Source organism: Hyperolius riggenbachi, chromosome 5, assembly GCF_040937935.1.
Source record: "Hyperolius riggenbachi isolate aHypRig1 chromosome 5, aHypRig1.pri, whole genome shotgun sequence".
NCBI classification, from domain to species: Eukaryota; Metazoa; Chordata; class Amphibia; order Anura; family Hyperoliidae; genus Hyperolius; species Hyperolius riggenbachi.
Genome location: NC_090650.1, coordinates 268,836,885 through 268,908,973, shown reverse-complemented (window position 1 = coordinate 268,908,973; position 72,089 = coordinate 268,836,885).

Sequence of the window (72,089 nt, the reverse complement as noted above, 5' to 3'; positions counted from 1 at the left end):
ATAGGTGCAGTGTGAGACCGCAGGAAGGCCAATGCTGCAAGTCAGTGTCAAACATGGCAAGTGCAAGAATCTCCCCTCAGCAACAACGCTCAAAGCAGAATTGTGTAAGACACAACCGTTCACAAAATACAGAGGACAGGCATGCATAATGAGAAAGGCGGGAGGAACAGCAGGTACAAAGAACTGCAGGAAATAAAGCCAAAACTTACAGCTGAAACTGCTGCCCTCTGGTCTATATCCGGAGCTGGGAGTCCCTGAACCTGTGTGGAGGCAAGGCTTAGCGGAGGGGCAGAGTTTTGTGGGTCCAGTAAAGGGCCGGAGCTTCGACTTAAGTGCTGTGAAAGTTGAAGGAGGGTGTTTTTATGTTGTTTGACCTTGGGTTCAATACATTTATATACTTATTTCTTATAACATTGGTAGTGTAGCCCATGTTTTCAGGATTTCTTTTTCTTCTAAATCACATTGTCATGGCTTGATCCTGAAGCTTGCACATCACATATACCGTAGAGGAGTGTAGATGTGTCTGTTGCACTGCAGTGAAAGTTAGCGGAGGAAGCACCTGGAAGAAACCTATTCCCTCCCAGCCAGCCAGCCCCACCAGCACATGTGAATTACAGGGAAGAAATGGAACAGTAGCGGCATCTCTGCATCTGAAGGGAGGAGGGGGTCATTCACGGAGGGGAGTCAACTTTCCCACATAAGGCGCCTGTAGGCACGCACCTACAGTGCCTTATGTTAAAACCAGCCTGATCTAGACTTGAGTTTGTGTGCAATACTTTCCTTAAACCTCACAAACAGAAGGAATCCCACTAAGGAAATCAAGGCAGAGACCAATCCTAAAGGATTTTATTCACACTGCTATTGTTTCCTGGCATTAAGTAGAAAATGCTTGGACACTTTAAACTTCATTGTTCCCAGGCTAGTTCACATTACAAGCCTATTAAAGGAGGCCACTAACGATTACATTTCTAGTGAAAAATCGTTTGAGCGATCAAATAATTCTGACGGGAAGTGAAATTGTTCACTACACCATCAACGAAACAATATTTGCTTCTTATCTATCACAACCAACAAGAAAATCCAAATTTTGGTTTGACGAAAATCCAATCGGAAAACTATGTTAACCACTTGAGGACCGTGGGCTTTACCCCCCTTAAGGACCAGGCACTTTTTTCCCATTCAGACCACTGCAGCTTTCACGGTTTATTGCTCGCTCATACAACCTACCACCTAAATGAATTTTGGCTCCTTTTCTTGTCACTAATAAAGCTTTCTTTTGGTGCTATTTGATTGCTGCTGCGATTTTTACTTTTTATTATATTCATCAAAAAAGACATGAATTTTGTCAAAAAAATGATTTTTTTAACTTTTTGTGCTGACATTTTTCAAATAAAGTAAAATTTCTGTGTACATGCAGCTCGAAAAATGTGGACAAACATGTTTTTGATAAAAAAAACCCCATTCAGCCTATATTTATTGGTTTGGGTAAAAGTTATAGTGTTTACAAACTATGGTGCAAAAAGTGAATTTTCCCATTTTCCAGCATCTCTGACTTTTCTGAGCACCTGACATGTTTCATGAGGGGCTAGAATTCCAGGATAGTATAAATACCCCCCAAATGACCCCATTTTGGAAAGAAGACATCCCAAAGTATTCACTGAGAGGCATAGTGAGTTCATAGAAGATATTATTTCTTGTCACAAGTAAGCGGAAAATGACACTTTGTGACAAAAAAAAAAAAGTTTCCATTTCTTCTAACTTGCGACAAAAAAAAATGAAATCTGCCACGGACTCACCATGCCCCTCTCTGAATACCTTGAATGGGGTCATTTGTGGGGTATGTTCACTGTCCTGACATTTTGGGGGGTGCTAAATTGTAAGCACCCCTGTAAAGCCTAAAGGTGCTCATTGGACTTTGGGCCCCTTAGCGCAGTTAGGCTGCAAAAAAGTGCCACACATGTGGTATTGCCGTACTCAGGAGAAGTAGTATAATGTGTTTTGGGGTGTATTTTTACACATACCCATGCTGGGTGGGAGAAATATCTCTGTAAATGACAATTGTTTGATTTTTTTTTATACACAATTGTCCATTTACAGAGATATTTCTCCCACTCAGCATGGGTATGTGTAAAAATACACCCCAAAACACATTATACTACTTCTCCTGAGTACGGCGATACCACATGTGTGGCACCTTTTTGCACCCTAACTGCGCTAAGGGGCCCAAAGTCCAATGAGTACCTTTAGGATTTCACAGGTCATTTTTGTTTCAAGACTACTCCTCACGGTTTAGGGCCCCTAAAATGCCAGGGCAGTATAGGAACCCCACTAATGACCCCATTTCAGAAAGAAGACACCCCAAGGTATTCCGTTAGGAGTATGGTGAGTTCATAGAAGATTTTATTTTTTTGTCACAAGTTAGCGGAAATTGATTTTAATTGGTTTTTTTTTCACAAAGTGTCATTTTCCGCTAACTTGTGACAAAAAATAAAATCTTCTATGAACTCACCATACTCCTAACGGAATACCTTTGGGTGTCTTCTTTCTAGAATGGGGTCATTTGTGGGGTTCCTATACTACCCTGGCATTTTAGGGTCCCTAAACCGTGAGGAGTAGTCTTGAAACCAAATGTCGCAAAATGACCTGTGAAATCCTAAAGGTACTCAATACTCATTGGACTTTGGCCCCCTTAGTGCACTTAGGGTGTAATAAAGTGCCACACATGTGGTACCGCCGTACTCAAGAGAAGTAATATAATGTGTTTTGGGGTGTATTTTTACACATACCCATGCTGGGTGGGAGAAATATCTCTGTAAATGACAATTGTTTGATTTTTTTTTTACACACAATTGTCCATTTACAGAGATATTTCTCCCACTCAGCATGGGTATGTGTAAAAATACACCCCAAAACACATTATACTACTTCTCCTGAGTACGGCGATACCACATGTGTGGCACTTTTTTGCACCCTAACTGCGCTAAGGGGCCCAAAGTCCAATGAGTACCTTTAGGATTTCACAGGTCATTTTTGTTTCAAGACTACTCCTCACGGTTTAGGGCCCCTAAAATGCCAGGGCAGTATAGGAACCCCACTAATGACCCCATTTCAGAAAGAAGACACCCCAAGGTATTCCGTTAGGAGTATGGTGAATTCATAGAAGATTTTATTTTTTTGTCACAAGTTAGCGGAAATTGATTTTAATTGTTTTTTTTTTCACAAAGTGTCATTTTCCGCTAACTTGTGACAAAAAATAAAATCTTCTATGAACTCACCATACTCCTAACAGAATACCTTTGGGTGTCTTCTTTCTAGAATGGGGTCATTTGTGGGGTTCCTATACTACCCTGGCATTTTAGGGTCCCTAAACCGTGAGGAGTAGTCTTGAAACCAAATGTCGCAAAATGACCTGTGAAATCCTAAAGGTACTCAATACTCATTGGACTTTGGCCCTCTTAGTGCACTTAGGGTGTAATAAAGTGCCACACATGTGGTACCGCCGTACTCAAGAGAAGTAATATAATGTGTTTTGGGGTGTATTTTTACACATACCCATGCTGGGTGGGAGAAATATCTCTGTAAATGACAATTGTTTGATTTTTTTTTACACACAAGTGTCCATTTACAGAGAGATTTCTCCCACTCAACATGGGTATGTGTAAAAATACACCCCAAAACACATTATACTACTTCTCCTGAGTACGGCGATACCACATGTGTGGCACTTTTTTGCACCCTAACTGCGCTGAGGGGCCCAAAGTCCAATGAGTACCTTTAGGATTTCACAGGTCATTTTTGTTTCAAGACTACTCCTCACGGTTTAGGGCCCCTAAAATGCCAGGGCAGTATAGGAACCCCACTAATGATCCCATTTTAGAAAGAAGACACCCCAAGGTATTCCATTAGGAGTATGGTGAGTTCATAGAAGTTTTTATTTTTTTGTCACAAGTTAGCGGAAATTGATTTTAATTGTTTTTTTTTCACAAAGTGTCATTTTCCGCTAACTTGTGACAAAAAATAAAATCTTCTATGAACTCATCATACTCCTAACGGAATACCTTTGGGTGTCTTCTTTCTAGAATGGGGACATTTGTGGGGTTCCTATACTGCCCTGGCATTTTAGGGGCCCTAAACTGTGAGGAGTAGTCTTGAAACCAAATGTCGCTAAATGACCTGTGAAATCCTAAAGGTACTCATTGGACTTTGGGCCCCTTAGCGTACTTAGGGTGTAAAAAAGTGCCACACATGTGGTACCGCCGAACTCAGGAGAAGTAGTATAATGTGTTTTGGGGTGTATTTTTGCACATACCCATGCTGGGTGGGAGAAATATCTCTGTAAATGACAATTATTTGATTTTTTTTACACACAATTGTCCATTTACAGAGAGATTTCTCCCACCCAGCATGGGTATGTGTAAAAATACACCCCAAAACACATTATACTACTTTTCCTGAGTACGGCGGTACCACATGTGTGACACTTTTTTGCAGCCTAGGTGCGCTAAGGGGTCCAACGTCCTATTCACAGGTCATTTTGAGGCATTTGTTTTCTAGACTACTCCTCACGGTTTAGGGCCCCTAAAATGCCAGGGCAGTATAGAAACCCCACAAGTGACCCCATTTTAGAAAGAAGACACCACAAAGTATTCCGTTAGGTGTATGGCGAGTTCATAGAAGATTTTATTTTTTGTCACAAGTTAGTGAAAAATGACACTTTGTGAAAAAAAACCAATAAAAATCAATTTCCGCTAACTTTTGACAAAAAATAAAATCTTCTATGCACTCGTCATACACCTAACAGAATACCTTGGGGTGTCTTTTTTCTAAAATGGGGTCACTTGTGGGGTTCCTATACCGCCCTGGCATTTTACGGGCCCAAAACCGTGAGTAGTCTGGAAACCAAATGTCTCAAAATGACTGTTCAGGGGTATAAGCATCTGCAAATTTTGATGACAGGTGGTCTATGAGGGGGCGAATTTTGTGGAACCGGTCATAAGCAGGGTGGCCTTTTAGATGACAGGTTGTATTGGGCCTGATCTGATGGATAGAAGTGGTAGGGGGGTGACAGGAGGTGATTGATGGGTGTCTCAGGGGGTGGTTAGAGGGGAAAATAGATGCAATCAATGCACTGGGGAGGTGATCGGAAGGGGGTCTGAGGGGGATCTGAGGGTTTGGCCGAGTGATCAGGAGCCCACACGGGGCAAATTAGGGCCTGATATGATGGGTAGGTGTGCTAGGGGGTGACAGGAGGTGATTGATGGGTGTCTCAAGGTGGGATTAGAGGGGGGAATAGATGCAAGCAATGAACTGGCGAGGTGATCAGGGCTGGGGTCTGAGGGCGTTCTGAGGATGTGGGCAGGTGATTGAGTGCCCTAGGGGCAGATAGGGGTCTAATCTGATAGGTAGCAGTGACAGGGGGTGATTGATGGGTAATTAGTGGGTGTTTAGGGTAGAGAACAGATGTAAACACTGAACTTGGGAGGTGATCTGACGTCGGATCTGCGAGCGATCTATTGGTGTGGGTGGGTGATCAGATTGCCCGCAAGGGGCAGGTTAGGGGCTGATTGATGGGTGGCAGTGACAGGGGGTGATTGATGGGTGGCAGTGACAGGGGGTGATTGATGGGTGATTGACAGGTGATTGACAGGTGATCAGTGGGTTATTACAGGGAAGAACAGATGTAAATATTGCACTGGCGAATTGATAAGGGGGGGGGGGGGGGTCTGAGGGCAATCTGAGCGTGTAGGCGGGTGATTGGGTGCCCGCAAGGGGCAGATTAGGGTCTGATCTGATGGGTAACAGTGACAGGTGGTGATAGGGGGTGATTGATGGGTGATTGATGGGTAATTAGTGGATGTTTAGGGTAGAGAACAGATGTAAACACTGCACTTGGGAGGTAATCTGACGTCGGATCTGCGGGCGATCTATTGGTGTGGGTGGGTGATCAGATTGCCCGCAAGGGGCAGGTTAGGGGCTGATTTATGGGTGGCAGTGACAGGGGGTGATTGATGGGTGGCAGTGACAGGGGGTGATTGATGGGTGATTGACAGGTGATTGACAGGTGATCAGGGGGATAGATGCATACAGTACACGGGGGGGGGGGGGTCTGGGGAGAATCTGAGGGGTGGGGGGTGATCAGGAGGGAGCAGGGGGCAGTTTAGGGCATAAAAAAATAGCGTTGACAGATAGTGACAGGGAGTGATTGATGGGTGATTAGGGGGGTGATTGGGTGCAAACAGGGGTCTGGGGGGTGGGCAGGGGGGGGTCTAAGGGGTGCTGTGGGCGATCAGGGGGCGGGGGGGGAATCAGTGTGCTTGGGTGCAGACTAGGGTGGCTGCAGCCTGCCCTGGTGGTCCCTCGGACACTGGGACCACCAGGGCAGGAGGCAGCCTGTATAATACACTTTGTATACATTACAAAGTGTATTATACACTTTGTATGCGGCGATCCGGGTGCTAGTAACCCGCCGGCGCTCCTGAACGGCCGGCGGGTTACAGTGCGAGGGGGGCGGAGCTAGGCGCCGGCGGCCGATCGTGTCACAAATGACGCGATCGCGCCGCCCATGCCCGTAAAAGGACCGCCGCCATTTGTCTATACGGCGGTCCTTGCGGGGTCCACTGCCCGACCACCAATTGTCTATACCGCGGTCGGGAAGTGGTTAATTATTGCTAGTAATCCATTGTGCCCATCAACTGAGATTATTTATAACCAATCCGATCACATCTGATCAGAATGATCGGATTGCTTGAATTATTTTTTGCTAGAAATTGGACCGTTAGTGGCCACCTTAAAGAGAACCCGAGGTGGGTTTGAAGAATATTATCTGCATACAGAGGCTGGATCTGCCTATACAGCCCAGCCTCTGTTGCTATCCCAAACCCCCCTAAGGTCCCCCTGCACTCTGCAATCCCTCATAAATCACAGCCACGTTGATGACAAACAGCTTGTCAGAGTTGGCTGTGTTTATCTCTATAGTGTCAGTCTGTTGCTCTCCCTGCCTCCTGCAGAACTCCAGTCCCCGCCTGCATCCCTTCCCTCCCTGCTGATTGGAGGGAAGGGACGGGGGCAGGGACCGGAGCTATGCAGGAGGCGGGGGAGCAGCTGAGACTGACACTACAGATGTAAACACAGCCTCACAGCATGGCTGTGATTTATGAGGGATTGCAGAGTGCAGGGGGACCTTAGTGGGGTTTGGGATAGCAACAGAGGCTGGGCTGTATAGGCAGATCCAGCCTCTGTATGCAGATAACATTCTTTAAACACACCTCGGGTTCTCTTTAATGCTGGTTGTCTTTTCTAAAAATCTTAAGGTGGCCACTAACGATCCAATCTTTTTCATCCAATCTTAACATTTCTATGTAATATAGGGAACTGCCTATTGTATCTAATCACTGTATTCCCTCAGTTTACTCTTCTACTGCATTGATTTGGCAAAATTGGATGAAAATGATTGAATCATTAGTGGCCACCCTTAAGGAAGTGAAATGGGGTTCACTACACCATCAACAAACCAATATTTGCTTTCTGTCTATCACAACCATTGTAACATTGTAATATATTGCTTGCTGGCCTTTCATCTAACCGACAAGCACCCCTCCAATCTGTACTGAACTGGGCTGCTCGTCTCATTCATCTCTCTTTTTTGTCTTCCTCTGTGGCTCCTCTCTGTCAAGCTCTTCATTGGCTACCAGTTAACAAGAGGATTTAGTTCAAACGCTTAACCCTAACCTACAAAGCTCTCCACAATCTCTTTCCCCTGTACATCTCCTCACTAGTTTCCAGATACCAACCCAACTGCAATTTCAGATCTGCACATGAGCTTCTTTTATCCTCCTCTAGAATTACCTCATCGCATTGACGTATACAAGACTTCTCACGTGCCTCACCTCTCCTCTGGAATGCCCTTCACCCGCCCACACCCACACCTGTCACCCTCCCACCTTTGAAATCTTTAAACATCCAACATCGGTTATGTGTCGATGCTCGCTGCCCCACTCTGTCTCTCCCCACTTCTCCCCGTCTCCACTGTGACTGTATTTAGAGGAGGACTATACGAAAATGGCCACTGATGTCCACAAATGCGGACATCGGCAACCATTTTCTTGTAGCCCTGATCTAACTACAGTCAGAGCGGAGGTGGGGAGAGAAGAATGACATCATCACTGTAATGAGTGGAGCCGATGAGTCAGCCGCCGCTGCCAGCATATGCCACTGAGGGCTCCTAACCTGACTACCGATACTTGAGATACCTATGTCTGGCTACCTATACGGGGTCCTCTGACCTACACCTGCCTTCTTATACTGGGAGCACTTATGCTTAGCTAACTATGCTGATGCACCTACATCTGACTTCCTATACTGGGGGCACCTATAGCTGGCTATCTACACTGAGGGCACCTACACCTGACTTCCTATACTGGTAGCACTTATGCTTGGCTAACTATGCTGATGTACCTACACCTGACTTCCTTCCTATACTAGGGGCACCTATGCTTGAGTAACTATGCTGATGCACCTACATCTGACTTCCTATACTGGGGTAGAGTTGGGCCGAACCTCCGATTTTAGGTTCGCGAACCGGGTTCGCGAACTTTCGCGGAAGGTTCGGTTCGCGTTAAAGTTCGCGAACCGCAATAGACTTCAATGGGGATGCGAACTTTGAAAAAAAAAAAAAATTATGCTGGCCACAAAAGTGATGGAAAAGATGTTTCAAGGGGTCTAACACCTGGAGGGGGGCATGGCGGAGTGGGATACACGCCAAAAGTCACCGGGAAAAATCTGGATTTGACGCAAAGCAGCGTTTTAAGGGCAGAAATCACATTGAATGCTAAATGACAGGCCTAAAGTGCTTTAAAACATCTTGCATGTGTATACATCAATCAGGGAGTGTAATTAAGGTACTGCTTCACACTGACACACCAAACTCCACTGAACAGAACAGGTATGCAGTGGCGGGTTCACTGAACAGAACAGGTATGCAGTGGCGGGTCCACTGAACAGGTATACAGTGGCGGGTCCACTGAACAGAACAGGTATGCAGTGGCGGGTTCACTAAACAGGTATACAGTGGCGGGTCCACTGAACAGAACAGGTATGCAGTGGTGGGTTCACAGAACAGGTATGCAGTGGCAGGATCAATGAACAGGTATGCAGTGGCAGGATCACTGAACAGGTATGCAGTGGCAGGATCAATGAACAGGTATGCAGTGGCAGGATCAATGAACAGGTATGCAGTGGCAGGATCAATGAACAGGTATGCAGTGGCAGGATCAATGAACAGGTATGCAGTGGCAGGATCAATGAACAGGTATGCAGTGGCAGGATTAATGAACAGGTATGCAGTGGCAGGATCACTGAACAGGTATGCAGTGGCAGGATCAATGAACAGGTATGCAGTGGCAGGATCAATGAACAGGTATGCAGTGGCAGGATCAATGAACAGGTATGCAGTGGCAGGATCAATGAACAGGTATGCAGCCAGGGACAAGCTAAGGCTAACTAATCTTTCCCTATGAGAGACTGCAGTAGCTCGCCCTACTCTAACTAATGCAGGCACACGAGTGGCCACGGCCGCCGCTGCCTGCCTATATAAGGGGGGGTGGGGCTCCAGGGGCTAGTGTAGCCTAATTGGCTACACTGGGCCTGCTGACTGTGATGTAGAGGGTCAAAGTTGACCCTCAGTGCATTATGGGGCGAACCGCAATGGGGCGAACTTTTCCGCAATAAAGTTCGCGTGCGGTACCCGCACGCGAACCACCTAGGTTCGCGCGAACCAGGTTCGCCGGCGAACCGTTCGGCCCAACTCTATACTGGGGTCACATATGCTTGGCTACCTATACTGAGGGCACTTACATCTGACTTCCTATACTGGGGGCACCTATGCCTGGCTACTTATACTGATGCACCTACACCTGACTTTCTATACTGGGGTACCTATGCTTGGCTACCTATACTGAGGGCACCTTCAGCTTAGTACCTATACTGGGGGCACCTATAGCTGGCTACCTACACTGAGGGCACCTACACCTGGCTACAGATACTAAGTCTGAGGGCGTTGATTTTTTTTTGGGAGGTGCACTACGGCTATAACGCCGCGCGCAGTGCAAATTGTCGGTGCTGTGCAGTCATTCCAAATTGGGGGGGTAACTGTCCCACTGATTTCATTAATATTTCTGAAATGTTCTAGCCTTCATTTGTAAGTGTACTCAGGATAATGCACTCTTTCATCCATTTTGTGGTTTTAATTAGTATTTTTATATTGTACATATGTGATGTGTCATGGAGATTTGCGCATTTGATGTGATGTGTTACAACTTCAAAAAGGTTGGGAGCCACTGCTTTTAGATTGTAAGCTCGAAAGGGCAGGTCTCTCACACCATTTTGTGTCTTGGATTTTGTTGTTCATTTCATAGCTTGAACTCTGTTATACATTTTATTCATCATGTTACATCTGTCATGGTAATCATCAGTATTTTGTACCAGTTTTTGTACCAATTTTTACATATTTGATGTATATCATTGTCTGTATCATTAAGTACCCTTTGTTTGTTTTCTTCTTTGTACAGCGCCAGAGAATATGTTGGCACTTTATAAATAAATAATAATAATAATAACCAACAAGAAAAAATCCAAATTTTGGTTCGACAAATATCCAATGGGACGACTGTTATTTATCATCATTCATAATCGATTGTGCCCATCAATGGAGATTATTTACAACCAATATCAGAATTTCTGATCGCTCAAACTATTTTTCGCTAGAAATATTACCGTTAGTGGCTACCTTTAATTACAGGTATGTTGGTGGTGCTGACGGCTGATTTGACTTCCATAGAAGTTAATGTTGGGAATAGTGAAACAACTAGGAAGCACCAGTCAAATCCTTTTAGCGTCAGTCAGTCAGTGCCTGCTATAAGTGCTGGTGAGAGTTTGATAGAGCCACCAGTCGGCATCTGTTAGAAGCATCAGTCAGCATCAAGCAGCTCTTGTAAAAATACCAGTCAACACTTGTTCTTTTGTGTGCAACATTAGTTTCAATGTGCCCTCTAGGACTACTGGTGAGACAGCCCTTCATCAAAAACTGCTGGAATGGGAAATTGGGGCCACCCGGGCCCAATGCTACTGCAGGGCCTGCTTCCTGTTAGTCACACCTCTAAAGTGATTAAAATGGAGATAAATGCCAAAAGTAGAAGACAAGTTTATGACAAGTCATCTCTCAGCCCTCTATTCTTCACCTTGGAGTTCTCCACTAATAGAGTGGGGAAAAATTAGTTCTCCACTTTTTCTGTTTCACCCTTTGGTAAATATGAAAAAATGGTGACAGTTTACTTATTTATCCATTCGTAGGTAGATAGGTTAAAAAAAGTTTACCTTCTTGCAGCAGCTTTTGAGCCACACAGTGAAATAAAAATTACAGCCATGTTTTTTCATAATGTTATGGGCAGTTAAAAAACTTCCCATGCATGTCTTCGAGCTGCCTATTTACAGTAAATGGGAGCCTGGAATTCTACTTTCAGTACTGTAAATTTGGTGCTTAAGCTAACAGTATAACGTTTACATGCATGCTGGCATTCAAGTTATTAGTGGCTTGACAACAAAAATCTTACTCTATTGCTTACTGTGCTTGGTAGATTTGTGTGTTCAGCCTTAATTTCATGCCTTCCGGCAAGCATTGTGCTTGTGACATCTTAGCATTACCAAGGAAGTAAAGTGGGAGCTTCCCTTGACATATGTAACATAGCATTCATCTAAGGACACGTACAACCCTTTGAAATATGTTTGGTGCAACAAACTGGTTTACAGCCAGTCAGCACTGCACGTTAATGTGAATAGGATGCTTTAGTTTAACCTTTGAAGTTACACTGAAGTGAAAATAAACTTATGGGATAATAAATTGTATGTGTAGTACGGATAATTAATAGAACATTACTAGCAAAGAAAAGAGTCTCATATTTTTATTTTCAGTTATATAGCTTTATTTATAACATTGCATCATTCTGTCATATTTTCAGTTTAGAACCACACTCTGTATTTTAAGCTCTAAAACAGAGCACAGTTATTGGCCCTTTGAACTTTCCTGCAGCATAACCTTATCTCAAGCTGTCTCTCACCAGTTATTGGCTGTTTAGAAAATAGGACTGAGTTCTACCAAATTGGTGGAATAGCTCAGAGAAGCTCTTTTGCACATATAACAACTCAAGTGTTTAAACTCTTCCTGTACTGGAAAACAACCTGAGACTTTTTCTTTGCTACTAATGCTATATTTGTTATCTGTACTACACATACAATTAATTATCTCATACGTTTATTTTCGCTTCAGATTTGCTTTAAGGATAATAAAACAGCCTCTGTGGTAATTTCATTTGCTGAATATAGCATTAATAGTATAAATAATGACACAATTAATGTCTGGATTAGTTTATATAAGTCTACTGCCACATTAATTTAGATGGAACCAGTTCATTGTAGATGTGTCTATTTTGTCGTTTCACAAACTGAAGGTTTCAATTAGACAAGTGCTGACAGCAATTCCTGCTGATTATTGACATAGGGATTAAGAATAAAATGACAAAAATAAACACAACAATCTAGAATTGAGTATATTCCATTATAACTAAATCAGTGAATCTGCCTTCACATTATTACATCCCAAATGACATGCTCATGCAAAGTACAAGCTACCAATATGCTTTTGTGATTCATACTGTTCTGTATTTTTTTTTCTAGGCAGCTGGCCTTAAATTCTCACATTTGCTTAAAGTTTTAGTGGGATTTCTTGTGATTTTGACGGTTACATATACAGTACCTGATCATATGATTGTCCAGTAGACAGGTTTGCTCTTTGTAAATGCATACATTGTAGTTAGTTCCATTTCCTATGTTTCTTAATTTTTGCTAATGAGTTCTTCAGGCAAATGTGGACCAGAAATCCCTAACACCCATCTCCTTCCCATGTCTGGTATCAATGTTTGTAATTCAGTGTTTGCTGGTCAAATGACTTCAGTATAAAATGATGACAACATGGGCATCTCAGACAATCACGTTACTCCATTACTTAAAAGGCGCACTTGCCCTAGCATTTTATGCATGCAAATGTCCGTGTGCACAATTCTGCATTGGCAATTTTTGTATATTTTTGCGTTACCTTTTCGTGTGAGTCTTTGTGATTTTTATGTATGTTTATAAGTGTGAATCCAGCCTAATAGAACTTTATTCTCCTATCCTGGGTAAAACATTATATATATATATATATATATATATATATGAGCTTAATTGGTAAAAAGAGAAAAAAAAATCATTTTGACTGTTTTCAGGTCAAATAATCAATCATTTGTTTTCAGTCAAAAATAAGATGTGAAAAAATCTATTATATCCGTGTACCCTTTACTAATAACAAAAGTGCTATGATTTCTACATTGGAGAGAGTGTAGGACCTATAAAAAGGCACTATCTATAGATCTGAATGGTAAGAATACATATTACGTTATTCAACTCATAAACCTATAATTGCAAAGAGATTTAAAATAAATGCAATTCATACCTTCCCATATTCGCTGAGATAAACTGCACGTTGATACCTCTCCAAGTCTGTGCTCCTGTCTTTAAAGACACCATTGCATTCACCTGAGGAAGCTGGAGAATCCTTCGAAACACATCATCTTTTATTGGTGTCCAATAAACATTTCTTAACCTCCATACCGAGGTAAGACTGATGTAATTTATTTATCCCATATATACAATATCCTGCAATCTCAGGGTGCCTCCTCCCACCATGTATAGATTATCTCCCCAACTAGGGGTACCCCCTGTAATAATTATCCAGCATTTTGGGGGGTATTTTGATTGGAATGTGACCCATTAAGACTGACAGAAAATTTTATATTTGGAGACAGAACTGGCAATGTATAGTAATTGTCTTCTGAAGCCAAAGCCAGAAATAAGTTAGTTGTTACATGAATGTCACAATTGGGTAAGTGGCCTTATCTAGAGACGCCACAGAATGTTTAAGTGGCAAATTACTGCAGTGCAAGCCATTCACCAATCACCTCCACAGCCTAGCACAAGACATCCGAACTCGGAAGGTGTAGGGTGTGCAAATTCGAGCTCAGAAGGTGTAGGGTGTGGCACAAAGAGGTGTGAGAGGAGCCTAAAAATGTAAGGGCAACAATGGATGTTAACTACTTAAGTACCAGCGGTCTCTGCCCCCTTAAGGACCAGAGACCGCTGGTACAATAATGGCGGAATCCCGACAAATCGCCGCACATAACCGCCGCAATCACCCTCATCGACACACGTCGGGAGCCGTCTAACATTCACTCTGCCGTCTCTATGACGTCAGAGTCATGTGAGCTTTCACTGGCTCCTGACCCTGTCTATCAATGTAAGCCAATGGAAGCTGCTTACATTGATAGACACGGCCAGGAGACAATGAAATCGGCTCCTGACCGGCTCACATGGCTCTGCCGTCATAGAGACAGGCAGAGCCAGTGAGCTGCGGCGAGAGATGTTGGGTTTGAGCGGCACGATCAGCGGGAGCGACAGAAATGGCAGATGTGCGCTGTGGGCAGTGATTGAAATCTACGCCCTGCCAGCCAGGAGCCCATCAAAACAGGTTGTAGATTTCAATCATTATGGTACTTAAGTAGTTAAGGAAACACAAGAAGAAAAGTAAAGGAGGACTTAATAAAGGAGCTAAGAGTGTCTAGAAAACACCACAAATGACCCCAGGACTGTGCTTCCCACAGTGCCTCTGATAATGCTCATAGGACTCAGTTGAGTGCCAGATGAGTTTTCCAGTCGATTCTGTCTGGCCAGCTCTGCACAACCTATTGCTTATATACATCCGCTAGCTGCTTCTTGTTTCTCACTTTGATTGAATTAATGGCATGGTTTTTAAGCCTGGTATTAACCCTCTTTCTACTTCCCATGTTCAGTGTGTGACCTTTGGTAACCTCTACAATGTAAACAGTACATATGCTAAATGGGGCGCCCTAGTGTATTCTGAGATGACACTGCTTTTTACCTGTCACTCTTCACTACATTGTATAGTAATAGGAAGCACTGTAACCTCAGTACTTCCTATAGATTTACAATGTAATGATGACTGACAAGAGGGTGGGAGATTTTACACAAAAATGTAAATTGATCAGAGGAGTTCACTATGCTTACATAGTTTTTAATAAAAAGACAAAAGAATCCTGCACTCTTTTTCATTTTAAATTTCTGTAAGAAGTTTAAAAATGTGCTCTATATATTCAAGTGAAAAATAAATACACCTTTTGTGAGAACCACCAGATACCAGGAAAGATGACATATATTAATAATACTTATTTAAAACACATGGCATTGGTAGAAAAATGCAATAGCATTGCTGGGGCCTGATACAAATACAGGAGATTAAAATAAATAAATAAATACAAAACTTGTTAAATGTGATCTTTTTTATCATGCTGTATCCCACAAACATTATTGTCTAATTCAGTTGTTAATGTAATACTTCAAATACTTGTGCTATTTAAAATTGTCTAACACATTAAAAACGAATGGACTAGAGCATTTCAAAGGTGTTTTTAAGCAAGGTGCTGTGTGATTTCTGTTGCTTTTGTGGAGGTGACATCAGAACTACATATCACTTATTGCTTCTGTTATTATTATTATTTTTTTTGTTTTTTTGTTTAAATAAATAAAATCACAATATCATATAGCTGACGGGCTATGGGCATATCACCTATTTGAAGATATACAGTATATTCTGGTGTATAAGACTACTTTTTAACCCTTGAAAATCATCTGAAAAGTCAGGGGTCGTCTTATACGCCGGGTGTCATTGATGCGGGGTGATACGCCCTATCCTGTTGCCGACAGGCGCACATGTGTGAGATCTGAGAGGCAGAGAAGGAGGTAAATAGGATACAAGGGTGGGCCAGAAGGGTGAAAGAGGCGTGTTTTAATGGGCACAGCACAATTTATTCTTCCATACCGCTCTGATAAACAGGTAGACAAGAAGAGCTGACCAATCCACTTAGGGAGAGGGAGAGTTGACCAATCCAACCAGTCAATCGCCTATATACTGTTATATACTGGATACCACATACAGTACAGCACCAGTATCTGTTCATACATAGCACCAGTATATGATGTTTTTTTTTTTATTTGGTGTGCGTTGGAAGAGGGGTAGTGTTATATGGCGAGTATATCCCAAACTCTATATTTTAACTGGGAAAGTTGGGGGGTCGTCTTATACGCCCAGTCGTCTTATACGCCGGAATATACGGTTAGTGTTATAATATAATGACTCCTATTTTAAGGACTAAATTGTATTTATTCCCTGCTTTGGGAACACAACCAATGAAAGCATATGAGAAGAGTCAATCGGTCTTGATTTTTGCGGTGCTTATGTTTACTTTTTTGTGTATATTTGACAATGTTGCTATGTAACTGACATTGTTTACACCAAGAAGCGTTTGCTGAAGTACATATAGGATCTGCTAAGGGATGCAAAGCAAGGCAGAAAACCAGAACAGACACACAGGCACAGCTTATCCTGTACATAAAGTCAGTTACATATCAGTATTATAAAATAGGCCTAAAATCATCAGCGCAAGCACTGTATATTTCTTTTTTTGATCGCCACACGTATATACAGTATACCTCTTGCATATTTGCAAATATTTTATATCTTTTCATCGGACAACACTGAAGATATGACACTTTGATACAATGTAAAGTAGTCAGTATTGTATAACAGTGTAAAATCAAAATAACTCAACACACAGCCATTATTCTCTAAACCGCTGGCAACAACAAAAAGTACACCCCTAAGTGAAGAATGCTAAAACTCTGCCCAATTAGACATTTTCCCTCCCTGGGTTCAAAGTGTCATATATAGTAAAATATTTATAAAAATGTGAGAGTTGTTGTACTCACTTTTGTGATATACTGTATGTATAAGTACACCAACATGTTAATGGTTCACAGTTGTACATATTTAGCTGTCTATACTTGGTTAACATAAGAATGAACAGCCAGAAGAGAACAGATGACAGGGTTTGTTCATCTAGATGTCCGTACAGACATTTTCCATTATCATTACATAAATGTCACATCTCTTTTCAGTTATTCGGTCATCTTCCTGTATGACCACATGGTAATTCTAGCTGCCAGATTGTTGACGTTGTCTCATCCCGTCAGTACAACAATACATTTCTATGAGGTTTTTTTTCATCAGTTTTAGAAAAGTAAATAGACCTTTCTACAGCTATCTAATCTGTAATTCCCACTTAGGTAATTTTCAAAATAATTTCTTTTTCCACTTAGTTTGAAGGTCAAAACTTTTGCCTGCCAGTGTATAATGTATTTTGAAAAAGACTATGAAGGGTACAGTTGATTTATTAGTAAATTTTCAGAGTCAATACAATGCTCAAATTAATTATACTATAGTGAAATGAACAAAGTTTTCATATTTTCAGAGCACTTAAGGAATATGTACAGTATCATAGATTTCACCCGACGAAGCTGACTGTGCCCTGCGAAATGCATCCTCAGTAAGGTTATTTCCCAAAATTCTGGGTTATCAATGAAAAGGTAAGCCAACCTTCTACACACTACATCTTAGGGCATCTCTCATGCCTAGATGTAATCTCCATTTTCCAAGACATTCGTCAGGGTTGGCTCACTGGTTTATGTTCCTTGAAATGGATTCATAAATTTGAAGAAATATTTGTTTAAAAAACTGAAAAGGCAACATGCACTATAAATTATTTTTTTCCTATGTTGCTGTCACTTACAGTACATAATAAAAATAACAAGCTTTGGACTATTCCATCTACTCATGTGAGATTTTTAGGAATTCTTTTGTGTGAAAACTTACTCCCTAGATGGTGTGTGTGTGGAGAGTTAAACTCTCAGGAGAGAGGAGGCAGGCTGAGTCAGGTGATCTGGGCTCACAGTAAAATGATTGGCTGTGTTAGTCAGTGTTTGCTTATTATAAAATCTTACCTCCCCGATTCATGTTTTAGTAGTGATGCTGGCATCTTTACTGCTGGCAACTGGGACGGTGAACTCTTTTTCTTCTCCATCTATGTAGTGATTGGCAACATTTAGTAACATTGGTTGATCTCCCAGAAGGCTACACGACGTGACATCAAAGCCCAGGGTAAGCATCACTGGGAGTGTTTCTGATTCTGAAACCAGGATAATTAATGTAAAAATAGGCATCTGAATTTTTTTGATGTAGTGCTATGAGTTTTTACGAGCCCTCTACGTTCCTTTGCTTATGCTATGACAATTGTTTGAAAACTTGTGATTATTTGATGTCTGCTAATATGATTCATAAAGGAATACATTTTCTGTGTCTTTGTAGACCTGCCACTAATTGCATGGCTGCTCTCAGTGTATGCTCAACAAATAAAGATTTGGCACCTCTATTCATCATATTTGTGTGTACGGAGGTAATTATATGATGCTTTCATTTTTTAATTCTTAAGAAAGCTACATAAAAGGAGACCCTCACTACAACAAGATGGAAAAAGCATCTATGGAGTTTTCATCTTTGCTGATGCGAACAAAATATACTCGTATTTTCTGCAGCTGTCAGATGATAAGGGCTGGCTTATGGCCTATGGCCCAGAAACATTACATTAGATTCTGGAACTATCAGAACACAGTGTCACAACTGACTGTGGGTAGAGACTGAGATAATAAAGATCTGCTAAACTGGCACTATGTAGGATTTACAATGTGAGAGATTTTTTTTCCTGTCAAGGAGTCAGCCCAAAGATTTACAGCTGATTAAGCTATAAAGCTCCAGCAGTCTTTCCAAAATAATTGTTTTGTTATTTGATGGCAATCTCAAGTGTTTTGCATTCTTCCCAAGTATGCATACCCATTATATCCTGTAATGTGATGGGATATAAACTTTGGTTACAGTACAGACTTGCAGCTAAGGTTTCCTTAAACTATAATTTGGGATAATTTCCTATGCCTTTTCCAAGTGTGTACAGTTGTCCCCTTACACCCTCAGACAACTTCTTAGCGATTGTAACGATTGGTGTAGCACACAGACGTCTGATTATTGGGTGATCTGCAGAATCACCAATAATACAGACTCTATACCTGATTATGTGGTGATCTGCAGTATCACCAATAATGCAAGTATAGAAGGCTGAGAAACAGAGGTTTAAAGTGTTTGGTGCAACAGTAGATTAAATGGATAGATCTCACCAGAGAAGCTGGTGAGTACTATCTGAAACAACAGTGCTAGACCTCACCAGGGGCGCTGGTGGGTACTAGCTGCAACACAGTAGTATAAATAATAGGTCTTACCAGAGGAGCTGGTAAAGTACTAACAGCAAGAGAGACAACAAAGTTTGGCTAAACCTTACCAGGGGAGCTGGTAAGGTACTATCAGCACAAGCGACTGAATAGTTTAACTAGACCTTACCAGAGGAGCTGGTAAGGTAATATCAGTCACAGGAGCTGTATAACTTAAACTAAACCTCACCAGAGGAGCTGGTGGGTATTTAGTCAAAAGAGCACCTCACCAGTGGCAAGGGCCCACTGGTGAGTAGAGAGGTCAGACAGGCAAGGTTTGGCAACTGAGAGGTGAATACAGTACAGAAATGTGAGGCAGAAGAATAGTGAGTTATCAGGCAGAGGTTCAGCAACTAAGGTCAGATAGGCAAAAGTACAGAATCGATAAGCAATAGCAAGGTCAGAGTATAGCCAGAATCATACACAGGTAATCAGTAATACAATATAACAATAGTCCTAGTCTTGTGTGAAATCCCTGGTTTCCTCCCAGATCAAAGCACACCGGATACTAGTCTAAGGTCTGAGCTCTAACACGAGTGTATTCGCAACAGCAGACAAGTTGCAAATGACCAGTGAAGGCTTAAGAAGCCGAGGAGAGCTCACAGCCGCGCCCCTTACCAATCAGCCAATCCGAGCGGCGTGAGTCACCTCTGACGTCAGCCGACCGGCAGGTCAGCTGAAGCGCCTTCTTCCAGCATAAAGGTCCTGTCTCCGCGCGCGTCCGCAAGATGCAGCGACCCTATGAGCACGAGACAGTACCGTTCCCGGCGTACTAGACACCGACGGAACGGATGAGGCCTGTGAACAGGGAACAAAGGCGGCTGCGGGTATACCCTGCGTGTCCGCATTCGCCATAGTTGCAGATGTTACAGCGATCATGCTGGAAAACCATGCCCAACAAATATTACTCTCTACTGCTACAGGTGCGTGTAGAGCACTCCCACTTGTCCTCCCTTCTCCCCTCTCCAAACAGTGTGTTTGATTAAGAAAAGGCTGTCCAAAATGATCATATATGATCCTGAACCTAGCTCTGTTTTTACTTATAGACTCAACCAGGACTTGAGGAGTTTTGGTTGGACATTTAAATAATCCCTAATGGTGTGTGGTGGGGCTGGCAGCAGTAAGTTAGTTGAGCAGTAGAGCATAAAGATGATGGATTACCTTTCAGAGCTAGCCCAGTGACTAACAGAGATTAGTGGGGGCACACTGTAACTAATAGCTTAGACTGTGATAGCACAGATTTTTGGTAGTGTGGGATGGAGAGTGAATCACATGGAGGCTGTCATGGACTCCTGGTGTGGCGCCTGAGATTACGTTGGGAGTGGCCCTCCACATGATCACCATCTGTTGCCCATTGGGAAAATATAATTGATTTGTTCCTCCCCACACTGTGAGCTTTTTTCCCTTGCATACCAGGCCTGCTGGCCACTATCTCCTGCACCTTGCCCAGCAGCCAATGACAGAAGCCACCTTTTTTCTTTCACCGACAGTGTGTAGCTGTTGTCTGGGTGCCTGCCCCCGCCTTATTCCTCCACATGCCTAGCAATGTTTTGTGCATATGGCTGGCCCCAAGCCCCACCTTGTCCTCTCATCAGTCTCCTCTGAATGATCTATAGCCCACATCCACCTAAGTGACACAGGGTCTGAAGCTGCCCTGGTTTTCTGCACACTCTTAGAATAATGTTGGATGCTAGGAAAGGCAAAACAATAATGTTTGGTGTGGAGGGAAAATAGTGCTCCTCTTTGACACAATTATTCTCTCATCGGTACTCTAGGAACAAGACTTAATCAAGTATTAAATAAAGTGAAAGTCAGTAACAGATCTGTAGCTAGGCACTAAAAAGGCCATGTGAGGAAGAGGAAAATTAACTCATGGCTCACTTGTTTGGAAGCATAATCTAGTAGCAGTAGTGCTCCACTATATGTAGGCTCAAAAATGCATTGAGCACAATAACCTCTAAGGGCTTGATTTACTAAGCGGTGCTAACCTACTTAGCACGTCTAAAGTCTTTAGGCGTGCTATCCAGGGTGTTAAGTAGGTTAGCACCGGTTTTCTCAATCAGATCGCGCGCTAAGTACCGCGCGCAAAGTTTTGCGCACGCAAAGTCCTATGCGCGCGCTAAGTCCCATAGGCTTCAGTGGGCACTTTGCGCGGAGCGCCCTGCACTCTGTGTAGTGCGCACGCAAAACTTTGCACGCGGTACTTTGCGCACGATCACTACTTCTCACATTTCAACTGAGTTTAGACGTGCTAAGGGCCAGTGCTAAGGTTAGCACCGTTTTGTAAATCGAGCCCTAAGTGTGGTGTATAGTACCAGTATAGTATGATGATGAAACTGTCCTGCCACTTTTTGAAGTCTTTTTATTTTTATAGCTTGAACAGCAATAAATAAATAAACATTCACCTTACTTATCGAAAAGTAAGTATTTATTCCTTCAATTGTTTCTATGCCATTTATTAAATACAGTGCATAACTGTGCAATGACAGCCCCAAAACAGGTTAAGACATTTAACCCTTTGCACACTCACATGCACAGGTTCATACAAATGCATTCACAGAAATTAGTCATCCAGGAACCACTGCTATCCCTACAGCTAAGCTAAAAGCCAAGGTCTTAGTTACAAAAGAATGCATTATCTTGTGTAATCACCTACACTATGCAGAAGTACCTAGGTATTCATAGGTGTCTTAACTCTGGCCCTGTAACATGCATAGTGCAGACATGCAAACATTCATTGCATCAAACCTCTCTAAAGATTAGGAGCACATAGTCTAAGATCCTCTCCTGGGACAGACTAAACTCACAAGGGAGCTAACAAAATATATCCATGTCCACCATGCACATGCCAGCATAAGATGTGTGCATACTGACAATGGTCACAGACGGGAAGGAGGGAGTGTGCTGGATTAAACCCTGGCTACAACCCTGGCCATGGTTCTAGCATGTGTATGAGCCTTAAGCCCCCTTCATATGACTAACAAAAAGAGGGACAGCGAGAGCTCAATATAGTGTAGTTTGCACTGGTAAATGAAGGTGTGTGGAAAGAGTATGTGCAGTATACTCACAAGTCAGGGTTACCGCATAGGCAAGCAAGTGTAAAGGCAGTGGAGAGATTAGGCCTGTCCCCACTCAGGATTAAGAAGTCTCTCTCTGTAGATCAAGGAAAAAAGGGGTAACACCCCTCCACCAAGGGTAGATATGTATGACGTATTATGGATACAGAGGCGCCAGAAAGATAAAAAGATCTAAAACGTTCAAAAATGAGGAGGTAGTGGTGGACTTACCTCCTCCAGGCAGACACAAGAAAATGCCGATCAATTTTCAGCAAAACAATTTATTTACATACTCCAATAAAATACAACGCGTTTTGTGGGAGTGACCCGCTTCCTCAGACAATAAGATGGAACATAAACAAAACAGATCTGGTACTATGCCAAGCGCCTCTGTGGAACACTCTGTGGTGCCACAGAGGTGCTTGGCATAGTACCAGACCTGTATTTTATTGGAGTATGTAAATAAATTGTTTTGCTGAAAACTGATCGGCATTTTCTTGTGTCTGCCCGGAGGAGGTAAGTCCACCACTACCTCCTTATTTTTAAACGTTTTAGACCGTTTTATCCGTCTGGCGCCTCTTTATCCATAATACATCTTATGACTGTATCGCGGAGGTTGCAGTGTTCGTCGCTCAACACTGTCCATTCAATTAAATGGACAGCACTTTTCAAGTGGCGGTAATGGCTGTTCCCATCTTTCATGTAAATGCTGCTCTTGATCCCTTCTTTCATCTTGTCTCGCCCTGAACGCTATATGTACATCACGATTGCAACAAGGGAGCTGTAGGCTCCCTTGCGGACAGCAATGGCTATGTTCTCTTGTGAAAAGCTCCAATAGTTTGGCCAGTCAGGGCTGGCCATGCGAGCAGGGGGTATGCAGGGGGCACGCACGGGGCCTTCCTGCACATGCGCAGAATAACCTTAACTGGCCAAACTGTGGGAGCTTTCTACGCGATAACAGAGCAATTGGGGAGGACAGTGAGGGAGTCCATGGTTCACATAGGGCTGGAGGAAACCCCAGGTAAGTATAAATCAGGAACAGTGTACCATCTGAAGTATCCTTCAAGACCCAGGCTCTCTGAAACAATGGACTTTAATGTAAATCTTATGTTGTAAAAGAAATAAAAAGCTGAGGTACTGGTTTCCACTGTTTCCTAGCACTCATTCACACTAAAAATAATACAAAGCTTTTCCAAAATGCTTCAAGGAAATAAACACTACCAGGTGACCACCAGTGGTAGCACAGGATATAAGCTCACTTCCGTTCCTTCATAAGGATGGAATCTGTTTTCCTGATTTTCGAGGAATATTTTATTTGTACATTTTTGCATCAGAGAATGCAAAAAAATGGAAGAAAAAAAATCGGGAAAAAACGGAAATCTGAAGAACAGAAATCAGAAAAATTGAAAATGTGATGTAACGCAATGCAATGTCTTGTGATGGGTGTAAAATTACTGTGCTGACTCTGCATTTTCTGATTGGTCCAATGCTTCCGAGTTCTGTGATTGGACTAAAATGACTGAGTTGCAGTAAATCGTATTTCTGTGGAACTGCGTCTTCTGATTCCGGATTTCCGTTTTCCGATTGGAAATGTAGACATTTAAATTCCGCGGAATCCGAATGACCATGCCTAATTCTTCATCATGTGCAAACTGAAGGAATGAAAGTCCAGATTTATATATCTGGTTATGTTGTTGACTAAACTCTTTTATTTTTCTTTTACAGTTTTTTTTGTGCGCTCATTTCCTCTTTACAGGTCTTGTGCCCCACAGCATGCTCGGCAATAACTATATTATGCAGTGCAGCATAGTACTGAGGGGGATCAAAATGTCAGACTTGTCTTGTTCCACATAGGCTGATGCCATGTCGAACTAGATCCAGCAATGGTGCCCACCTTGCAGCAAGCCTAAATGTGCTTACATAATATTTAATCTACAGTATATGGCTCTGCAGTTAAAAAAGGGGTGTTGTTGTTGGTGATCAAAGTGTTAGCTCTAAAGAGGCTGATTCTGCATTGGATTTTATTAATGCGATTATATTGTAATGGTACGGTCACATCTGCATATTAGCAGTGAGTCATGACGTGATGCATGCAGTTTTTTCGCTTGTCGGTATGTTATATAAATCAAGCAATAACAATTCCAATTGTATTCATGATAAGTTGGAGCTGTAATAGTGGATCATTCAGAAACAGCCTTATCAGTCCGCAGACAGCGCGTACACACGCACATACTGTCGGCTAAAGACCGCCCAGCGGGAGAGTCCGGCAGACCCGTCGTTGCATGTAGTAGTGCGTGTATACGCACGTTATAGTAACAGCAGCAATCAGCACTTTGTTGTGTAAACAAAAGCCTTCTTAATTTATTTAGGGAATGCTAAAGCCACAGAAAGGAAGCCACACTGCATTTCTAGCTAACCGTGTCACTTGACAAAGAGCTGATTAGCTTAAAACATGCTGTGGCTTCCTTTCTGTGGTTTTATTCCAAACTGAATGAATACAGAAGGCTTTAATGTACATGCAAAGCATTGATTTCTGCTGCTGTTATCTTTTCTCGTGTATGGAGGATGATAGATTCTACATTTCTAAAACTTTGCAATTTTTTTTTTATCATTGTTATTTATTTTTAATTTAATAATAAAATATATATATAAAAATGTTTATATGTTTGAGAAGACATTAATAATGCACTAGAAATTAAATATTTCAGTTTAGGAACTAAAAGGAAATAGCCAAGTTTTAGGTGCAGGACGCCTGACTGATCTTCCTGAGTTAATCTTGGGGCTAACTGTAGGGTTATACCGGTAGGTGTGGTCCATACGTATATACTTTTTATTTATTTAGTGGCATTATTGTTATTATTATTTTTATTTATATTGCACAGACATCTTCCGTAGTGCTGTACAATATACAGACAATAATGGGGAGAATAGATACATGAACAATTCAACACATTGTACAATCAGGACATCCAGCAACACAAGTAAAAATATATACAATCAATATGTAGTTCGTAGCACCACCAATACTGGTACATATTAATTTGATAGCATGCAACAGAAAACTCTAAAAGGTCCTACCCTTTATAAGCTTACAATCTAGAGGGTAGTGGGGTGCAGACAAGGAGGTTAGTGGAATGGAAGAGACAGTGAGCCTCCAATTCTATCTATTAGTGACGTAGGGATCATCACCATAGCAGCCATAGTGGCTGCTATGCGGACCAAACTCACAAGAGGCCTGCCGATGCTGCCTGTTTGTCATTTTGTTGTGTGTGTGCTGTATTCATGGGCCACAGGTCAGCCAGGATTGACACTACTCCCCCCCCCCCTTTCCCGGCACATTGCAAAGAGGCAGGTAGGTGAAATGGCACTATTTTTCCACATGCTGCCTCTCTGCACACTAATATGGCCCAACACTTCTATTTAGTTCTGATCAGGTCCTGAACAGAAAAGAGTAGAGCAGTGCTGGTGGTGGCTCTGTCCCTCTCGGAAATGTCTGTGGCTCCACCCCTCCTGCATGTGTCTCCTCCCCCTACCTGACACCTGTACTCATACTAGCTGGTCAGTCAGACACTGGAGGAAGGGGCCCACGCAGAGAGAGAGGAGGGGACTGTTGTGCCACCTGACCCAGTAAAGAAAAGTGTGTGTTTATAGTCTTTGTGGGGTGTCATTGTGCATGTATGGTATGTCTGACAGGCTTTGTGGGCTGTGAGTGTGTAACAGCAGGCATGAGTATGTGTGTATGTGGGTTTTGTGAGTGTGTATGAACATTGTACAGCGCAGGGCAGGATTTACCATAAGGCACTGTAGGCACGTGCCTACAGGCGCCTGATGATGGAAAGGCGGCTCACTCCCCACCCTGAACGCCTCCCTCCCTCCCTCCTTCCCAATGCAGCATCCCAAGCAGTGTGTAAAAAAGGGGTTACTAACCTGGCTCTCGGCATTCCACTGATGAGATCTCCCTTCAGTCTACCTACTTAATACTGAGGGTACCTCTAGCTACCTAATACTTGGGGGCAACTCTAGCTACTTAATATTGGAGGTACTTCTGGCTACCTGATACTAAGGGACACCTGTAGCTACCTATAACAGGCAAGGGAAGTAAGGGAGTAAGTAAGTGACAGCTGGGACAGCCAGCACACTTGCGGTGAAGTTTGGTGGAGTAGGTTTAGGGATGGCGGAGTCTAGGGCGCCAGAACATCTGTGCCTATAGGCTCCTGTGAGGTAAATTCGGGCCTGGTACAGTGTGTTTGTGTATGTGTGCAAATGTGTGGTGACCATGTATGTGTGTGTACATCATTGATAGGAATGGTCAGAAATGCCCATTTCCAATTCAATGGAAAATTCGATTTCCGCCAATGCCGATTACTGATGTCTTATTTCCGAGGAGTAGGGGTGTGTTTTGTCATTGGTTGCACTCTCTGACACTGTAGAGAATGCAGAGTTTTACCGCGGTAATCAGAATACCATGGAAACTCGTCCAATCACAAGACTTGGGAATACCTGAGTCACGTGATCTAAAATTACAACGGTAATCAGATTGTCGCAGAAAAATTCTGCATCCTCTGATTGGTCCAATGCTTTTGAGTTCTGTGATTGGGCTAAAATTATCGAGGGTATCTGGTTTCCATTTTCTGATCAGAAATGCAGATTTCTGATAAAAAATATGGACATTTCAATGCTCCGGGATCTGAATGAGTTTCCCAGATCACTGATGTGTGTCTAATATGCATGTTGGTGAACTTAACAATTTTTTTTTTCCACAGCGAGCCATGGAGATGCAGAGATGTAGCATCTCAGCTTCTCCATGTCGCTCCAGTCAGCATGTCTCTGATTCTGTGGCTCAGAAGCAGCCAAGGTGGAAATGCAGGGCTCGCTGAGATCGTCGCTGGAGAAGGAGAGGTGATTGACCGCTACTCTGCGGGGTTGGGGGTGGGGTGGACAGGGGGACATATACCGGTAGCTATCCTAAAACTTCTCAGGTGGAGGGAGCCACCAAACGGTCTGTACACTCACTAGATAGATGTTGGTACACAAAAAAAGAGCAACGTCACTGAAATAACATTACACCAGAAAAAGGAGCCATGACGCGTTATTTAAACAGTGTTGTTAATGTTTACACACACCGATATTCTAAACAATTATGTTTTGTCTGAAAACTGTGCGTAGACGCGGGAAGTACCATTTTGCTCTGGAACAATGTCATTTGTTCACACTGGCCGACTGCACAATATCTGCTCAATAGAATTGAGAGGTTATCCACCAGTTGGATTTAGCAGAATATCTGATATTGAATGATGTCATGGGAGGAGGGGAAGTTCCAGGATGTATAGGATCTGGAGAATAATGGAGAAATGTTTTTGAATTCAGCATTTATATAGTGCACTGCTGACATTTTCCACAGCGCTTTGCACAGCATATAGTCTTGTCATTAGCTGCCTCTCAGAGGGCTCACAATCTAGTTCTTACCACAGTCATATGTCCCCGTCATGGTCTGTCGCCAGTTTGGAGCAAGGCAATTTGTATGCTTTTGGAATGTGGGAGGAAATTGGATTGCCCAGTGAAAGCCTACTCAAACATGGGGATACATGGATATATAGTAAATATTTTTTTTGATTTAAAAAAATCCCCAAACATCTATGTAAGTACTAAGGGAAATAAATGACTCTACAGGCTCTTTCAGCAAGCAGTAAAGCTTTAAAGCCCCATCTACATGATTACATTTTTTGTGCGATTCAATCGGATCGAATTTGATTGATTGATAAAATCCGACATGTCTGATCGGGATTCGATTCAAATTGATAGTGTGGTCGAATGTCATTACAAAACAATGGCAAATCGATCACACTACCGATCAAATCGAATCCGTATCGGACATGTTGGATTTAAACGATCAATCAAATTCGATATGATCAAATCGCACAAAAAATTGTATCAGGTAGATGGGGCTTAAAGGGTGACCTGTCATCACTTTCCTGTGTATTTGAACTATGAAGTGACCAATCTGTTTATAACTTCTTACTGGTACTATACTTTACCACAGATCTGCATTAAATTTTGAATAAATTAGAATTAGACAGGCTAAACTCTCCACTTACATCCAGGGTGCATTTCTCTCTGTTTTCCTTTTGTCTTGTGCAAGAGTTCAGGTCCACTAGCTCTTTAATCTGAATTCCTAGACTAGTAAAAGAATATTACAGATTTTTGTATATACACACAAACTCGCACACACACACACACACACGCACGCACGCACGCACACACGCACACACGCACACACACACAGACACGCACGCACGCACGCACACACACACACACACTCTTCTGCTGTCATTGTGTCTAAAAATGCTTTACCTGTCATTATGGGAGCCAAAATCCCATTTATAAGTAAAGCACTCCTTAATATAATTCAGTTTAAGGATCTATTCATGTATGGATTAACATCACTGCAAAAACCTGGAGAAAACTGTGCATATTTAAATAACCTTTTTCTATTCTGCTGATAATCAGCATTGCAACTAAAGAAAACAGAACAAGGGTTTTCTTAAACTGACTTTGCACCCCTACTGGCATCATTACAAGTAAAAAAATGTTCTTTAGGTTTTTATAAGGATTATATTAGCTTTAGAATGCCTTACAGAAAAATATGCCTGGAATTAGATTTCTTTTGACCATGAAAACTAGTCTTAGTAACTGGCAGAGTTTGTGAATTCTTTGGGAAGGATAGCAACGCAACTGTTGGATGACTTCCCATATGGAGACCGAAAATTTGTTTTGGAAGAATAAACACACAGATTCCCCTAATGTTCAGGCAGCATATATACTTGTATATCCCACTGATACAAACTGATGAGTGATCCTGGTTCAGGTGGGGCTTACCCTCTTTGCCATATATTCTTCATTACATATCCCTTAAGGGTAATGCTATTAATGTTATTGCTTTCTCTGCTTGTAAGCTAATCAGTTCACACACAAGTAACCTCAAATCACCAATCTATCAATTTCTGGCTGTAGAAGAGCTTAATGTGAATTGAGGCAAACCTAAAACAAGGGTGAATCAGTCCAAAACATATCCACTGGAAGGTTTCCCAGATTTTGCAAATTGTTTTACTGATTGAAATGGGTGCAGTCACCATACAGCAACCTTTATAGTTATACATGTGCACCATGCTTCATTTCATCTTCTGTTCAACATGTGGTCAGGTGCATACTTTACTATGTGTGACTTAAAACAGTTATTTGCAACATATACACTTCCCATGTGTGGGCTAAGTAATTATAAAAGAACTTACTGCTAATACGCCTAGGCAGGTCTTTATTGCTATACACAAGGAGCCCAGCACTACACCTGAAAAACAGTGAGTATCTATACAGTCCACTTCAAGTTGGAGATGCCCCTTCTAATTATGTCCAATATTCAATACCAGAAGGTGGAGCTTCAAACAACTTTCATTAAATACAAAGTCAATAAAATCATACAAAAAGTCCAATGTAGTAAATCCGCATCTGCCAAGGAACCTCTTTGATTACAACTTGCTTTCTTCCCATCACCTTCACCAGCACCCAGGTGAACAGACACTCATCAAATATCAAGACCTCCAATTAGGTCTATCTGCGCACTGGGACACTTCGGGCCGTCCCCCGCACCGAACTGATGTTAGCCGCCCCTGGGTACCAGATATTCCTTGTCCTTGCAGTATGGTTTCCAACTTCCCATAAGATTTACCTCAAAACAAACACTTCACATAGCATAAAACCAGTGACATTTATTATAAAAAGCATAAAATTACACTCACGAATTCCTTTCTTTATCATCATCACAGAGTAATTTAGATACGGGCTCTCCCCCATTTTGTCGGGCCCCGGCTGGCACCTGTAGTTCCTCTACTGCGATTGGAATGGCGTGCACCTCCACTTCCCAAAGTTCTGGACGCCGCTTGGGTAATCCACATGTATAGCTCTGTTGTATCCGTGTCTAGCCCCGCCTTACATGTTTCATCATGTTTGACTCATCAGAAGCTGGGGGACACGAATTTGTGCAGAGCTATATGCGTTCCAAGAGTCCCCTCCCTCTGCCCGTCCCCTCCTCATGCTGACATTCAGTGACGTAAATTACTGGCAATCTGAACTCCACTTGCCAGCACTTCCCATGACGTACGTGCGCACGTACGTACTTTTTATATTATTTTATTGACTTTGTATTTAATGAAGGTCTTTATTGCTGCTCTGTGTAAAGAGAATTTGCCTAATTTCCCATTCCAAATACAAGTGGCCACAAGCAGAGTAAGTGCTGCTACATGTCTTTAACACTAATAGCTGAGGCATAAAGGAGATGAACATTTTTATGGTGAAATGGGTAAGGGTAATTCCTGATAAAAAGGATTAGTTTAGGTTAGTTATGAGGGTAGAGTAAAGTGTGAAGTAAAGTGTATAAAGTGTGAAGTTAGTCTGAAGCCAGGGATACTGTGAGAGATTTGAATTTCTGATGTCACATAGATTGGATTTTTGTGTGTGTTGGAGTCTATAGCATGACCATCTTTGCTTCCTTTCTGAGTTATTTGAAAAGCTTCCAAACATGCAGTTGTCATCAAAATTGCTTTAAACTTTGTTGTTTTTCTGTAAACTGAAGATAAAATTTTAGCAGGTAAACATTTTTTTTTATTTAACTATTTTTTGAATTGTGGCAGATTGTCAGCTCTTAGTTCACGAGTACTTCCATGCTTCAATATACAAAAAGGCTTTTTTAAGTTAATTGGTGAAACATAAAAAAAATAATAATCTGATGGTACATTTGGAAAACATGGGCATTCTTCCTTAATGGATTTTATCCCCTCTGTTCCTATGAAAACTGTTATTTTCCAGGTAATTTGGAACCCAATAGTGTGTAGACCGGTCGTTTGAGCCATAACAGCCCACAGGGTACACAACATTAACAGGCAGAAATCCAATTTAAGGCCCCCTTTGATAAAGGGATATTCTAGATTCCACCAAAAGTCACATGAAGTCATGGCTTATTAGATTTCTAGTCATTTATAAATAATAATAATTCCTTTTTTGTATAACGCTTTTCTCCTGTCAGACTCAAAGTGCTTATGAGGGGCAGCCACTAGAGCGCACTCGGTAGGCAGTAGCAGTGTTAGGGAGTCTCACCCAAAGAACTCCTTACTGAATAGGTGCTGACTTACTGAACAGGCAGAGCCGAGATTTGAACCCAGGTCTCCTGTGTTAGAGGCAGAGCCCTTAACCATTACACTTTCCAGCCATAGGAATTAGGTGCACTGAAAGATCTGAAAACCCATCTATGTAAACATGGATGGCTCTAGACTTTTTGCTGCCTAAGGCAAACTTGTGAGGATGCATCCTGCCCCCCCCCCTTCTCATTTGTAGTGATTGCACAGCACCTGAAAAATTTTACCCACGGTATAGGTAGGTAGGTAGCCATTTATAGGTGCCCTCAGGATAGACGCCCCCGTGTAGGTAGCGACTCGAGTATAGTTGCCCCCAGTATAGGTAGCATAGTTACCCCAGTATAGGTTGCTAGCATAGTTGCCCACAGTATAGGTAGTATAGTTGCCCAAGTATAGGTACCTAGTATAGTTGCCCCAGTATAGATAGCAGAATTGCCCCAATATAGATAGTATAATTGCCACAGTATAGGTAGGTAGTATAGTTGCCCCAGTAGAGTTAGCTAGTATAGTTGCACCACTATAGGTACAGTAGCTAGTATAGTTGCCCCAGTATAGATAGTATAGTTTCCCCCAGAATAGATAGTATAGTTGCCCCCTAGTATAGCTAGTATAGTTGCCCCCAGTGCCTGCTCCCCCCGTGGCCACCACTTGTGTTACCGTCTGAGCTGGGGGCCACTTCCTCTACTATAGTCCCCGCTGCCCCCTCTCCTTCATGCATGCTCTGTCATTGCAGTGCGTCCTGCTGCTGCTGTGAAGAGGCAGGAAGCAGGACAGCGGTTCCCCTGGTAACGGCGATATACATCCCCACTACAGGAAGCCACTGTGCTGCTTCCTGCCGTGCGCGAGCATGTGAATAGTGCTCTACTCACGAGCACGTGCATAGTGCACGTTCACTGGCAAATGTGTATTGCCATTCCTACTCATAGAGTATAAAATATATACAAGTCCGCTAAATTGCTGAAGTGGAGGAACTGTGAGGTATAGCGAAAAGTATGTTGGTTTTACAGTTGTTTGCTTATCTTTTTGGCTGCTAAGTAAACTTATTCATAAAGAAGCATAAGAGTACAAAACACTTTCCCTGTTGCTTCAGGGACATGGTGTACTTTCTGAAGATTAGATTGTATTTTTTTCCTTCTTAGGAAGCCCAGATAGGTTTGTTTTTCCAGCATTAGAACATTGCTGAGTAATTGTATATCTATCTAATTAATTTGAGTTATAAACGAGTGCGCTTCGTTGTTATGAGGTTTTTTTCCCTAGCAAAACACAAATAAACACAGTCCCATTTTGCCCATAGATATGTATTCCATTCCAAAAATGTTGCTAAATCATAAGTACACTGATGCTTCATCGGCCCCACCTGATCTTAGGAATTTAGAGAGGAGTAAACACACCTTTTCTAAAAATCGTGGGTCATTATAGGACTCAGAATACTGGCTCTTGTAATGACATTTACTGTAGCTGGCATGTTTCCGACCATTCCCATTACAGAGAGGATTAGAGCATGGTAAGCAAGGGAGTGTGTCTTAAAGGACTTGTAAGACGTGCATATTTTATCCATAATGGCTTTTTTTCTGTCTGCAGACACAATAGGTGCGTTACTAAGGAGTCACACAAAACATTGCTCCATTGCCTTTGGTAATTTGCCTGAAAAGCATGAATAATATTTGTTAATACTGGAAACATATGGCAAAGTGGACAGAGAGAACTGGGTCATATTTGGTGTTAGGCTGTGGTAAGATATGGGGTTTAGGTTACTTTTGTTTTTTTATTTATCTTTTCTTTTTCCTAGAAGCAAAGTACTACATCATTCTCAGTTTAGCACATTCAAATGCAGGGGCGTTGTTAGTATCCTAAAAGATCCGGGGAACTTCTGAGGACTCCAGCTGGAAAATAGGTGTGGTCATGGGTGGAGCCAAATTTACATGAACTTAACAGCACTAAATGTAGGATGAAACCCCCTATTCATTAATAATAAAAAAAACAGCATATCACATAAATACGGTAGTGCCACTTAAACATAACAAAGTAGAGTTACTGGGCTTCTGTGCTGGCTGCTCTGGCTTTCTGCTGGGTGGGCTGGACTGCCGCTAGGTTATCTGGCAGAACAACTACAGCTCCCTGCATGCCCTCATAAAGGCATCACAACACCCAGCATGGCATCACAGTACCCACTATGCCTATATGGAGGCTCCAAAGCACCCAGCATGGCACCACAACAACCTGTATGCCCACACAGCACCCATAATACCCCCTGATTGATGCACCACAGTTCCCAGCATGCCCACCATTGAGGCACCACAGCTGACTCTTCCTGGGGGACATCTGGGGCACCTCAGAATCATCAGGGGCACATGCCACTGATCTTTGGGGCTAACAACGCCCCTGTTCAAATATACTCAGTAGAATGTTGAGAAGAGCTCTGAGGAAGTACCAGTTTCATCGTAACCTGCATGAGATTGTACGTTTATTGGTGGATGAGCTGCTACAGGTTATTGCTTAACACTGCCTCTCTCCCATAAGCTTGCTCTGGTAACGTTTTTTTTTCTCTTAATCTTGCTCTACATTGGTAATTTAAATTAAGGACTCTAATCAATAAAGAAATGTACTTGCATTACAGATTTAGCTTCTGTTCCAAAATACAAGTGTTTCAATGCTACTGTTTACTCCTGTATGACTGATGTTTGGTGATTATGATCAGGGCCAGATTATCCACCAGGCACCAGAAGCAGTAGCTTGGGGCCCCATTCGGAGTCTGAGGGGCCACATCAGCACTGCAGAACCAGCCTTTGGCCCGGGAACAAGAGGGGGCACAGCGCCGGGAGGGGGAGCAGTGTCGGGCACAGACCAACGGGAGGGGGCAGCCTCACCGCCACTTACCTGGGGTCCCCCGTCCGCGCCCCCACTCCAGAACTTAGCGGGGCAGCAGCGCGTAGGGAGCGACTTACCACTTCCTGGTTCCAGACGCCGGGGCTCTGCGTGCTGCTGGTCTGGTCTTCTCCGTTGTCCAATGTCACTCTCACTGTACTTCCTGATTAGCGGAAGTACAGTGAGAGCAGTATTGGACAACGGAGAAGACCAGACCAGCAACACGCAGAGCTCCGGCGCCTGGAACCAGGAAGAGAAGAGTTAAGTTTTTCCCTGCTAGCTGCCACTGTACTAAATTCTGGAGGGGCGAGTGCAGAAGGAGAACACCAGGTGAGAGGGGGAGGCTGCCCCCGCCCCACTGCTGCTCTGTGCCCACTGCTCCACCTTCCAGGTTACCTATACTGGGGACACCTATAGACCTGGCTACCTATACTGGGGACACCTATAGACCTGGCTTCCTATACTAGGGACACCTATAGACCTGGCTACCTATACTGGGAGCTGTAATGATCCGCTCAGCTGGATGCACTGGCAGACAGCTGTTTGACCGTTCCTCTAGTCTGTGGGCTGCAGGTCTCTGGAAGAGAGACCTGTCTTTCCATTACAAGTTTCTGGTCTGTTCTGCTACTGAGGAATTTGCATACACTCGTTATGCACATCTCCTACCTGCCTCCTTTGAAGACTGGCAGTATAAAGAGCTATGTTTCCTAGAGTCCTTTGCTGGTCATAAGAGTTAGTTCCTGTGTAACACTCGCCTGGAGTGTCAGCCTTGCTCTTTGTTTGAAGATTAGCCTAGAGTAATTCCTGGAACTGCACTAGGCAGTTTCCCTAGTGCAGTTAGGATTGCATATCTGTTTTGTTTGTCTGTTGCGATTGTCCTGTCCCAGCGGTGGTCGACAGGAAGTTGTTCTGATCTGTTGTCCTTGGAGTATAGCTGGAGCAGCGGTTGCTACCAGCTATCTCATCTGTTCTGTCTTGCCAGGATCGCACTCGCCTTGCGCTAGTGCTGTGGATCTGTCTGATCTCCATCTCTCTTGCTGTACTTGGATCGCACTAGCCTCTTGCGCTAGTGCTGTGGATCCTCCTGCTCTGCCTTCCTGGATCGCACTAGCCTCTTGCGCTAGTGCTGTGGATCCTATCTCTCGCTTATTCCTGTTTTCGGGTATCTGTCTTGTCTGCTACGAACGCTTGCTGGAGGCTCGGTGAGGTAACCGTTAAGCAAGCGCTCGCGTCCTCTGTTTCATGTTTGTCTGTCGGTGGTTAGTTAGGCGTGCTTGTCTCTGTTGTGCTTAACACGCGGAGACCGCGCATAAACGCGTGCACTGTTGCGAATGAGTGCGGTGTTCGCGTTTAGCTAGCGTTTGTTATTTTCCTTATCTCCTTTTTGTATGATTTGCTGTGCCTTTGCTACTCTCGTGCTCTGCCTTGCTGTACCTTGTGTCACCTCTGGCAATCGCCTCTCTCGCAATTGCGTTCCTACTTCATATCTGCTGTTGGCGACTAGTTTGGTGCACACACATACAATCAGTCCCTGTGCTCATTCTCTTCCGCAATCGCTTCTCTTGCGATTGCATTCTCACTTGGTTTCTTCTGTTGTGTGTCCACCGTCGCAGGTTGGCGGCTAGATTGGTGGACATACATACATTCCTCATCTGTGCTTATTCGGTCTTGTGTCGCTGTTAGCAATCGCCATCTCTGGCGATTGCCTTCTCACTTTGTCTTCATGGTTGTGTGTTCATCGTCGCAGGGTGGCGACTAGTTTGGTGGACACACATACCCTCTGTCGCTTTGATCTCTCTCTTTCAGGGCTATCTTGCCCTGCGTTTCTTCCCTTAGTGCAATTCCTGTCTGGCGTGTGTGGCAGGGCAGAGGAGCTGTTCCTCTGCACTCCACAGCTCCATCTGTCGACAGGAATTTCCCTCTACAGGTGCATTGCACCTTTTGCTGGGTTCCCGCAAATTACACGCTTGTGGAGGATTTCCGCAGTATCAGCACACGTCTTGTGCGCTGATCACGGAAAGAATTCCACAATCGTTACAGTATGACCAGCCCAACCGAAATTCCCAGTGTAGAGGGAATTTCCGATTTTGTATTTGGTCAAATATGGGTCCTGTATCTTTAAGAGGTTTAAGATACTGGACTCTGAAACCAGAGATGAGTTTATATCAGAATGTTCCAGATTCTTGGCAAATCCTGAATTTCAGGCCACCAATATTTCCACTTGGAGTGGTCAGATTGCTTACAATCTTTTCCAAGGGGATCTGTTTGGGTGGGCTGATGAGTGTGCCAGACACGTAAATCTGAGCCATAACCCTCGCAGATTTCTGAGTCATGTATTTTCTCGTAAGCTTAGAATTCCCCTGCCTGGTCATTTCTATGAGTTTTTTCCTGCAGAGCATGATGCTGATCAGATTAGGTTATGCAACATTTCAGTGTCATTACCATATGTTAATGAGTTGGTGCTTGCAGGCCAATCTGATGATTTGGCTTGTCAGCCAAAAGATTCATTGCCCATAGCAACCACAAATAAAGAGGTTATTTCTGTCAAGTCTGAAATGTGCAAAACCATTCAGTATGATATTGATGTTTACAATGATGTTTCTCAGTCTCCGGGTTTTTTGCCCCAATCCAAAGCTTATGTGGATCCTATTATAGGTAGGATCGCACACTATATTAAAGCAGTTAAAAAAATCTGTTCTTGTTCCTGAACTCCACCCATATGGAGATTATCTGGATATTGGCTTGTTTGAACCTCCATTTGCCTCATGGGACATTGGGGCCTTGATGGAGGAATTTGATTTTGATTGGAAAGCCTTTTGCGATTTTTACATCACAAAAAGCGAAGATGTCTTGAATGATTGTCTCGATTCTATGTACCTTTTGATTGATTCCGATGAATGTGACGAGGGTGATGTGGATCTGATGATTTATGTATGGCAGACGATTTTGGATGAGTTGCACACACACCAATCAATTGATTCCAATAAAGAGACATCGTTGTCGGATGATTGTTCCTGCCTTTCTGGGGTAAAGCATGTGAGTCGTGACATTGTGGATCTGAAATGAGTGGGTGTGCCACTGTGGTTGATTCCTGTGCGAATCCTGGAGGATTCTCTCCTGACTGCGTGCAGTTTGAATCTGTGCGATCTGATGCCTGTTTCTCTGATGTTCCTGCAGATTGTGATCAGCATGAATGTGCCAGTTTTCTCAAGGATGTGTGGGACCCCTTGTCATTTAGAGACAGATCTTTAAGATCTTCCATCTGTGATCCTGCTATGGGGAAAATTCCTAAATTATGCAGCATCAAAAGTAAAATTAATATGTCTAATAAAAATTTTCCTGATGTTGTCGCTATTTCTACTGCAAATGCGTCTTTGTCTCACCCTGTTCACACCTGTAAGAGCCCGTTGCCTGGTGACAGTTGCTCCAGTGTTTCTGTCCTGAACGCCTTACAGTCTGCCCCACAGATCGCGGAGGTTTGCGCTATGGAAGCGTCAGTTTTACAACCTAAAGCGATTTTTGATTCACAAGTTTTGCGTTCTGACTCCTCGGATTTGACATGGTTAGCTGAATCTAAGAGTGAGACAGCGCTTCGGTTTTGCAAATCTGATGCTGAAGCCTCTTTGCTTTGCCCAGAGAAGCTTTCTCTGAATCTGCCCTGTACCATGAATGAAAACATGATCTCCACTCGCACTGACATTTGTGAGTCCCTTTCTTGTTCTGAGAAAAATGCTGATTCTGCACCCTGTACTCTGGATGAGTTAATATGGCCTTGTTTAGAGTCTTCTGCAGTGTCCCTAGAGGCTCGTCTAGGTATTGCTACTATACTCACCTGTTTTTCTGCAGTTTTGGAGTTGCAAGCTAGTTTGACTGCTACGCAGAATTCTGGGTGCAGCGAGGTTAAAGTTAGGGCGTCAGTGTGTGTTCCAGTAAATATTCCTGTACGTTCCGCTCATGATGATGAAATTCAGTCTCAGTTTATGGTGGAACCTTCCCTGGGACATCTGCCCTGTCCACAAAATAAAGTTCCAGTTTTGCCCTGTAACATGGATAGTTCAGAATCCTTCTTAGAAAACTTGAAAAATGATGTTCCGGAGGTCTTGCCTGATGTCCTGGAGACCTCCGAGTTCCTCCCAAAGGGTGCAGAATTTGTAGGAGATGTCTCTTGCCCCCCAAGTCCTTCTGAGGTGTTGTCCACTTCAGTAGGCATTGCTGTTGTGCTGACTACCTTTGCAGCTCTGGTGGAGCTTTACTCATATGTAGTCAATGATGATATTACAGTCACAGAAAATTCTGAATTTATGTCCGAGTCTTCTTTTGAAAGACCAGTACCTGTGACCTCCACTCATGATGATTTTCTGCCCGGTACTGGTTTTGGTCTTGTCGTGTCGGACTCTGAGGTTGGCAGTTCCCCGACATGTTCTGAGGTTTCTCCTGTGCTGGTGTACCCCAATGTGCTCTGTGACCCAGCAAGCCCAAGTGTGCCTCGGTTACCAGCATGCTCAGATGCTTCCTCGGTGGAGACATGCTCTGATATGGCCTGCCTGCTTGCATGCCCAGAAGTGGTCCCTGAAAGTCTTGATCTTGATGGGTGTCCTCGTAATTCTGAATCCAGAATAGTCACTGGTTCCATAGGAGGGCTTGATAGTTCTCCATGTGAGCCTGGTGATTGTTCTGCCCTCTTGGGATCTCTGTGGAGCTTCAAAAGGTTCTGGGAGATTCCGGGAGAAATTTTGCTTGGTACCCTGGATAAGATCAACAGTGGCTTGTTGTGTTGTAAGGGACACTTCAAACAGGTATTGTGGCAGGTTTGGTATTTTCGGACGCTCCCTGGAAGGTGGTGGGTATTGTCTGGAGGGTGTCGATGGCTTCTTCTCTGGCGTTCACAGTCCTGATGGGTGTTATACTGAGACTGGTAGTACTGATGGACATGTTTCGGTGGCGTTTGCTTCCGATGAGGTCGGTTTCGGCTGGACTGACTCTGGAATGTCGGGCTCTCCTGACCTTCATGAGTCTTCAGTTAGAGTCTTTTGCAAATATCAGGTTAGAGGCTCGTCTGGAATCCGACCCTAGAGGGGGGGGGGGTACTGTAATGATCCGCTCAGCTGGATGCACTGGCAGACAGCTGTTTGACCATTCCTCTAGTCTGTGGGCTGCAGGTCTCTGGAAGAGAGACCTGTCTTTCCATTACAAGTTTCTGGTCAGTTCTGCTGCTGAGGAATTTGCATACACTCGTTATGCACATCTCCTACCTGCCTCCTTTGAAGACTGGCAGTATAAAGAGCTATGTTTCCCAGAGTCCTTTGCTGGTCATAAGAGTTAGTTCCTGTGTAACACTCGCCTGGAGTGTCAGCCTTGCTCTTTGTTTGAAGATTAGCCTAGAGTAATTCCTGGAACTGCACTAGGCAGTTTCCCTAGTGCAGTTAGGATTGCATATCTGTTTTGTTTGTCTGTTGCGATTGTCCTGTCCTAGCGGTGGTCGACAGGAAGTTGTTCTGATCTGTTGTCCTTGGAGTATAGCTGGAGGCTCGGTGAGGTAACCGTTAAGCAAGCGCTCGCGTCCTCTGTTTCATGTTTGTCTGTCGGTGGTTAGTTAGGCGCGCTTGTCTCTGTTGTGCTTAACACGCGGAGACCGCCCATAAACGCGTGCACTGTTGCGAATGAGTGCGGTGTTCGCGTTTAGCTAGCGTTTGTTATTTTCCTTATCTCCTTATTGTATGATTTGCTGTGCCTTTGCTACTCTCGTGCTCTGCCTTGCTGTAGCCTTGTGTCACCTCTGGCAATCGCCTCTCTCGCAATTGCGTTCCTACTTCATATCTGCTGTTGTGTATGCACCGTCGCGGGTTGGCGACTAGTTTGGTGCACACACATACAATCTGTCCCTGTGCTCATTCTCTTCCGCAATCGCTTCTCTTGCGATTGCGTTCTCACTTGGTTTCTTCTGTTGTGTGTCCACCGTCGCAGGTTGGCGGCTAGATTGGTGGACATACATACATTCCTCATCTGTGCCTATTCGGTCTTGTGTCGCTGTTAGCAATCGCCATCTCTGGCGATTGCCTTCTCACTTTGTCTTCATGGTTGTGTGTTCATCGTCGCAGGGTGGTGACTAGTTTGGTGGACACACATACCCTCTGTCGCTTTGATCTCTCTCTTTCAGGGCTATCTTGCCCTGCGTTTCTTCCCTTAGTGAAATTCCTGTCTGGCGTGTGTGGCAGGGCAGAGGAGCTGTTCCTCTGCACTCCACAGCTCCATCTGTCGACAGGAATTTCCATCTACAGGTGCATTGCACCTTTTGCTGGGTTCCCGCAACTGACACGCTTGTGGAGGATTTCCGCAGTATCAGCGCACGTCTTGTGCGCTGATCACGGAGAGAATTCCACAATCGTTACAGGAGCACCTATAGACCTGGCTACCTATATTGGGGACTCCTATAGACCTGCCTACCTATACTGGGGGTACCTATAGCTGACTACCTATACTGGGAGCACCCATAGCTTGCTACCTATACTTTGGCACTTATACTTTTTGCTATACTGGGGGCATCTATAGGTGGCTACCTATACGGGGGGAACCTATAGCTGGCTACCTATACTGGGGGTAATTATAGCTTGTTACCTATTCTGGGGGCACCTATAGCTGGCTACCTATACTGGGGCACCTTTAGCTAGCTACCTATACTGGGAGATACTATACTTGGCTATGAGGATGATATCAGTACTTGGAAAAATGACAGATGATAATACTAGTAGTAAGTTATTGTACTGCCTCCTCATTTTAAACTTTTGTTAGAGTTTGATTATGTAATCTTAGTGAGCAAGATAAGGCTGTGCCAAGTGTTTTTTTTTTTTGGGGGGGGTGCTTAATTTTTTACGCTGCTATCGAGATCAGGTTTATACTTGTCTTGCCCTTAGGTCAAGTATATTGGGTCTTCCCTTCCATGTGCAGCTGAGCTCCTCCCATTCCCACTCTTCTTTGTGTAACATCCCTGTACTCCCTCCCCTTTCTTTTATGAACAGCTCCCTTTAGCTTCCCCTTTTCATGTGGTGCTCCCCATTCGCAGCCTTCATTCTCATATGTAGCAACCCCTATTTCATGTCCAGGTGCCCCCTCGGTCTGCAGCCACCCAGGGCCCAATTGTCATTACTGATTTGTGCGATCAGCATAGAGTTCCACTTTAAAGAGAATCTGTATTGTTAAAATCGCACAAAAGTAAACATACCAGTGCGTTAGGGGACATCTCCTATTACCCTCTGTCACAATTTCGCCGCTCCCCGCCGCATTAAAAGTTGTCAAAAACAGTTTAAAAAAGTTTGTTTAGAAACAAACAAAATGGCTACCAAAACAGGAAGTAAGTTGATGTACAGTATGTCCACACATAGAAAATACATCCATACACAAGCAGGCTGTATACAACCTTCCTTTTGAATCTCAAGAGATCATTTGTGTGTTTACCTTCTGTCCCCCTGCAGCTCTCATCCACTGAATACTAGTGACAGGCTGATTGTTTCTTCCTGCAGACAGCTCTGCCCTATCTGTAATTCCTCAGCATGTGTCAGCCAGCTCCTTTCACAGCCTAACAGAGGAGAATTTTTATCTAGCTGTCTTCTCTCACTGATAAGAGAGCAGAGACGCTGCTGGCGTATGTAAATAACACACACACTGGAGTGTGCATAGAGGGGCCTGGAGAGGGGTGTGCATAACAGATCAGCACGGAAGAGTTGGCAGCCTTCCAGACACAGGGCGACAAGTCCGACAGGTGAAAGATACATTGATTTATTACAGAGACGGTGATAGTAGAAAGAGCTGCAGTAAGCCAGAGCACATTAGAATTGGTTTAGGAACTTGTAGGATGGTAGAAAAAAGGATGACATTTTTGTAACAGAGTCTCTTTAAAGTGGAACTAAACTCAGAGTTTTCCCTTTGCTCTAAAAGATTAGCCACAGCATTACCTTTATGGACAAAAACATTTCTGAGTGTGAGGTGGGAATACATGTCAGGAAGGGGGTAACATTAGGTGGGGGATTAGGGTAAGGCATTGTGAAGTGGGTAAGGTTTTGGTAACAAGATTCAGGTTCCTCATGGTTAGAGCTAGACAAAGGATAAGTGAAAGTTGCCAAATCACAGATGACCTGCAAACCTAATGTATTGGCTTAACCAGTGTCAAAATAAACAAGTACAGGATTTATGCATACCACTTCATATGATAGTGAGTTTTACCATTTTTTACATCAGTTGTGTCTTTTAATTAATGAGGAAATGTTTTTATTTTACATTGAAGGCCCTGAAAACTGTGACTACTCTACTATCAGAACTGGTGTTATAAGACTAAGTAGATATGTTAGAAGAGGAGGTGACCAAGCTGGATGACAAGAGGGTCTCGGGGGTGGAGTAAAGGTTCTGGTGGGGATGGTATACGGAGATTAATGAACAAATGTATTGAGGGGACAGCTTTGTAATATATTTCTGCTTGGAGTTTGAACTGGATCTTTTGGGTGATTGGCATGTAAAATAAGTTGTCAAGTAAATATGTAAGTAAGACCTAGCTAGAAATTCATATCTGCTCCAGTGAGGCTTATCTAAAGTATACAGCTTCTTAAAGAGGAACTTCAGCCTAAACAAACATACTGTCATTAAGTTACATTAGTTATGTTAATTAAAATAGATAGGTAATATAATCTCTTATCCATTCTGTTTTAAAAGTACAGGCAAATGTTTGATTTAATGAGGGCAGCCATCTTTTTGGTTGAAAGGAGGTGACAGGGAGCATGAGACACAGTTCCAACTATTCTGTGTGCTGATCACGCCTCCCAGTTGCTAGGCAACGTGAATAACAACATAGGAAATCCCATCAGGGAAAAAAAGCCTGGGCAGTTTTCTTTGATGGGTGGAGCTTAGCTAAAAATGCAGCTAAAAATAATGCTTTGGTAAGAAAAACAAAGTTCTGATGCTGTGAAACTGTTAAAGAAACACAAAGCCTTTTCAGTTCTGCTGAGTAGATTTTTAGTCCGGAGGTTCACTTTACCCTTTAATGGTTCTTCATTCACCAAAAAATATTTGTGTCCCCCATTCCTATGTTATTAAAAGGAGCTTTTAGATTCCACAAGCCCCCCCCCCCCACACACACACACACACACCTTCACCTCCTCTTGGGCACTGTATGAGGGGAATGTGGATATGTCCGATCATTCTAAGGCATCCTTTGATGTCATGCATGTCATGTCTCCCATAGCAGTGGTGGGCTCCTCTTTCCTGGCCAATACCGGCATGCATGGGGATAAAGGGTTAGGGGGGTTGCTTTTTTCCTTATTTTAGCATACAAAATAATAATTGTTAAATCTTGAAAACATGCAAGGTAAAATGTTTATAAAAACATGCATGAATGTTTTAATATGCTACAGCAGCATTGCAAGCTAAAAACTGGCTAGTAATACAGATACCACTGGGAGCATAATCCTGGCTGAGACTGAAACAGAGTTTTCAATCTACAACCATTTTTGTTTAATAAATACACAATCATTTTCAGTGTTGCTTGCAAATTTTTGCCAAAGTAATTTTTGCACGGAAAATGCTACTTTTGACTTCGAGACAATTTTCGGCGTTTTTTGTAAAATGTGAAGATTCGATATTTTAGGCAAATATGATATTTTTCCCGCAAAAACATTTACTTAGTAAACCGCAAAGAACAGTATTTTTAACACCAAAAATAACAATACGTATTTACGATGGCATTTTCACTCAATAATCGAATTTAAGGTACCCCTGACTGGGTTTCCCCCCCCCATACATTTAATATTGTTTAATTACTGGTGCTGCAACCTGCACACAGCACCATCCTCCCCAGGGGTCTAGTACTGGAAAAAGAAGTGAGTGGACTCACCCTAAAAACCTCTGCGCCATGCGCGCCAAAAACATGGGCAGGGTTAGGCATAGCGTGGGCGTGGTCATGGGTGGGGCCAAATATACATGGCCTTAGCAGTGGTATAAAAGGTCTGCCAGGGGAAGTTTGAGCTCTGTCGTAGTGTATCCCCAAAAAGTAGATGTAATCTGACCGCATTTCACCAAAAATACACATAATCTGGCAGAGGTTCCTCCAAAATACAGATAATATGGCAGTGGTTCCGCCAAAATAGACAATCTGGCAGCAGCAGTTCCCCCAACATACACATAATCTGGAAGCAGTTCCCCAAAATACGTGAAACCTGGTAGCGGATCACCCAAAATACACGTAACACCCAAAATACCCGTATCTTTCGCCATATAAGACGCTCCGGCATATAAGACGCACCCAGATTTAGAGGGCAAAAATCAGGAAAAAAAGAAAAAACTAAACCTAGGTGTGTCTATGATGCAGAGGTGTCTTAAGGACTTTGTACCCCCCCCCCCTTCCAGTTACATTACATACTATTACACCACATAAGGGGACAGTGTTATGATTGGTTGTTCCCATGTTGCCTGCCTATGTTCCTCTATGTGGTCAGTGTAGTGATTGGCTGTTCCTGTGTCCCCCTGTGCTGTGTCTCCCTGTGCCTGCTGTGTCCCCCTGTGCCTGCTGTGTCTCCCTGTGCCTGCTGTGTCCCCCTGTGCCTGCTGTGTCCCCCTGTGCCTGCTGTGTCCCCCTGTTCTGCCTGCCGTGTCCCCCTGTGCCTGCTGTGTCCCCCTGTGCCTGCCGTGTCCCCCTGTTCTGCCTGCCGTGTCCCCCTGTTCTGCCTGCCGTGTCCCCCTGTTGTGTCTGCAGCCCCCTGTGCCAGTGTCCCCCGTCCCCCTGTTGTGGCAGTGTCCCCCTGTTGTGGCAGTGTCCCCTGTGGCAGTGTCCCCCTGTTGTGGCAGTGTCCCCTGTGGCAGCGTCCCCTGTGCCTGTGGCCCCCTGTTGTCCGTGTGTCCTCCAGTGCCGGTGTCCCCCTGTGCAGGCAGCGTGAGCACACATACATTACCTGCTCCTGCCGCCGCGCTCCTGGCTCCCCGATCCTCTTCTTTCATCTACCGCTGCCCGCTGCTGCCCCCGCCGAACATCGCTGGCCGGTCTTAGCCGCATGGATACGCTATCAGCACACCACGTGCCGGGGTCACGCATGCCGTGAACAACGCTGGATGGTCCTAATTAGCTGTGCAGGGATACGCTATCAGCGTGCGCCGGGTCACACATGCGTATGCGTGACCCCGGCGCACGTGGTGTGCTGATAGCGTATCCCTGCGCGGCTAATTAGGACCGGCCAGCGTTCGGCGGCATGCGTGACCCCGGCACGTGGTGTGCTGATAGCGTATCCATGCGGCTAATTAAGACCGGCCAGCGATGTTCGGCGGGGGCAGCAGCGGGCAGCGGTAGATGGAAGAAGAGGATCGGGGAGCCAGGATTGGAGCCAGGAGCGCGGCGGCAGGAGCAGGTAATGTATATAGTGCTTCCCTGCGCACCTCTGCATCCCGAAATCCGTACCTTCGCCGCATAAGACGCACCCACTTTTCCCCCAACATTTTGGGGAAGAAAAAGTGCGTCTTATATGGCGAAAAATACGGTACATGTAATCTGGCAGCAGCGGTCCCCCAACATACACAATCTGGCAACGGTTCCCCAAAATACACGTAATCTGGCATCAGCGGTTCCCTAAAAATACAGATCTGACAGCAGTTCCCCCAAAATAGGTACCCCCAGTATAGCTAGCCAGGTCTATAGGTGTCCCCAGTATAAGTAGCCATGTATAGTTGTCACCAGAATAGGTAGCCAGGTGTATAGATGTCCTTAGAATAGGTGGTCAGGTGTATAGATATTCCCAGAATAGGTGGCCAAGTGTATAGATGTCCCCAGAATAGGTAACCAGGTCTATAGGTGTCCCCAGTATAGCCAGGTGTCCCCAGTATATGTAACCAGGTGTTCAGGTGTCCCCAGTATAGCCAGGTGTATAGGTGTCCGCAGTATATGTAGTGAGGTGTATAGGTGTCCCCAGTATATGTAGTGAGGTGTATAGGTGTCCCCAGTATATGTAGCCAGGTGTATAGGTGCCCCCAGTATAGCCAGGTGTATAGGTGTCCCCAGTATAGCCAGGTGTATAGGTGTCCGCAGTATATGTAGCCAGGTGTGTATGTGCCCAGTATATGTAGCCAGGTGTATAGGTGTCCCCAGTATATGTAGCCAGGTGTATAGGTGTCCCCAGTATATGTAGCCAGGTGTATAGGTGTCCCCAGTATATGTAGCCAGGTGTATACGTGCCCAGTATATGTAGCCAGGTTTATATCTGCCCAGTATATGTAGCCAGGTGTATAGGTGACCCCAGTATATGTAGCCAGGTGTATAGGTGTCCCCAGTATATGTAGCCAGGTGTATATGTGCCCAGTATATGTAGCCAGGTGTATAGGTGTCCCCATTATAGCCAGGTGTATATGTGCCCAGTATATGTAGCCAGGTGTATAGGTGCCCCCAGTATATGTAGCCAAGTGTCCCCCCAGCTGGAGGGGAGCAGCGCAGTGGAGAGGAGCATTGGGCAGAGCAGCAGGAAAGGGCGGACGTTTCCCCCCCCCCTTCCCTCACCTTGGGGCTCCTCTTCCTGGCTCTCCCCTTCATAACGATTGCGGCAGTGGCTGGCGGCGATGGCTGGCAGCGGCATCAGTGGGCGGGACTTACCTCCTCCAGTGTTCTGGCGAGTTGACACTGTGCATGCAGCTAGTCTGGCCTAGTGAAGACCAGAGCACCGGCACGCACAGCGTCAACTCGCCGAAACACTGGAGGAGGTAAGTCCCACCCACTGATGCCGCTGCCAGCCATCGCCGCCAGCCACCGCCGCAATCGTTATGGAGGGGAGAGCCAGGAAGAGGAGCCCCAAGGTGAGGGAAGGGGGGAGACGTCCGTCCTTCCCCACGCTGTGCACAATGCTTCTCTCCACTGCGCTGCTCCCCTCCAGGGTGCTAGGGTGGACAACGTCTACTCTCCAAAAAAGTGAGTGGACGTTGTCCCCCCGCGTTCACCCAGGACTCGACCCCTGATCCCCCCCCCCCTCCAACACCCCCTGTAGCCCCCGCTCTGCTGAGCAGAAAGACAAATATGGGCCGGGAGAAAGTGACAGTTCTTCCTCCCCTCTGCACATCCATAATTCAGCCCCCTCTACTTGCCACTATAGTTCCCATTATGATTCATTGCACACAGCGGGCCGCGGAGGTGTGCTGTGTGCAGGCTTGTGATAATTGAGGTGGGATGTGGGGGACGGGCTGGAGTTGTACTTTGTACTGGTTGAACTCGATGGACGTATGTCTTTTTTCAACCAAAATAACTATGTAACTATGTAACTATGGATATCCTTCCGACCTCAATCACCACAAGCCCACACACAGCTCAGCTCCCCTGTGCACTGTGTGCAGTGGAACATAAGAGGAACTATATCAGCGAGTAAAGGGGGCAGGACTAAGGACAGACAGAGGGTAGGAAGAGCTGCCACTTCCTCCCTGCCCATATTTGATGGCAGAACAGAGGCACTGGAGGTGGGGGGATGATGCTGTGTGCTAGTCAAACAGCACTAGTATTATTATTTAGTATTTATGTAGCGCCGACAACTTACGTAGCGATGTAGAGAGTATATATTGTCTTGTCATTTAACTGTCCCGCAGAGGGCCTTACAATCCCTGCTATAGTCTTATGTCTAGGGGCTCGATTCACAAAGCGGTGCTAACCCAGTTAGAGACTTTAGGCGTGATAATCATTGCACCACGCTGGTGAAAAGCCAGTTTAGGCGTGATAAGTTTAGGCGTGATAAGTTTAGATACGTTTAGATCGCGCGAAAAGTCCCGCACGCAAAGCAGCACCATTAAACTCTATGCGAAGTGCACCAGACTTTGCTAGCGCAAAACTTTTGATCAGCTGGGCACTGCGGTGCTAACCCAGTTGCTATAGTTATCACGCCTAAACTTATCACACCTGAACTTATCACGCCTAAACTGAGTTTAGGCGTGATAAAGGGCTTTTCACCAGCATGTTAACTGTTAGCACAGCTTTGTGAATCAAGCCCTATGTATGTATCATGTAGTGTGTGTATCGTAGTCTAGGGCCAATTGAGGGGGAAACCAATTAACTTATCTGTATGTTTTTGGGATGTGGGAGAAAACCTGAGTGCCAGGAGGAAACGCACGCAGACACGGGAAGAACATCCAAACTCCTTGCAGATGTTGAACTGGCTGGGATTCGAACCAGGGACCCAGTGCTGCAAGGGAAGAGTGCTAACCACTACGCCACCATGCTGCCCAGTAGCAAAACAATATTAAAAATATCAGGGCCGAGGTCAGGGTTAGGGGTACTTTAACATTAGTTTTGTGAAAATGAATGCAAAAACAATATTGGTATTTTCGCTTATCACTGATCATAATTTTTTAGTGGTGGTGGATGTATGCATTTTAACCACTTGAGGACCGCCCCCAGCCGATGGGCGGCGGCAAAGTCCGGGCCCAAACGACCGCAATACGCCCATCGGCGGGGGCGGCTGCGGGAGTGGCTATGCGGCGATCGCGTCATTCGTGACGCGATCAGCCGCCGGGGACTCGCTCCGCCCACCGCTCGTAGTAACCCGCCGGCCGTTCGGAAGCGCCGGCAGGTTACTAGCACCCGGATCACCGCTGCACGTATGTATAATAGGCTTTGTAATGTATACAACGCCTATTATACTGGCTGCCTCCTGCCCTGGTGGTCCCAGTGTCCGAGGGACCACCAGGGCAGGCTGCAGCCACCCTAGTCTGCACCCAAGCACACTGATTTCCCCCCCCCCTGCCCCCTGATCGCCCACAGCACCCCTCAGACCCCCCCCCCCTGCCCACCCCCCAGACCACTGTTTGCACCCAGTCACCCCCCTAATCACCCATCAATCACTCCCTGTCACTATCTGTCAACGCTATTTTTTTTATCCCCCCCCCCTGCCCACTGCCCCCTCCTGATCACCCCCCCACCCCTCAGATTCTCCCCAGACCCCCCCCCAGACCCCCCCCCCAGACCCCCCCCCAGACCCCCCCCCCCCCCGTGTACTGTATGCATCTATCCCCCCTGCTCACCTGTCAATCACCTGTCACTGTTACCCATCAGATTAGACCCTAATCTACCCCTTGCGGGCACCCAATCATCCGCCCACACGCTCAGATTGCCCTCAGACCCCCCCTTATCAATTCGCCAGTGCAATATTTACATCTGTTATTCCCTGTAATAACCCACTGATCACCTGTCAATCACCTATCAATCACCCCCTGTCACTGCCACCCATCAATCAGCCCCTAACCTGCCTCTTGCGGGCAATCTGATCACCCACCCACACCAATAGATCGCCCGCAGATCCGACATCAGATCACCTCCCAAGTGCAGTGTATACATCTCTTCTCTCCTCTAAACACCCACTAATTACCCATCAATCACCCCCTATCACCACCTGTCACTGTTACCCATCAGATTAGACCCTAATCTGCCCCTTGCGGGCACCCAATCACCCGCCCACACGCTCAGATCGCCCTCAGACCCCCCCTTATCAATTCGCCAGTGCAATATTTACATCTGTTATTCCCTGTAATAACCCACTGATCACCTGTCAATCACCTATCAATCGCCCCCTGTCACTGCCACCCATCAATCACCCCCTGTCACTGCCACCCATCAATCAGCCCCTAACCTGCCCCTTGCGGGCAATCTGATCACCCACCCACACTAATAGATCGCCCACAGATCCGACATCAGATCACCTCCCAAGTGCAGTGTTTACATCTCTTCTCTCCTCTAAACACCCACTAATTACCCATCAATCACCCCCTATCACCACCTGTCACTGTTACCCATCAGATTAGACCCTAATCTGCCCCTTGCGGGCACCCAATCACCCGCCCACACGCTCAGATTGCCCTCAGACCCCCCCTTATCAATTCGCCAGTGCAATATTTACATCTGTTATTCCCTGTAATAACCCACTGATCACCTGTCAATCACCTATCAATCACCCCCTGTCACTGCCACCCATCAATCACCCCCTGTCACTGCCACCCATCAATCAGCCACTAACCTGCCCCTTGCGGGCAATCTGATCACCCACCCACATCAATAGATCACCCGCAGATCCGACATCAGATCACCTCCCAAGTGCAGTGTTTACATCTCTTCTCTCCTCTAAACACCCACTAATTACCCATCAATCACCCCCTATCACCACCTGTCACGGTTACCCATCAGATTAGACCCTAATCTGCCCCTTGCGGGCACCCAATCACCCGCCCACACCTCAGAACGTCCTCAGACCCCAGCCCTGATCACCTCGCTAGTGCATTGCTTGCATATATTTCCCCCCTCTAATCACACCTTGAGACACCCATCAATCACCTCCTGTCACCCCCTAGCACACCTACCCATCAGATCAGGCCCTAATTTGCCCTGTGTGGGCTCCTGATCACTCGGCCAAACCCTCAGATCCCCCTCAGACCCCCTTCCGATCACCTCCCCAGTGCATTGATTGCATCTATTTTCCCCTCTAACCGCCCCCTGAGACACCCATCAATCACCTCCTGACACCCCCCTAGCACTCCTATCCATCAGATCAGGCCCAAAACATCCTGTCATCTAAGAGGCCACCCTGCTTATGACCGGTTCCACAAAATTTGCCCCCTCATAGACCACCTGTCATCAAAATTTGCAGATGCTTATACCCCTGAACAGTCATTTTGAGAAATTTGGTTTCCAGACTACTCACAGTTTTGGGCCCGTAAAATGCCAGGGCAGTATAGGAACCCCACAAGTGACCCCATTTTAGAAAGAAGACACCCCAAGGTATTCTGTTAGGTGTATGATGAGTTCATAGAAGATTTTATTTTTTGTCAAAAGTTAGCGGAAATTGGATTTTTATTGTTTTTTTCACAAAGTGTCATTTTTCACTAACTCGTGACAAAAAATAAAATCTTCTATGAACTCACCATACCCCTAACGGAATACCTTGGGGTGTCTTCTTTCTAAAATGGGGTCACTTGTGGGGTTCCTATACTGCCCTGGCATTTTAGGGGCCCTAAACCGTGAGGAGTAGTCTAGAAAACAAATGCCTCAAAATGACCTGTGAATAGGACGTTGGGCCCCTTAGCGCACCTAGGCTGCAAAAAAGTGTCACACATGTGGTATCGCCATACTCAGGAGAAGTAGTATAATGTGTTTTGTGGTGTATTTTTACACATACCCATGCTGGGTGGGAGAAATCTCTCTGTAAATGGACAATTGTGTGTAAAAAAAATCAAAAATGTGTCATTTACAGAGATATTTCTCCCACCCAGCATGGTTATATGTAAAAATACACTACAAAACACATTATACTACTTCTTCTGAGTACGGCGATACCACATGTGTGACACTTTTTTTCAGCCTAACTGTGCTAAGGGGCCCAAAGTCCAATGAGTACCTTTAGGATTTCACAGGTCATTTTGAGACATTTGGGTTCAAGACTACTCCTCACGGTTTAGGGCCCCTAAAATGCCAGGGCAGTATAGGAACCCCACAAGTGACCCCATTTTAGAAAGAAGACACCCCAAGGTATTCTGTTAGGTGTATGATGAGTTCATAGAAGATTTTATTTTTTGTCACAAGGTAGCGGAAATTGATATGTATTGGTTTTTTTTTCACAAAGTGTCATTTTCCGCTAACTTGTGACAAAAAAAAATCTTCTATGAACTCACCATACTCCTAACAGAATACCTTGGGGTGTCTTCTTTCTAAAATGGGGTCACTTGTGGGGTTCCTATACTGCCCTGGCATTTTAGGGGCCCTAAACCGTGAGCAGTAGTCTAGAATCCAAATGCCTCAAAATGACCTGTGAATAGGACGTTAGGCCCCTTAGCGCACCTAGGTTGCAAAAAAGTGTCACACATGTGGTATCGCCGTACTCAGAAGAAGTAGTTTATTGTGTTTTGGGGTGTATTTTTACACATACCCATGCTGGGTGGGAGAAATCTCTCTGTAAATGGACAATTGTGTGTAAAAAAAATCAAACAATTGTCATTTACAGAGATATTTCTCCCACCCAGCATGGGTATGTGTAAAAATACACCCCAAAACACATTATACTACTTCTCCCGAGTACGGCGATACCACATGTGTGGCACTTTTTTGCACCCTAACTGCGCTAAAGGGCCCAAAGTCCAATGAGTACCTTTAGGATTTCACAAGTCATTTTGCGGAATTTGATTTCCAGACTACTCCTCACGGTTTAGGGCCCCTAAAATGCCAGGGCAGTATAGGAACCCCACAAATGACCCCATTTTAGAAAGAAGACACCTCAAGGTATTCCGTTAGGAGTATGGTGAGTTCATAGAAGATTTTATTTTTTGTCAAAAGTTAGCGGAAAATTGATTTTTATTGTTTTTTTCACAAAGTGTCATTTTCCGCTAACTTGTGACAAAAAATAAAATCTTCTATGAACTCACCATGCCTCTCACTGAATACTTTGGGATGTCTTCTTTCCAAAATGGGGTCATTTGGGGGGTATTTGTACTATCCTGGAATTTTAGCCCCTCATGAAACCTGACAGGTGCGCAGAAAAGTCAGAGATGCTTGAAAATGGGAAAATTCACTTTTGGCACCATAGTTTGTAAACGCTATAACTTTTACCCAATCCAATAAATATACACTGAATGGTTTTTTTTTTATCAAAGACATGTAGCAGAATAAATTTCGCGCTCAAATGTATAGGAAATTTTACTTTATTTGAAAAATGTCAGCACAGCAAGTTAAAAAAGTAATTTTTTTGCCAAAATTCATGTCTTTTTTGATGAATATAATAAAAACTAAAACTCGCAGCAGCAATCAAATAGCAGCAAAAGAAAGCTGTATTAGTGACAAGAAAAGGAGGTAAAATTCCTTTAGGTGGTAGGTTGTATGACCGAGCAATAAACCGTGAAAGCTGCAGTGGTCTGAAAGGAGAAAAAGGCTCTGGTCCTTAAGGGGCGAAAAGACTGTGGTCCTTAAGTGGTTAAATAAACCAGGTCCTAAGTGCCTCAGCATGTGAGAGCATCCACATAACATGTGCCTGGGGAAAAGCTTGGGTTGCACTGTCATGCCATGCAGCTAAAGGAAGAGTGTTAAGAACTATTACAAAAAACTATGTGAAACATGTGATAATGAGCGTGTTCTGTACTGTCTTAAGCTGTAATAAAATATATAGTCATTAATTTTATTGTTTAATTTCTTATTGTTACTGGTGATCCAGCTAAGCCTGGGGATACAGAATGCAGCCATGTAAAAAAATAAAAAAATTAATATATATTTTACGGAGAGCCATCATTTGTCCTGATGACTAAGGCTCAGTGGTAAGGTGCTTATTTGGGAGTATTTTCTTGTAGGAACTTGTAAGGGCATTTAGAAACAATAGCACTGAAACCTGACATATGTAATAAGAAGCAAGGCCAGTTTATGACAGCTGAGATATATGAGCTACTTCTCAAACAGAGGCACGTTTGCTATACTTGTATAGCACATCAATACAAGTGTCTGTTGCTTAGACCTCACTGTCACGCTAGTCTCCTTATCTATGCATTTATGTCTTGATTTAGAAAGAGACTGCAGTGGCTGAAAACTCAGCCAACTTAAATGTGATTTGCTACTGTTTCTCATTTTTATTGTAATCTATGTATTATAGGCATATACATTACGGCAACTTAGATTTTTTTTCTTTTTGGGCAACTGAATTAGGTCTTTGGATGCAGTACATACAGCATACCTCCCAACTTTTTGAGATGAGAAACCGGGACACTTAAGCCACGCCCCCGACCACGCCCCCCGACCACACCCCCTGACACACCCCTAGTCTATATATATATATATATATATATATATATATATATATATATATATATATATAGTGGGGAGAAGGGTGAGGGTGGGTGCCCATGGGGGTGGAGGTAAACCGTAAAAAGAAGGATCGAGGCGCCAGCCGCGGCTGTGGTGTGCGGGATGCGGGTCAAGCTTGTCCCCCCTCCCTCCGAATGTGCCCCCCAGTGTCCCCCTGTATGGCGAGATACGAGCGCAGCAGAGCGGCAGTCTTACCATTCCTCTTCGCATATGGGCATCTCGTCTTCTCCGCTTCCTGTGACGTCACAGGAAGTAGTTGGAAGCAAGAGATGCCAGTACGCGAGGAAGATGGTAAGACTGCCGCTCTGCTGCGCTCGTATCTCGCCATACAGGGGGACACTGGGGGGCACATTCGGAGGGAGTGGGGGACAAGCTTGACCCGCATCCCGCACACCACAGCCGCGGCTGGCGCCTCGATCCTTCTTTTTCCTCCGCTGCCTCCTCTGCTGCCAGCCGGGACTAAGGGGGGCTATCCCGGGACAGCGGGACCCCTCCCCCAACCCGTGACGGTCCCGGCAAAATTGGGACGGTTGGGGCCCCTGCATACAGGTGTATGTCACAGCTGGAATTGTTATATCTATTTTATAGCAGTTTGCAGCTGCTTTAAGCTGCAGCTGCCCCCAAACACATGTGTGCAAATTTCAACACATCTATATTTCAGGATTTGCATTGAACTGGCTACGTGTGACCAAACTAGGCCTTGTGATTGGCAACTAAGGCGCTGAGGATCATGTGCAGGGAGACCCTATTCATAGTATTCCTGGCTGTGTACTTTACCAAAAAAAGACAGTTGGTGGCCAGCAACTTTGAATCTGGTATATGTTACATTAATTGTACTATTAATAAAAATCAGCGCAGGTCATAAGGTGAGTCCTTGGTTTCACCATCAACTATATTTCACCACAGTGGTCATCCATTCATATATTCATATGGTGGGCCATCGCCCAGAGGAATAAAAGGAGCTTACCAGCTGCTGACAATCCACGTTATAAGGTTGTATGTCTCACATTCAGTGGTAAAAGGAACCAGCTGTTTTTTTAATAATTTTTCTATGTGGACTTTTGGACATTGTCTTTTCTTAGGATCGATCAAATGTTTGATTCCCCTGGCGCTGATGCTTTGTTTGCATTAATTGTACTGTCAATTACATCTAGCTACAGGATCTGCAACGAAAAAGCAACTTCCTAGTCACTTTAAGTGATACAAAGCTAATTTATTAACCTGGCAGTATTGCTGAACCTGCATGAAATATGGTGCACCCATAATATGTAAGTCTGAAGACTGACTTATTTTAGTTTCAAGCGCATAATGAAATAAAGATCAAATGCTGCAGCCACTAAGGGCTCACACTGTTGGCCACCCTGAAGCATTAGGGGTCTTGCCTAAGTACTCCATACTGAAAAGGTATTTGGTCTCTTCAAGATTTAACCCCTGGTCTCCTGAGTCAGAGATTTTGGGCCTGATTCACAAAGCGGTGCAAACTTTTTTGCGGCAAATTGCGCGCGCAAAAGTCCGCGAAAAAGTTTGCACCGCTTTGTGAATCAGGCCCTATGTCTTTAAACAGATGTAACCTCTTAGTTACATAGTTGCATAGTTATTTGGCGTACATCAAAAAAGGGCGTCGGGAAAAAAGGGCGCGTGGTGTAAACGATAAATAGTATTATCATTTATTGAAATATTGTGTAGAATTTCGTTTACAAATAGTGTTTTAAGAATTTATAAATCACTAAATAATGTGTATGAGATCGGCAATTCTTAAAACGTTAATCTTCCCTATTTGTAAACTGAAACTTATATTTACGTTTGTTAAAAACCCTCCCTGTACCTATCCCTAACCCCTAGACCCCCTGTTGGTGCCTAAACCTAAGACCCCCCGGTTGGTGCCTAAACCTAAGACCCCCCAGTTGGTGCCTAAACCTAAGACCCCCCTGTTTGTGCCTAAACCTAAGACCCCCCAGTTGGTGCCTAAACCTAAGACCCCCCAGTTGGTGCCTAAACCTAAGACCCCCCCTGTTGGTGCCTAAACCTAAGACCCCCCTGGTGGTGCCTAAACCTAAGACCTCCCAGTTGGTGCCTAAACCTAAGACCCCCTATGGATAATAATGTTTTACAGACATTAATAAATAAAAATGTAAATAAAAAAATGTAATTAATTTTTTTGGGTGAATAATGTTTTAGAAATGTTTTAGAAATAGTGATTTAGTATCTTTATAAACGTTATTCGGCACGGGCTCATTTTGTAAAGTTAAATCATCACAAACATAGTTATAAATCCTTAAAAATCTCCGGGCGCCGTTTGTTAAAACGTTAATAATCTCCGGCGCCTTTTTTTCCCTGTTCGGCGCCCATTAAACGATATTTATAATGGGAGTGAATAGGGCACCCTTTTTGTCCACTTGTCTCATGCGCCCAAATCTCCTGCTTCCATTATTTGGGTTGAAAAAATACATACGTCCATCGAGTTCAACCAGAGAACAAAGTGCAACACCAGCCTGCTCCCTCACATATCCCTGTTGATCCAGATGAAGGCAAAAAAACCCTTACAAGGCATGGTCCAATTAGCCCCAAAAGGGAAAAATTCCTTCCCGACTACAGATGGCAATCAGATAAAATCCCTGGATCAACATCATTAGGCATTACCTAGTAATTGTAGCCATGGATGTCTTTCAACGCAAGGAAAGCATCTAAGCCCCCTTTAAATGCAGGTATAGAGTTTGCCATAACGACTTCCTGTGGCAATGCATTCCACATCTTAATCACTCTTACTGTAAAGAACCCTTTCCTAAATAAATGGCTAAAACGTTTTTCCTCCATGCGCAGATCATGTCCTCTAGTCCTTTGAGAAGGCCTAGGGACAAAAAGCTCATCCGCCAAGCTAATATATTGCCCTCTGATGTATTTATACATGTTAATTAGATCTCCTCTAAGGCGTCTTTTCTCTAGACTAAATAAACCCAGTTTATCTAACCTTTCTTGGTAAGTGAGACCTTCCATCCCATGTATCAATTTTGTTGCTCGTCTCTGCACCTGCTCTAAAACTGCAATATCTTTCCTGTAATGTGGTGCCCAGAACTGAATTCCATATTCCATATGTGGCCTTACTAGAGAGTTAAACAGGGGCAATATTATGCTAGCATCTCGAGTTTTTTTCTCTGTGCTTAATGATCTTCACTTTCTATATAGAATAGATACAGGTTAAATCAATATTATGTTTTCTAAATGTATATGTCTCATATATGAGCGTTTATTTTTACATTTTTATTTGGATCTCTCCATAGATTGTACAGTTTGCCATAGATTGCCATTCAATGCTGCTAACAGATCTATCCCTCTCTAAATTAACTAACCCCTAAATTAAAAACCACCGAGTTTAAAATAGTACTGACTAGTTCAGCTGGTCTTTAGCTTTCTTTCTCTAGTTTGTGTGTGGAGGGGGTTTCCTTCTCTAGTTTCCCTGTGTGGGGAAGTTGAGAGCTAAGTAGAACTCTTAAAGTGTACCTAACCTGAAATGACACGTTACATGGTGAGACAAACTCAAAAACAACTAAAGCCTAAAGATCAGTATGACAACCAGGCAACCAGCATTGCATATAAGAGAATAAGGATGGAAGCCTCCATATTACTTTCACTTCAGGTTTCCTTCAACTTTGAACAATGAGGCAAACACAGTTAGAGATGGCTCGAACCTCAGATTTTGGGTGGACGCGAACTTGCACAAAAGTCAGAGTTCGCGCGAACCGGGCAGACCGCCATAGACTTCAATGGGCAGGCGAATTTAAAACCTACAAAGGCTTTTTCTGGCCACAAAAGTAATGGAAAAGTTGTTTCAAGGGGTCTAACACCTGGACCGTGACATGCCGGAGTGGGAAACATGCCGAAAGTCCCTTGGGAAAATTACGTATTTGACGCAGAACAGGGTTATAATCCCTAAAGGGCAGAAATCACATTGCATTCCTAAATAAGAGGCATAAAGTGCTTGAAAACATCTTGCGTGTGTATTGTGTGTGTCTTGTGCCCAGCACCCACACCAAGCACTCACATATGACATCCAGTACTTGCACCCAGAACTCAAAAGGGACTGAGTACCTGCAATCAACACCTACATGATGGTTGATACACACCCATACAGCCAGAATCCACATGACACCCTGTGCCAGCACCCAGAACACACATGGCACTCAGCATCTGCCTTTAGCACCCACATGACAACAAATATCCCACTAGCCAGTACCATCACCCATATGTCACCATGTACTCACTCCCAGTACCCACTTGGCACTCAGTATTTGCACCTAAGACCCACATACCCCCATAATCAACACCCACATGGCACAGTACTCACACGTCCCAAAGTTCCAAAGTCATTACACGCACCTAGTACCCGTCCATGGCCAGCACCCAAATAGCACCCAGTACCCATCCTTGGTCCGAACCCATATGAGACTCAGTATTCTCCCATGGCACACATCCAGATCACACATGGCACTCCCTACTCACTCATGTCCAACACTCACATGGCTCCCTGTACCAATTAGCACTCACATGGCACCCACTATTGTTTATCACCATCTGCTACTCATTCAGCACCCAATACTGCATAGCACCCACTGCAAATAAACAACCTAATACAAACTGGACTTTGGTACCCAAAGCAGCTTGACACAGACTTTACGTTGGCATCTCGGCACCCACTGCAACTTACCACCGAGTGAACCTTTGCGTCTTACCATCCACTGCATCTGGGCACCCACTGCACCTTGGCACTTACTGCAGTTTTGCATCTACTAATGCTTAGCAACCACTGCATATTGGTAACCACTTCTTTGCCTGAAAAGAGGCTTGGGTGCTGAATGATCAAGAGGGACAGAGGTCCCAGTAATGAAAGGTGAGTCTGTGCCTCTATAGTGGGCTCCACTGTGCCCACTCTGACGCACTAACAGTGGGCACCTATCACTGCTGATTTGAGGGTGGTAGCACCAAAAGAGTTGGAAGGAGACACACAGTCTGCCTGTTGTGTCCCACATACATGGACTTGTGTTATGATGTTCATCAGCTAAGTTTGCCTGTAGCTAGTTTGTTCCTCTCCCTTCCCTGTAGTTTTGTTTCACCCATGTAGCCACTCCTCCCATAGTCAGTATCTCTTCAGACAATAGAGATGGGAAGTTCAGATCTTTTCAATGATCCGGATGATTCGAATCGGATCATTGAAAAGATCTGGATCTTTGATCCGAATCTCGGATCATTTGACTACGGAAGCATTTCGGGGGTGAAATGACTAGCAGGACAGGAGAAGAGGAGGGGGGTGGACACGCAAAGAAGGGGAGAAGATGGACAGAGGGCAGGGAGTGGACAGAGACGGGAGGAGGGACGAGCAGAGAGCAGAAATGTTTGCTTGCACACAATACCCACATGCTGCAATCATATGCTTTACATACATTTCACCTATATGTTCATCTGTGTACTTTGCATGCAAACGTCGCACAGTGAAAGAAAGCATTCCCCAAAGTAAAGTGCAGCTGTTTAGGAGGATCATATTGCGCTGCAATCACAGTGCCTGCAAAGTTACTGAGCTGTGCTGAGCTGAGCCAAAAGCTTCCAATGTGTTCACTGTGCACAACTACGGAACAGACAGCCTCTAATCAGCAGCACGTTATAGCCAGTATGTGTGCTCTACACATATCTGGCAGTGGCACCCATGTCCCCTCTCTCTCATCTACCTGTCTCCCTGCAAGGCTAGCTCCCATCCAACAGAGCGATCCATCTCAGCTCTGCTTCCAGGACCCCGCTGCCTGCTGAGAGGGGGCGTGTCGCTCATGGCCCCGCCCCTTTTGCGATCCGAATCACTCATTTTGATGATTCGGATGATTCGACTCACAAAATAGATTCAGATCAAAGATCCGAATCGTTCATGATCCGGACAACACTATCAGACAAGTATCTGTAAGCATGTGCTGCATCTTCTCTCTGTACCTGGTAAAGCTACTTCGTTTTGACCTATGGAATTTGTCACTGTAAGATCTACACTCAGGGCCGGATTTGTACTTCTTACCGCCCAAGGCCGACTATTACCAGCCGCCCCAACCGAAACCATATCCTACCACCTCTCTCCACACACACACCCACCCAAACATTTTTGGGCCGCTGGTGTCCTCTATTGCAGCTAGTGCTGAGGTCTCCATGTCAATATGAAGTGAATCAATCACGTCACACGGGGAACTGGTCAATCAAGCGATCTACAGGTGATGGGCGTGGTGGGAGCCATCCACCACACACACATTGTCAAAAGTGGCTCACAATTGGACATTGGGTGGGGTCAGCAACACGTAAAAGTGAGTCCTGTACCCACTGCTGTTTTCAGGATAACAGCGCTGGCCAATCAATAATTAAGAAATGGGTACTGTGAGAGTCTGCCTTCTGTAGTCTGTACTATTTGCTGGTGCTGTCCCTGGTCCTTTCATCCCCTACACCAAGTGTGTGAGACCCGGCCTTCTGTAACTGCCTGCAGCTGCTGCTATGTCATTGGACAAGGCCTGGATTTTTGCTAGTCACACACTGTTCACAAACGTTTGGTTAACGGACTGCAGCTGCCTGTAGCACAGCACAGGCAGATGCCAGCTGGTACTAATAGTGCAGTTATCCTGACCCCTTTCATTTGTTTGGACACTTGCAAATAATGCCCTGCAAATAATGCCCACTGTCTGCAGGCCGCCCCTTGTTTATCTGGTGCCCTAGGCCATGGCCTATGTGGCCTTGCCAGAAATCCCGCCATGTCTACACTGCAAGATTAAACCTCTTCAAGATCTTCATCTGTGTCGTCCATTGAGTCGCCTATCTGTGGATACTGCCCTTATGTAAGTTATTGCCATTCCACTGGGACTTGGGACAGTCTAGGGAACAGTAATTACATAGCCACAGCAGCTGAAGCAGAATAGTCAAAACTAAATAGAAGACCATACAGTCATCACTGTGATATTCAGCAGCCTGAGAACCCTGCTAGTCACACTACAGACTGCAGTACATTGCATCCAGCATACTACAGAACTGGCTCAGCATCTCACTCAGAACTACTACAGCTACAGTGATCTGTGAGGAGGCCAGTGGGAATATAGACTGTGTCTGCACTGTGAAGCTAAGAGAGGCAGCATTTCTCTCTGCAGTAGTGTTGTCCGGATCATGAATGATTCGGATCTTGATCCGAATCTATTTTGTGAGTCGAATCATCCGAATCATCAAAATGAGTGATTCGGATCGCAAAAGGGGCGGGGCCATGAGCAACACGCCCCCTCTCAGAGGGCAGCGGGGTCCTGGAAGCAGAGCTGAGATGGATCGCTCTGTTGGATGGGAGCTAGCCTTGCAGGGAGACAGGTAGATGAGAGAGAGGGGACATGGGTGCCACTGCCAGATATGTGTAGAGCACACATACTGGCTGCAATGTGCTGCACATTATAGGCTGGCTGTTCCGTAGTTGTGCACAGTGAACACATTGGAAGCTTTTGGCTCAGCTCAGCACAGCTCAGTAACTTTGCAGGCACTGTGATTGCAGGGCAATATGATCATCTGCACTTTACTTCTGGAAATGCTTTGGGGAATGCTTTCTTTCACTGTACAACGTTTGCATTCAAAGTACACAGATGAGCATATAGGTGAAATACATGTAAAGCATATGATTGCAGCATGTGGGTATTGTGTGCAAGCAAACATTTCTGCTCTCTGCTCGTCCCTCCTCTGTCCACTCCCTGCCCCCTGTCCATCTTCTCCCCTTCTCTGTGTGTCCACCCCCCTCCTCTTCTCCTGTCCACAGCAGGGAAAGATCTGTCCTGCTATTCATTTCAACCCCGAATGCTTCAGTAGTAAAATGATCCGAGATTCGGATCAAAGATCCGGATCTTTTCAATGATCCGATTCGAATCATCCGGATCATTGAAAAGATCCGAACTTCCCATCTCTACTCTGCAGAACCTCTCTCCTGTTCCCGCCTGCTGAAAACTGTTACATTGTATCATCCCACATGCAGCCAGCTCCCTGTAACCTGACACCCATGGCTGAACAAGGCTTCCCTCTGAGCCAAGCTGAAAACACTGAGGATCAGCAAATGCCTGACACTCTGCTGCAAGAGGAAAATGCAGATATAATGACAGAAGCAAGTGTCAGACCTAAACGTATAACCAAACTTTCTTGGAAATCTAAAGGAAACTTTGAAGTTACAATGGAGGAGTTCTCAGTTGATCTAACACACCTCTGGGAGAGGACTGTGCATTACATGTCTGAAGTCACACAGCCTAGCCAGAGAGTACTACAACTAGAGGGCGTTCTCTTAAAGAGGAACTGTAACATAAAAAGATCCCCTGGGGGGTACTCACCTCGGGTGGGGGAAGCCTCCGGATCCTAATGAGGCTTCCCACGCCGTCCTCCATCCGTCAGGGGTCTCGCTGCAGCCCTCCGTGGAGTCCGGGCAGCGGTGACGTCATTATTTACCTTCCTGGCTCCTGCGCAGGCGCTCTGACGGCTGTCAGCTCCGAACTACACGGAAATACCCGATCGCAGTCGGGTCCGCACTACTGCGCAGGCGCAAGTTTCCTGCGCCTGCGCAGTAGAGCGGACCCGAATGAGATCGGGTATTTCCGTGTAGTTCGGAATGGAAAGCCGCCACAGCGCCCCCGCTGGAGCCAGCAAAGGTAAATATTGAAATGACAGTCGGCACAGTCGCCGGCTGTTCGGAGGGCTGCGGAGAGACCCCCGTGGGACAGAGGACGGCGTGGGAAGCCTCATTAGGATCCGGAGGCTTCCCCCACCCGAGGTGAGTACCCCCCAGGGGATCTTTTGAATGTTACAGAGTCTCTTTAAATGTGCATATGAAAGTTATCAGAGGCTCTGCACTAAGTACATGTCATTCCTAAGGAGCACAAACACAGAAGAATCTTTAGAAGAACTAAAAAGGTTTGAACATCTGAACCAGGAGAGAAATATAAAGGTGTCTGAAACTAAAGCTAATGTAGAAGCAAGAATTACACAGCTGCAAGAAACTGCATCTCATCGCTCTACATCTACTAGACACACAAAGAGATCTTCAAGATCATCCCACTCAAGAAGTTCCACCCTTAGTGAACTTGTAAGGGCTCGTGCAGAGGTAGAGGCTGCCAAGGTGTGAGCTGCCTTCGCAGACAAAAAAACAGAAATGGAAGCAGAAATGGTGGCAGAAGCTGCCCACAAGAAAGCAGAACTGGAGGCAGAAGCTGCCCGCAAGAAAGCAGAAATGGAGCGCACGAAGAACTATGTCCTCGACCAGAACAGCAATCTCTCTGCACCCTTTGATGCTCCTGATGACATGGACACTCCTTTAAGACGTCAGCCATCTGAACGTATTGTGTCCAAGCAAGACCTTAAACCTTCTGGTCCTTCTGCACATCAAGATGGGCCCTCAAGCCGTATCTTCCCTCACAATGCTCAGACTAAGTATCTGGCTGACAACCCAGGGACCAGCATCCAAGCCAAGCTACCATCACCTCTTCATGTTACTGATATGCTTCCTGAAAACAACATTACTTCTGAATCACATCATGCCGTAGCAATGGACTTTCAACCTGTTCCTGGCTTAAACCCCCATGCAAATCCATACTTCCCTAGGCCACCATGTGCTGATGTGTCAGACCTAGCTAGATACATGGTTCGCCGTGAGCTCACAAGCACTGGCCTCACAAGCTTCGATGACCACCCTGAAAATTATAGAGGATGGAAGTCTACCTTTAAGGCTGCAATAAACGACCTGGGAATACCTCCTGGTGAAGGAGTAAAGGATAAAGTGGCTAGGCCCTCAGTCAAGAGAACGTGTGAAGCGACTGAAAGCTGTTCATGTTGACAATCCATCTGCAGGCCTACATGCAGCTTGGGAACGCCTAGAACAGAGTTATGGTAGTCCGGAAGCTGTAGAAGATGCTCTGCTTAAAAGGTTAAAAGACATTCCCAAGATATCTGGTAAGGATAATCAGAAATTTCAGGAACTGAGTGATCTTTTTCTTGAACTACAGCTCGCTAAAGCAGATCCTCACCTCCCAGGCCTTAGCTATCTTGACACTGCCCATGGTGTGAATCCAATTGCTGCAAAACTGCCATATGGAATACAGGAGAAGTGGGCAACCATGGGTTCAAAGTACAAGAAAGAGAAAAAGGTTTCTTTCCCACCATTCTTCTACTTCTGTGACTTCATCAAGAACATTGCAGAAACCAAGAATGATCCAAGCTTCTTTTTCAATGAGTCAAACATCTCCGGTTCAAATTTCGCTAAAGACAAATTTGCTTTGAATAAACCCAGGAGTCACAGGGGTCCTGTGTCAGTTAAAAAGACTAATGTGCTACCTGATCCTGCTGATAACCCTGAAAGGGGCAGACAAGGAGATAAAACGATTAATCCCAATCGCCAATGTCCAATTCATAAGAAACCACATGCTCTTAAGAACTGCCATGGGTTCCGGAAAAAGCCATTGCAAGAACGCAGAGAAATTTTAAAGAAACTTGGGATTTGCTTTAAGTGCTGTGCTTCAACAGAACATCTTGCAAAAGTGTGTAAGGCTGAAATCAAATGCAAAGATTGTGGAAGCAACACCCATGTACAAGCGCTCCATCCACTTCAGCATACCTCTTCTTCTGCAGATTCTGATCCTGCCACAAATCATGGCGGGGAGCATGCGAATCAGACAGCAGACTCTACTTTAATTTCTTCTACATGCACTGAGGTTTGTGGAGAAGATCTTTGTGACAGGTCTTGTGCAAAGAGACATTGTCTCGCTACATGAAAAAAAAAAATTAAAAAAAGGTATTTGCAGCCCCCTGGCGGATTTTAACAAACCACCAGGGAGGTTAACACACACACAGAGAGATATCCTATATAATACTTTCAATCACAAATACATTTGCAAGCTAAGCACTGCTTATGATAGACAGTGTGCTGGCTTGCTTGCAATAGTTAGAAGAGTATAGTAGAACTACAAGGGCCAGCAACTGACTGTGGCCTGTATGCAGTGTGTAACCCACACAGATATCAATAACCGATACAGTTGGAAGCTAAGCACAGCTTATGATGATAGACAGTGTGCTGGCTTGTAATACAGGATCTTCTAAAAAAATTAGCATATTGTGATAAAGTTCATTATTTTCTGTACTGTACTGATAAACATTAGACTTTCATATATTTTAGATTCATTACACTACAACTGAAGTAGTTCAAGCCTTTTATTTTTTTAATATTGATGATTTTGGCATACAGCTCATGAAAACTCAAAATTCCTGTCTCAAAAAATTAGCATATTTCATCCGACCAATAAAAGAAAAGTGTTTTTAAAACAAAGAAAGTCAACCTTCAAATAATGATGTTCAGTTATGCACTCAATACTTGGTCGGGAATCCTTTTGCAGAAATGACTGCTTCAATGAGGCGTGGCATGGAGGCAATCAGCCTGTGGCACTGCTCAGGTGTTATGGAGGCCCAGTATGCTTCGATAGCGGCCTTAAGCTCATCCAGAGTGTTGGGTCTTGCATCTCTCAACTTTCTCTTCACAATATCCCACAGATTCTCTATGGCAGTGCCGTCCAACTGGCGGCCCGCGGGCCGCATCCGGCCCGCCAGGCCACCTGCTGCGGCCCGCTCGTCTTCCTGGGATGCAGGCATGGCTTGCGCTATGGGCGCCATGCCTGCTCCCTCGTATTGTGGCCTCCTGTGTCCCCGCTGGCCTCTCCTATGTCCCCGCTGCCGCCCCACAGCTCAGACCTCAGATCGCGGCGACTGAGGTAAACAGAGTGCGCATGGTACCCGCACGGAGTACGTCACATGCGGAAGTGAATCATTAGTCACTCCCGCATGTGACGTTCTGCCGCGCGGGTGTCATGCGCGCGCTCTGGTTGCTTCAGTCGCCGCGATCTGTGAGGTCTGAGCAGTGGGGCAGCAGCAGCAGCAGCGGGGACATAGGAGAGGCCAGCGGGGACACAGGAGAGAGAGGTAACGGGCTCGCTCACTGGTGGGGGCACCTGTCACTAGCTGGGGGGGCACCTGTCTATCTAGCTGGGGGGGCACCTGTCACTATCTAACTGGGGGGGCACCTGTCACTATCTAACTGGGGGGGCACCTGTCACTATCTAACTAGGGGGGCACCTGTCACTATCTAGCTGGGGGGGCACCTGTCACTATCTAGCTGGGGGGGCACCTGTCACTATCTAACTGGGGGGGCACCTGTCACTATCTAGCTGGGGGGGCACCTGTCACTATCTAACTGGGGGGGCACCTGTCACTATCTAACTGGGGGGGCACCTGTCACTATCTAACTGGGGGGGGGGGGGCACCTGTCACTATCTAACTGGGGGGGCACCTGTCACTATCTAGCTGGGAGGGCACCTGTCACTATATAGCTGGGGGGGGCACCTGTCACTATCTAGCTGGGGGGGGGCACCTGTCACTATCTAACTGGGGGGCTCCTGTCACTATCTAGCTGGGGGGCGCCTGTCACTATCTAGCTGGGGGGCACCTGTCACTAGCTGGGAGGGCACCTGTCTATCTAGCTGGGGGGGCTCCTGTCACTATCTAACTGGGGGGGACACCTGTCACTATCTAACTGGGGGGGGACACCTGTCACTATCTAGCTGGGGGGGCACCTGTCACTATCTAGCTGGGGGGGCACCTGTCACTATCTAGCTGGGGGGGCACCTGTCACTATCTAGCTGGGGGGGCACCTGTCACTACCTCAGCTGAGGGGGGGGGACACCTGTCTCTAACTGGGGGGGCACCTGTCACTACCTCATCCGGCCACAGCATCACCGCCAGCCCGGCCACAGCAGCACCGCAAGGCATTTCAGCCCACACATCATCCCCAATCTGGCCCAAAACACTATTGCCAGGCCAGCCAGGCACAGCAGCCAGTAGAGTAGAGGAGAATTTAGAAGCCAGGTGATAGGTGTCTACCATATTTAAGGGGCATTCTGCTTATTTATGTGAAATGCTATTTATGTGCCTCATGATTTGTTGGGGGCATCACGATTGCTGAATTTGTCTTGTTGGGGGCCTCAAGATTGCTGAATGTGTCTTGTTGGGGGCCTCATGATTTTTTGGGGGCCTCATGATTGCTAAATTTGTCTTGTTGGGGGCATCATGATTGCTGAATGTGTCTTGTTGGGGGCCTAATGATTGCTGAATTTGTCTTGTTGGGGGCCTCATGATTTGTTGGGGGCCTCATGATTGCTGAATTTGTCTTGTTGGGGGTCACATGATTGCGAACTGCGAGACTATGGAAAAGTTGAATCGTCATCATGAAACAATAGCGTTAAACCTACTTTTTTAGCTTTTTAAAACGGAAAATAAAACTGGGAGGTTCTAAAAAAAAACCAAATTTTTCAGGAGTAGATGGATGAAATTGTTTATCTTCACAGTTTATTTTCAACTTGGATTTTCCATAATATTCATGTATGAGTTAAAACCTTTGTATGTAGTTTAAATTGCTGTTGTCACTTTGCGATAGATAAGTGACTTTTGGGTTGCAGTTTGGACACTCGGCCTCCAAAAGGTTCACCACCACTGTCCTAATCTAATGTCCCACATTGCTAAATTTATGTAAATTTGTCTCCACCCGTGGCCACACCCGCATTCTGGTCCATGGCCATACCCACGCACTACAGAACCCTCGTGGTTTTTGGCGCGCTACGCGCCACACAACTTCACCAACATCTTAAATTGCATTTTGTGGAAAGTGCTGCCAATCTAATTGTCCTTTAATTGCATTTTTCCTGGGGGGGGAGTTTGCAAGACCCAACACTCTGGATGAGCTAGCAAGAACCTTCGGCCCTCCACCATGGGGTCTGAAAAAAAACTGGCCCTCCATGCCCATGAAGTTGGACAGCACTGCTCTATGGGGTTCAGGTCAGGAGAGTTGGCAGGCCAATTGAGTACAGTAATACCATGGTCAGTAAACAGTTTACCAGTGGTTTTGGCACTGTGATCAGGTGCTAGGTCGTGCTGAAAAATGAAATCTTCATCTCCATAAAGCTTTTCAGCAGATGTAAGCATGAACCCACTTTTGAACCAGAAACAGCGGCAGATGTGCCTGACCTGGGCTACTTAGAAGCAGCACTGGACTGTTGCTCAGTGGTCCAAAGTACTTTTTTCGGATGAAAGCAACTTTTACATGTCATTCGGAAATCAAGGTGCCAGAGTCTGGAGGAAGACTGGGGAGAGGGAAATGCCAAAATGCCTGAAGTCCAGTGTCAAGTACCCACAGTCAGTGATGGTCTGGGGTGCCATGTCAGCTGCTGGTGTTGGTCTACTGTGTTTTATCAAGGGCAGGGTCAATGCAGCTAGCTATCAGGAGATTTTGGAGCACTTCATGCTTCCATCTGCTGAAAAGCTTTATGGAGATGAAAATTTCATTTTTCAGCATGACCTGGCACCTGCTCACAGTGCCAAAACCACTGGTAGTGTATAATCACACTGATGAAGGCCACGTGTTAGTGGACCGGAACGCGTGTGTGGGTGTGTGTGAGGACGCCGGGTTGGAGTGACTCCTGGATACAGCAAGTTGCTGACACGCTGATGACTCCGAACAGCAAATTGTAAGCTTATTGCCCTGACTGGGAGCTGCAGACACATCCATCCATTCACAGGTACCTGTGACCCACGGGACGCCGTGGTGAGTCGATTCCTGGAGAGGAGTTATTTTCCAAGAGGAGAAGGTAACCTGACCTTTCAATGATCTGAGGGGGCAGTAGCCCAGAGAGATCTAGTTACATTGGAATGATATATGCACTGAGTGCTGTCTGCGGAGCTACTTGTTGCCGGAGGGCTTGTATGGAGCAAGGACTATTCTTATGCACATGAATTCATCTAGGACTGTGGATATGCTTTAGAGCAGAAATATATCTGTCAATATCAGGACTGTCCTTAGTTTGATGTGGAAAGAGATTCCTGTTCCAAATCAAAGGCACATGCAGTATAACAGATCGTTTGATCTAAATCTGAAGTGTATGTGGATTGAGTGTCAGATTGTGTGTACCAGGAGTACTCCTGTAAACGGATGCCCGTGTCCTTGTTGTTTTTAGGGGTTAGGGTGTATCAGAGGGGTGTTTGTTACATATTTTTCTACGAATAAACTATTTTTGACATAAAGTTCTGAAGAGTGGCGGTTGTTCCTAAATTTAAAATGGTTGCTGACCATGGTATTACTGTGCTCAATTGGCCTGCCAACTCTCCTGACCTGAACCCCATAGAGAATCTGTGGAATATTGTGAAGAGAAAGTTGAGAGACGCAAGACCCAACACTCTGGATGAGCTTAAGGCCGCTATCGAAGCATCCTGGCCCTCCATAACACCTAAGCAGTGCCACAGACTGATTGATTCCATGCCACGCCCCATTTAAGCAGTCATTTCTGCAAAAGGATTCCCGACCAAGTATTGCGTGCATAACTGAACATCATTATTTGAAGGTTGAATTTTTTTGATTTAAAAACACTTTTCTTTTATTGGTCGGATGAAATATGCTAATTTCTTGAGACAGGAATTTTGAGTTTTCATGAGCTGTATGCCAAAATCACCAATATTAAAACAATAAAAGGCTTGAACTACTTCAGTTGTAGTGTAATGAATCTAAAATATATGAAAGTCTAATGTTTATCAGTACAGTACAGAAAATAATGAACTTTATCACAATATGCTAATTTTTTGAGAAGATCCTGTAGATCGAAGACGATAGTAGAACTACAAGGCCCAGCAATGACTGTGGCCTGGCCTGTATGCAGTGTCTGTCACAAATACATACACACACAAAAGAATAGAATATGAGCCCTCAAAAGGGTTTTTGTTTTGGGGTGGTTTCAGCAATAAAAAACAGCCTAACTGTCCCTGTCTCTCTGTGGGCTGTATGCAGTGGCACCCACAAAGGGAGCTATAGTATAGTACGTTCAATCACAGATACAGTGCAAAGATATGCAATGGTATGGTAATAAAGTTTGCTGCTAGTGTGGGACTACAAATAACAGCTGGCGTGGCTGGCAACTGTCTTTGGGCTCTATCTATGTAGTGTCACCCACAAAGACAGCTATGCTTCTTTAGTAAGTTAAATCACAAATACAGTGAAAAGATATGCAATGGCATTGGTATGGTAATACAGTGTGCTGCCAGTGTGAGACTACAAATCAATGCTGGCCTGGCTGGCAACTGTCTGTGGGCTCTATCTATTCAGTGTCACCCACAAAGACAGCTATGCTTTAGTAAGTTAAATCACAAATACAAAGAAAAGATATGCAATGGTAAAACAGAGTTTGGGCCTGGCACAGTACAGCAACTAGGCCCAGCTGCGACAGGGCTGTATCTATGCCTGTCTGTGGTCACACACACAAAAAAAAAAACAGATCAGAAGAATATTAGCTCTCAAAAGAGCTTTTTGTGGGGTGCTTTCAGCAAGAACATTGAGCAAGGAGCAAGCTAACAACAGCCTAACTAACACTTTCCCTATCTCCAAATGTCTCTCCCTTCCTCTCACTATAGCAGGAGCAGCAGACTGAGAACATGGCCGATGCTGCAGCGTTTTTATAAGGTGGGGGAGGGGGGGTCCGGGGAGTGCAACCTGATTGGCTAATATGTATCTGCTGATTGTGATGTAGAGGGTCAAATTTTAGCCCAATGACGGGGTATAGGAGCCAGGTCGAACATGCTATGTGTCCGCTACCCACCGTGGGTGCGGGTAGCTGATGTCCACGAGGACTACCCACCGGGCGAACCATTCGGGCCATCTCTAAACACAGCTGCCTCTCTCCACTAGAGACGGCAATGCTTAGGAGAACTCGTGGAGAAGCATGTGATCAGTTTGGTCAGGTGATAGATAGAAAGAATCTTCACCCCCAATCACATGGTATGCAGGAGGCAAAACACAGTGATGTTCACGGACTGGCACCATTAAAGTAGCATTGTCTGATATTTACTGGGGAGGTTTTGCAAAAATGTTTTGAGGAATGTCATGGTTGCTGTAGACCTAGTGACTTTGTGACACAGAGTACAATCAAAACCAAATGCATGAAAACATTTTCTTAGTAAATCGACAATCACTGTTTTTTTTTTTTAATTGAAATGCAACAGTAACATTGCTTTGCAGCTTTGCTCAATCAGGCTCTTAAAGTTCCTTATAATTTATAGGAACACAAGTACACACATGTATAATCTCTTACAATGGTCTGAACACATTACTGATCCTTATTCATTCTAATTTTCCAAATATAGAAATGAAACTGCATTTTTATTATAGTGTAGTTTATAGCATCAACATTCTTTGGATACCAATACAGCTTTCCACCTTGCCCAAGTATTTATTTTCACTTCAGTTTTAAATATATTGTTGAAGAACAATATAAAGTGCCAATTTGTATACATTTGTTGTACAGAACAAATGTTCTTGACATTTTATATGTGCATTCCAAATGGTACTGCGGCTTGTTAAAGCAGATTTATCATAAGCTGATTAAAGTTTTAGAAAGTCATGGATCATGTATAGAGATGGCCTGAACCTCCGATTTTCAGTTCGCGAACCTCCTGTGAAAGTTCGGTTCGCGCGAACTTTCGCAAACCGCAATAGGGGAGGCGAACTTTGAAAACTAGAAAAATGTATGCTGGCCACAAAAGTGATGGAAAAGATGTTTCAAGGAGTCTAACACCTGGAGGGGGGCATGGCGGAGTGGGATACACGCCAAAAGTCCTTGGGAAAAATCCGGATTGGACGCAATCAGCGTTTTAAGGGCAGAAATCACATTGAATGCTAAATTGCAGGCCTAAAGTGCTTTAAAACATCTTGCATGTGTATACATCAATCAGGGAGTGAAATTAGAG